Genomic DNA, 72,089 nt, shown 5'->3' on the forward strand with positions numbered 1-72,089 from the left:
AAAGAGAGCCATGCTTTAAAAGAAAAAAAAAAAAAAAAGCAGCTATTCATAGAGACCTAAGATTTCAAAATGATCATGAAAGTTGGCCAGCTCTTAGAAATTAGCTCTGGGGCAATTGCTCATACTCTATCCCTGTAATACACTTTTTCATATGTTGAATTTTCTTATTATTTGTGTTTTGGGATTTTTTAAAAATTTGTTCCCACTATTTTAAATTGTCAGCATTGGTTTCAACAATTTGCTATGCTTTGAATCATTTCCAATACCTGAGATATGAACTGTGTAAAGACTTAGAGAGTTCTAATTCATTTTGTTTTTTTTTTTTTTTTTTTTTTTTTGCAAATTTGACTCCACAAGTGTTCTCACAACATTGACTTCGTGTGTAAACATTGTACTTTGTATGTACATTTTTGTGTACGTAAAGATACTGAAACTTCCTCAATAAGGGAAACGATGTCCTTTTGGTACATCTGCATTTGTGAAAGGTAAAATCTCTTGAGATTTTAGTTCTTTGGACGACTGCCTATGTGGTGATGACCCATCATGGATTTTGATTGATCTCCTCAATAGACTTAGGTTGTCCATCATGGTATTTCAGATGACCACAGTTATATAAGCTATTTCTTTATGAATATGGTGCATCTGCTCATTATTGTCAGACCTGTGCAACTGCCATTGGTATGCCTGTTTATGCTTGCAAAAATGTTACTATTACCTATTTTAACATGTAGAGTGGCCTATGAAGTATTCTGTCATATTTTTGTTTCTCAAATAAATCCCCTTTGAAAAATGTAAACAAACAACTTTTAAATAATTTTAAAGTTATTTTTTCCAGAATTATGTTTTTGGGATTTTGCTCTTTCAGGATTTCAACATTTGGGATTATGGCCTCCAGGATTGTTATTTTTGGGGATTATGATCAACTCCCCAGAGAAAGATAGCCAAGTTTATTATTCCCCTTTCAACCAATACTCCCGGGCAGATAAGACTTGCAACTTCCTTTAGGGCAGAGTTTAGTGTTGTAATCTGCACACATGGGTGCTCACTATGTTACTAATCAACTACCAGGAAATTTGATTTTCTGGGTCATGTTGTAGAAAGCATTTCACTATAATGAAAATGTTGACTTCCAAAAGATAGAATTACACTAGATACTTGACAAAATTATTTGTTGGGCTAGTTATAGTGGCTCATGCCTGTAATCCAAGCACTTTGGGAGGCTGAGGTGGGAGAATCTCTTGAGACTAGGAGTTTGAGACCAGCCTGGGCAACATAATGTAGGCAAGATCTCATTGCTACAAAAAATAAAAACATATTTATTTTTTTTAATTTAAATATTTGGCGAGGGACAGTGGCTCACGCCTGTAATCCCAGCACTTTGGGAGGTCGAGGCGACCAGCCTGGCCAATATGGTGAAACCTCATCTCTACTAAAAATACAAAAATTAGCCAGGTGTGGTGGCAGGCGCTTGTAGTCCCAGCTACTTGGGAGGCTGAGGCAGGATAATTGCTTGAACCTGGGAGGCGGAGGTTGTGGTGAGCCAAGATCATGCCACTGCACTCCATCCTGGGTGACAGAGAGACTCCGTCTCAAAAAAAAATTAAAAATTTAAAAATTATGTTAGAATGAATCAATGAGAAGCAGCTACCGTTTCTATTTTGCGTCTCTACTATTCAAACCCATTCAGACTCCAAAACATGCAGATTTTTTAAAAAGGCAATCCCTTTCTCACAGTGTTGTCTCCAAGAGGCCTTTTACTTGTGAATCAGTCTGAATTTCAATATACTCTTTGCCATTTTTTTCTCCATTGTGATTCAGCACTATCACATTTAAGGGATCCCTACATCAGAGGTAATTTGAACTTTGGATATTAAAATAAGGTAATAAATTTTGATTCTGTCTATTGAAGGCACAAGGCCCAGCTCACTTTCTTAACATGGCAACATCACTAGCACCAAATCTGAGGTGTACATAACTTGCTTTCCTGTGGCCATTCCCACTCCCAAATGAAATTCTGAAACTACAATTAAAGAAAAAAAACAAAAAAAGGCAAGTTTGGTTTTGTTTGTTATCAGTTGCCCCTGAAGTCTATATAACAGAGCCAATTTTTAAAAAGGAGGCTACATAGAACCATGTTAAATTTACTGAACAAAATTCATTCAGTAAATATCTAGTGAGTACCTAATACGTGCCAGGTGCTTTACTAGGTGCTGAGGATGTAACATGAACAAAAATAACAAAGTCTCTTGTTTTTAGGGAATTTACGTTTTATTTGGAGAGACAAACAATAAACAAATACAAACATAAATATAGGTCAGATGGTGATAAGTACTATGGAGAAAAATAAGGCCGTGTGGTCATGGCCAGGAAGGCCCCTAAGAGGGCAGAATGGAAAAGTCTTAGAGCACAGGCATAGATAAGGAGCAATGCTCATAGCCACAAGGATACCCGGGCAAAAGCCTTCTCGACCGGCTCACTGGGCAGCAAAATGATGGGGTTAAAGGAAGGGAAGCGGTGCCCACGGTTCTGTGCTTCTCTGCCCTAGTGGACATCTCACTCCACATGGGCTATGGAAACGACCACCTTCTGGAGGAGCCTCTGTGAGAAAGGAAGGGAAGACAAGGGAAAGCTTGTCTCCAATTACTCTCTCATCTATTCTTTGCATTGCTTATTAGCTATTTTAGGAATCTTGAGCCAAGTCCTAGTCATTATTTTTGCCCATCCTTGAACTTGAAGTAGTCTTCATGGTCTGGCCTGCATTGTGCTAATTTGTATTGTTAAGAATACACCATAAACAGACATTGCCAGCATTGAAGGTGGAGGTGGGACTCACTATAGAAAAGGTGATCAGGCAAGATCTATCTAACAAAGTGACATTCCATCAGACTTAACTGAAGGCAGGCAGTGAGCCTTGGGATACATGTGAGGGAAGGAGGGTGTGGAATTCCTGGCCCAGAAACAGCAAGTGCAAAGGCTCTGAAGCAGGATTGCCCCTGGTACATTCAAAGGAAAGTGACGCAGCTGTGTGGCTGTAGAGGAGTGAGAAAGGGGGAAGAGTTACAGGAGGCGATGTAAGCAGAGCTTTGGAGGCCTAGATTACCTAAAGGTAGGGCATTGTTCGGCTTTTATTCTGAATAAAATATTGGGATTTGAGCAGGGGAGTGACATGATGTGGCTTAGATTTAGAAAAGATCGCTCTAGCTACTCTGTTTAGAAGAGGCTCTAGGGGCCAAGTATGGAAGCAGGAAGATCAGTTGTGAGGCCATTGCACCAATCCAAGCAAGAGATGATAGCAGCTTTGACTAGTATGTTAGCAGTAGAGACAGTGAGTGAGAAGCGGCTGAATTCTGGATAATCTGTATCTTGAAGGTAGAGCACACCAGATTTGCTGATGGATTTGATGTGAGGTTTATGAAAAAGAGAGGAATCAAGAATGACTTCATATTTTTAGCCTGTGCAACTGGAAAGAAAAGGAGCTGAGGAAATCATGGGAGGAAAATCAAGTTTGCCTTTGAACACGTTGTATCTGATAATGTCTACTGGACAAAATGGAAATTTGGAAAAGACAGCACCGTATGCCTTAAGGGGAATTTATATGAGAAGGTACCCAAGTTACACTAGTTTACTTGGAGGGATACATTACATATTTGGTTGGACCTTCCATTCTAAAACAATGAGAAACTGAAATTTATAAATGGTTCTTAGTGTTTGTTATGACTGTAACCCTAATAATACTTGGACTCCTGCATTGTTATGTATTTATTATTTATATTTTCCCAATCTACCCTCAAAAATGTATGTTTACAATAAAGACGATTTTGCAATGAAATTAAATATTTTAAAACATGAGCTGTCTACAAAGACTTGTACATGCATGTTCATAGCAACTTTATTCATACTTCGCAACTTGGCAACAATCAAAATACTTACACTGAAAAAAATGATAAATTGCGGTATATACAAAAAAATGGAATGCTGGCAGGACACAGTGGCTCACACTTGTAATCCTAGCACTTTGAGAGGCCGAGGAGGGTGGCTTGCTTTGAGCCCAGGAGTTCAAGACCAGCCTGGACAACATGGCAAAACCCCGTCTCTACTAAAAAAAATACAAAAACTAGCTAGGTACGGTGGCATATGCCTGTAGAGTCTTAGCTACTTGGGAGGCTGAGGTTAGAGGATGGCTTGAGCCCGGGAGACAGAAACTGCAGTGAGCTGAGATGATGCCACTGCACTCCAGCCTGAGTTGACAGCCAGACTCTGTCTCAAAAAAAATAAAAAATAAATTTGAAAAGCACGCACACACATACACACACACACACACACACAAAGAAATGGACTACTACACAGCAACTGAAAATAAACAATTGCTGAGTCATGCAACAACATGGACAAATGTCAAAATATTATATTGAGTTTTAAAAGCCAAACAAAAAGATTATATATGTACGATTCCATTCAAATAAAGTTCAAGAATAGCCAAAAACTAAACTATGGTCATAGAAATGAAAAAGCAGTTTTAGCAGAGGGAAGGAATATTTGCTGGAAAGGGGCACAATAGTATTTTCTGGGGCAATGAAAATGTTTTGATGATCGTTAACATGAACATACAAAAACTCGCTGAGTTGAACACGTAAGATATATGCATTTCGTTGCATGTAAACTATCTATAAAACTCACAACAAAATATGAGCAAACTGAAGGGTTACTTCAAGCCCTACCAAAGGGTGATATACAGAAAAACCTAGGCTGAAAGTAATTAACCTAAGCACCGAGCTTGGTTCTGAGTTTCCCAGTAACCAAGGCAAAAGGGAAGCAAATAAATTATTTAGATGCACTATCTAATATTAACATGTATCCTAAGTGAAAAAAAATTTTCCTAACACAATTTTTAAATACTTAGAGAAGAAGTACTAGATATTACATAATGCTTTTAATAGCACTTTTACAAACACTGAAGAAACATTTCTGGCTCATTTTTGTTTCTATCAATCCTCAACACAAGTCAAGAGAATAGTATCATGCCATGGTTCTACAAAGCATTTCTATGGGGAGCTAAAGGAAAGCATTCATAGTAGTTTTTTAGAGTATCAACTAGCTGCAGGGCTAGAATCTAGGGACTCATTCCAGAGACATGAAGGATTCTCAAATTTCACAGGCTCATCTTCCTGAATGCCTCAGCAGTGTTTTTAACAGAACTTGGGTATCAGATAATTAGGGGGTTAAAGTGTAATGTTCCCTGGAGTTGATTAAAACTAGGTAAGTTTTAGCTGTTAAACTAGTATTTGGCTAATTATGTGTTTGAAGAAATGTTCTAAGAAGTTGCCGTATTCATACCCAAATGGAAAACTATTCCTGCATCTTAGTCTGAAGGCTTAATGGATATATTTATCCCTGGCATTCTGAAAGCTCTTCTCTCTCCTTTCATGCTTCACAGCAGGGGCATAATTGGCAAATTAGGAAGGGCAATAATTTGTTGTGTAGGACTCCTGGACTTTTAAGACATTTAGCATCCTGCCTGGCTTCACCTACTAACTACAAAGAGCATCCTCTAGTCCTGTGACAATCAAAAATTGTCCCTACATTTTAAAATGTAGTGCCAATCCCTTTTGATAATCACTGGGCCTTAAAAGAATGTTGGTATGTTTTAAATGTGGAAAACCATCTGGCCTAAAATACTATCCTGGAAGAAGGTGGCATTATGGAAGAAGACATAATCTTGGCTTGAAACATTTGTGGATATATATATAATTCTGTCATACAAAAATCTTAATATGGCCCCCACAGAACATTTTACTTAAAATGAGGCTCTAACTTTGAACAACAAGCCTGCCAAGATGAAATGGCCTCCAAGTATAACCCTTTCCAGCTGAACAAGTTAATCCATGAAATGTAGCGCTCATTCATTCAACAAACATTAATTATCCATCTGAATAATGAAGATTGTCTGCCCCCCAAAAAAAACCCCTTTGGTTTTAATGAAGTAGATACTCTATTTTCTTTTTTTCTAGCTATAGTTACCAAGATGTTTATTCCTTCCTTCCATGTCAAGAATATCTATTATGTGACAAATACTGAGGACACAGTATTAGCATTTTGCTAATAGGCAAGAGGAGGACTGCATGTAGACAGGTGATAAAGTATCATGAAAGGTATGAGAAACAGAGAGCTATGGTGGCATCTCAGGAAACTTTTAATCTGAGGATCTGAAAGATGAGTAGGAGTTAACTTTTCTTTGTGGAGGGCAGGGGGTGGAGTAGGGACAGAGACAACTGTTTCAGGCAGGGCTGTAAGCTTACATGAGGCCAAAACTGAAAGGTTAAGATGCAAATAGAGAAATAGTGAGAGAAGTCTAGTGAGGGCAAGATTTTAGGGCTTGAAAAAAGGATTTTCTCTGAAGTGCAGCAGGACACCATCACTGAATCTTACAGAAGACATGATTAGATTTATATTCAAGGCAACTCACTCAGATCCATGGGGATGAGATCTGAGGAGAAAGCCAGACAACTGGTTGGGAAATATAGTACCCAGAATAAAAATGACAGTGGGCAAGACTAGAGTGGTACAGGAAAGAATCATTCATTCATTCAATAAGAGCTCCAACTACGTGTCAGGTGCCCTACTAGGGTATTGAGCAGTCTAGTGGAGGAAATATATTAACCAAACAAGCAACGACGACAAAATATAAAATATTATATTCAAGTCACAAAAGAGACAGATGATGCTACGAGACTGAGAAACAAGAGAAGCCTTTCCTAATGGTTCAGGAAAGGTTTCTCTTGAGGAAAGGTCACCTGAACTAACCTCTGAAGGTTGAGAGGAAGCTAACTGAAGGGTGTGGGGGGAACAGATGGAAATAATCTTCAGGAAGTAAGAACAGCATTTACCAAGAAACAGTAAGGCAGCCAATGTGGCAGGACACTAGGAGCAAAGAGGGGTGTGATTAAGATGAAGCTGGAGAGTGGGTTGGGACTGGACTGTGCAGCATTAAGTATTTTGGTCTTTATCCTAAGAACCAGGGGAAGCCAGGAAAGTGTTTTAAGCTGGGGTGTGAAACCATCAAATTCGTGTTTTGGAAAGATTGTTGTGGCTCACGGGTGGGTGTGGGGAAGCAGGAGAACCACTAGAGCAGAAAAACAGCAGGAAGCTATTGGGAGGGGGAGGACATGGTGACTGTGAAGACTTGAGGTTTCTGGCTTGGGTTTCTTAAATACACTCCATTTGTGATGGGGGTAAGCCCACATCATTTGAAAAGGTGTTTGCATCTTCTTAGTCACTAGGGCAAGAACTAGGTCATTTTGTATCACATTATTGTATTGCACATTAAACTGTTGGGGAATGGGACTGAGGAAGGAGGATGGTAGAATGGGAGGAACATTTACTTTTTACCTTCAACATTTCTGTATTATTTGATTTTTTTTTTTTTTTTTTTTCTGAGACGGAGTCTCACTCTGTCGCCCAGGCTGGAGTGCAGTGGCCGGATCTCAGCTCACTGCAAGCTCCGCCTCCCGGGTTTACACCATTCTCCTGCCTCAGCCTCCTGAGTAGCTGGGACTACAGGTGCCCGCCACCGTGCCTGGCTGGTTTTCTGTATTTTTTAGTAGAGACGGGGTTTCACCGTGTTAGCCAGGATGGTCTCGATCTCCTGACCTTGTGATCTGCCCGTCTCAGCCTCCCAAAGTGCTGGGATTACAGGCTTGACCCACTGCGTCCGGCCTATTTGATATTTTTACAATGAAAATATAAACTAAAATGCAAGCTTAAAAATCAGATATGGAAGTCCCATCAAATTACTGTAAGTGGGAGAAAGCTAGATTATCTTGTTTTATACCACTTAGGTCTCAATTTTGACCCCTAAAGAGCCCACTCCCACTCATCCTGCTTCTCAGAACCAATCTGCAATAGGTGGCTGGAAGATTAAAAGTGTAGAATCTACAATCCATACATGTGTGCTAACAGGAAATAATTTATGGCCTCAAAATTCAATAAATAGTTCAAAAAATATTAAATTGTTCTTAATTTTTTCAGTAAGATAAAAGCCTAAAATGATCAATAGACAGCTGAGACTAAATCATGCTTCTTCCTCAAAAAAGCATTAGCCACAAAGACTCAGAAAGAAGCAAGCTAGCAATAACTTTGGACAAGACATTCAACAAACTGATGGCTGTATAGCTTTGTGGAGATGAAGAAATGTTCTTTTTCTAAATAGATGCACATGAAGTCCTTATCTAGGAACCTAAGTCTCAAAGAGTTAAACATGCAAAGATTAGTGTCCAATAGAGTAGGATTTATATAACTCTGGGCAACAAACTCTTTGCTAGGTGGAAGAGAAAATGTCTAGTAAACTATTAAATGTGCACTTAGCAGAATCTTAGAGATTCTGCCAACATTAATTCATAACCACATTCAAACATAGAATCAGACCTTTTCCATTCAATAATCCGTATTTCATTTGCATTATTAATCAGCCTTTAAGTTTTACACTCCTACTTCTATTATTCAAGATAAACAACATTTAGAACACTGTGTACATCTTTTTTTCTTGCTTCTCACTAATATGGATGTGGAGTCTAAAAAGGGATATAGGAAAAGCAGAAATGAAAAATTACACATTACAAGATCAGTGTTTACTTGCTAACATACGGCAGTGATAGGTTTCAAAAAAGGCATTGTCAACAACTGTAAAGAGCTATATGAAGCACTTTCATGCCTATTATTTTAATTCTCGGCCACCTTTTGAGCCAGACTCTCACTCCTGCGTCACAGATGAGCAATCATGGCCAGAATCCTAACAACTTGTCAAGATTTACATAGTCTCATCTTGACTCTGTACTGTTTTTTTAAACCAATGCAATAGGGGCAGAATGTGTTGCAAAGCGGCAAACTAGAGCTATCTTAGATAAATAAATAAATACACACACACACACACGATGGGCTGCATTATGGAACTTGCTATGGTCTGAATGTTTGTGTCCCCCCAAAATTCATGTTGAAATCCTTACCCCCAAGGTGATAGTATTAGGAAAAGGGGCCTTTGAGAGGTGTCAGGTCATCAGAGTGGAACCTCCATGAATGGGATCAGTGTCCTTATAAGAGGAACCCAGAGAAATCTGTGATATAAGGTCACAGAGAGAAGACAGCTGTCTGTGAGGAAGGAGGACCTCATCAGACACTGAATCTGCAGGTGACTTGATCTTGAACTTGCCAGCTTCCAGAACTGTGAGAAATAAGCTTTTGTTGTTTAAAGTCACTCAGTCTATGGTATTTTCTTATAGGAGCCCAAATGGACTAGACAGAACTCAAGAACAGGGAAGGATAACCAAGTCTCCCTGGAACCCACTGAGAGACCAGGCAGTCCTCTCTGCATGTCTGATTTTCTTTGTCATCTTCTCATCCACATCCTTCACCCTGTTTTTTCCATGCCACACCAAGACCACAGTTTCCAGCATGGTACAAGAGTTCAAAGGGCACATTATTCATTCAGCCCTAGAATGAATAATGAGCCTGAAACCTTAGTTGGAGTTCCAAAATTCCTGGGACATGACTAAGCTTGGGTGAGAGGGGTACTCTCTACTCAATTGACTCTAAAGGAAATTATCAGAATAGTAATGGAAATGAAGTAAAATCATGGGTATCATGTTAGATTGCAAATGTTGTGAAGAATTATCAAAGGTTTTACTAAGATGATTATACAAAAACCTTTAAAAATTCGAATGAAACAATTATATTTAGTAAAGTGTAAGTCTGGGTCCCTGGGAGTCTGGAGGCTCCCTGCCACACTGGACTGTGATGAAAGCATATTCCTACTGCATGAAGCCAGTGAGATGTTGGGATTACTATTGCAGTTTAGCTACCCTAATACTGCATTACTACTATAATCAACGGGAAAACAAACTAATAAGCTCCTTCCAAAATGCAAAGCTTCAATAGTGGCCCATGGTCTACTGAATGAAGTCCTTAAGATGACATATACGATCTTCCATGACCTAATCCCATGCACTTCACATTCTGAAAGTCTCACTGACTCTCCTAAATGTTTTCCAAAGAACCTACACCTGTTCTCCTTTATACTACTGATCCCAATGTATTGTAACTAGATGGTTGCTGTCCATCTGTTTTCCTAGATTGTGAGTCTCCACGATGGCAGTGGCTTTTTTTCTTCTTTGCAGATGTATCTTCAACACAATATCATATGTTGGGCATATAAAAAATGCTCAATGAACAATGTGCTCCTAAATGTTCACAGCTACCTGAAAATTCATGTAATTTTAGAGCCTGGAAAGTAGGAAAAACCAATTCTCATTTTACTGAAACATATTATCTTCTAAAATTGTTAATTCCTGAATACCCAACTCACTGGCTTAAAGCTCTGACAATATTATTGAAATGAAATGAACAGCCATGAGTAAATAATATCCTTTTGAATTAGAATTGGTTTCTAGACCAAATCCTTTAAGAGTTTGAAGCTTTAAAAACTCTGACTTCCTAAAGTCAGAATTGACATTTTTTGTCTTAGGAATTTGAGGTGAAATGAATCATAGATATTTTAAATGGGGGTGGATTCTGAATTATTTCAGAGAGGAAGCAACCTTAGAAATATAAGAATCATCATTATTAACTCAAAATGTTCCATTTCTGAGGGGGGCATTCTCAGAGAAGCACAGTTATTTTATGTTTCTTGGAAACGTTAGGCTTTGATAGCCCTTCCATCAAAAATAAAAGCATTTTATATTAAACAACATCATTCAAGGTTGAGGCTTAAATGTTATTTTAATAGTATCCACAAAGAATCTGGTTTAGTTATTAAAATGACTTATTTTTATTTAAAGAAAAATCTATGATTTTACTCACTGTATATATATAAGTGAATTTTCAAAAAATAGTTTCTTCCTTTATGTGGATTCTCTCAAGATATGAAGAACCAAACTATTCTTTGGTTTTATTATACGGGAAAAACAACACGCAGTCTAGTTAAACAACTTTGTGATATTTATATTCCATTGCACAGATATGGGTTATACAAATTAGTAACACAAGTTATTTCTTAAATTCCAAACATTTTCTAAAATATTATTACAGCAGATGCCTAGGATATTAAAACATAAAAGTGGAAATCATTCTCTAAATAGTTAAATATGATACTGAAAATACTGCACATTTTAATTAGAGGAAAATTAAAATGTGTGCTCAAATGCTCTAACAAACTAGGTAGCAGGGCAACTAACAACTACAAATAAGTCACTGTGGTCCACTTTTACGTATGCATATATATAATTATTCTCTAGATAATCCGTCTTCTTGAAAATGCTAAATAAAACATAAAAATCCAGATAAATGATTTAAAGAAACTGTAATTCTTCCTACTACCTAAGGTGACATGTACTATTATCTATGACTTCATACAGTTACTAATTCAAATATAAAAGACACCACACTTGGAAAGAAAAAAATTTTAAGGTAATGGTTTTAATTGAATTAATGAGATGAAAAGATAGTAAAGCCCTGTTTGCTACTTACATGAAAGAAGATTTTAAAAAATAATCACTGCACAAAATGTAAAGGGTGGGGTTATGCTGTGGTATTAATTTTCCTCAATAATGTTTTTCTTGACTGTTCAAGAACAAATTAAAGTTTCCACGGCAAATTTGTTTTCAAAATGCCGAATTGCGAAACAATTGCTGGCTTCACGTTTCTGAATACCTGTTGGAGAGGGAAAAATTTTTTTGAAATTTTGATTCTTTAGTAATAAATATTCACTTATTTTTATAGTTATTATTTAGATGTATAAAAGTATTTCACTCTATACTCCACAAAAACTTCCACAGTTTGAATTTGTTTATGCTGAAGAAAAATAATTTTTCTCCCTTTTCTGAACTATTAATATATTGACAGATCACAACAACATCAATAATGCTACACAGATTGCTTACAAATTCATGAACTTGAAGGTATTGAAAATGTTCTGTATCTTGACTATGGTGGTGCTTGCAAAACCATGTGTATCTTTGTGGAAACTCAGAATTGCACACTAAAAAGGGTAAATTTCATGGCGTGTGTAAGGCTGACTTTAAAAAAAATCATGAACCAAGAGCATTTTTAAATGTAAGAAATCAACACAGCAATAAAAAAGAATGAAATCATGTCCTTTGCAGCAATATGGATGCAGCTGGAGCCCATTATCATAAATGAATTAACCCAGAAACAGAAAGCCAAATACCTACCTTACAATGCTCTCACTTGTTAGTATGAGGTAAACACTGGGTACTCACTGACATAAAGATGGGAACAATACATACAGGGGACTATAAGGAAGGGAGGGAGGGAGGGAGGAGGTAAGGGTTGAAAAACTACCTATTGGGGAATGCTTTTACACTGCTGGTGGGAGTGTAAATTAGTTCAACCATTGTGGAAGACAGTGTGGCGATTCCTCAAGGATCTAGAACTAGAAATACCATTTGACCTAACAATCCTGTTACTGGGCATATACCCGAAGGATTATAAATCATGCTACGATAAAGACACATACACATGTATGTTTACTGCAGCACTATTCACAATAGCAAAGACTTGGAACCAACCCAAATGTCCATCAAAGATAGACTGGATTAAGAAAATGTGGCACCTATACTCCATGGAATTCTATGCAGCCATAAAAAAGGATGAGTTCATGTCCTTTGCAGGGACATGGATGAAGCTGGAAATCATTATTCTCAGCAAACTATCACAAGATCAGAAAACCAAACACCGCATGTTCTCACTCATAAGTGGGAGGTGAACAACAAGAATACATGGACACAGGGAGGGGAACATCACACACTGGGGCCTGTCGGGAGGTGGGGGCATAGGGGAGGGATAAAATTAGGAAAAATACCTAATTTGGTGACAGGCTGATGGGTGCAGCAAACCAACATGGCACCTGTATACCTATGTAACAAACTTGCATATTGTACACATGTAACCCAGAACTTGAAGTATAATAATAAAAAAAAAAAAGAGAGAGAAACTACCTATTGGGTACTATGCTCACTACCTGAGTGATGGGATCATTTGTACCCCAAACCTCACATCAGATAATATAATATACCTTTGAAACAAACCTGCACATGTACCCCCTGAATCTAAAATAAAAGTTGGGGAAAAAAAAAAAAAATGAAATCAAGCTGGTTTCAGATGACTCAACAGCCGGAGATGAGAGAACAGTATTATTTAAAATGCTAGCAAAAAGCCAGGAAAGCACTTTTACTGGGTGACACAATTCCAAAGAAATCACACCACAGTGTATCTGAATGGCACTTCTTACTTTCCACAGCTGCCACATGTATTTTCTTTTATTTTCACAATGATCTTAAAAGGAAACGGGGAGATATTGTAATCCTTATATTTCAGGTGAGAAAATAAAGGTTAAATGATTTGGCAAAGCTACAACATTAGTTGTATCAATGCTCTTAATTCTTCACCCAAATTCCTTTCCAACTACCCTGACAGTGATTATTCCCAATATGATCCAAAAGGCAAACAGCCTGCTTAGTATCCAGATCCCTGAAAACACAGCTGAAGACCTGGTCCCAAGAGACCCTCTGGATAATGAAAACCCTTTCAGTATGGCAGAACCACAGTGGTTAGGATGCGAAGTTGGATAGGGTGACTAACGAGATGGAAAATGAGGTACCAGCATCTCAAGGCAATGACATTTCACACTGACCTTTTCTCTACAGCTGAAAAGAGCGGACTTATTAAATAGAATTAAGATAATTCTATAGAAACCTTGGAATAATATATAACGACACAATATTATCTCACTCATGGCTAGTATATTGGTAACAATGACTAGGCTTCACCTAAATCTAGTTTAATGCAATGAACTTTTCTGCCCAACACTTTAACATTTAAAAAGTATTACCTTTAATAGTTTCTCTGCGTTGCAGTTTGTAAGTTTCCTTGTCATGACACAGTCGATAAATAAAGAAACCCAGGTGATCAATATTTTCAATGCGATCAGTAATAACCATGTGCTCATGAATCAGATAGGACTGAGGCAAATAGGTTCCAGCCTACATTCAGAAAAGAATACATGACATGACTATCTCAGAACATATATTGAGTAGACTAGAGTAACAAGACAAAATTCTTACACATTATGGTATGGAACAGGTTGCCAAACTACTACCCACCATCTGTTTGTTTGTTGTATGTTCTATGTTGTCCAGGCTGGTCTCAAATTCCTGGCTCAAGCGAATCTCCCACCTAGGCCTCCCAAAGTCCTGGGACTACAGGCATGAGCCTCCGCCCCCGGCTTGTTTTTATAATATAAGTAGAGTTTTTTTTTGGAATATAGTCATGTTCATTTGTTTTACATATTGTCTATGGCACCAGAATTAAGTAGTTGGCTAGTATTTACTCTCTGGCTCTTTAGGAAAACTTAAAACATTATTTGAGAAATTGTATTTCAATTTCAAGATATAAAACATTAAAAACAAAAACCGTATTAGTTCCTCCTTGTAAAATTCTTAACTACAGTCTGATAAAATGAGCTCCTATAGGGCTAATTTCTCAACAGGGTATTCCAAAACACTATAAAGGCATCATTCATCAAAAATAGTCAACATTCTTATACCTTGATGTTAATAAGTAACTCCAGTAGGTTTCTGGGTGGCATAACAATGGAAGTGTTCAGAGGGATCACATAGCACTTATCCAGGTTAAGATCTAAATAGGCTGTAAGTTTCTGGGAAGAAAAAGATACAGTGTTGTCACAGTAATAGCAAAACAGGCAGCAACTGGATTTTTAAGAATAATTTGTATCATTAAAATTGGCTTTAGAATGTATAAATCACTTGCATTTCAACAAATTCAGAATTTGGCTGGATAAAGTTGGAGGTGGGAATGGGAGAGGAAAAAATATTGCTACCAGTAAATAAAATGCTCATCAAGGGTATATTTCTATAATAAATAATAATACATATTCAAATTAACTGCAAATACTTATTATATAATTAAGCGATTTAACTTTCTCACTTATAAGCTCAAATGCCCTCTAAGGCTATCTGTCCATTGTGTATAAAGATTAACTTTTCTTGTATGTATCTTGAATACTATTACCATCCTTAGAACATTGGAGAAACAGTCATTTAAATGATTTTGTGTTCTATGGTTCAAATGAGAAATGCTGGTTGAGAAAGACTGTCTCATAGGATGGTTTTTAAGAATAAGTTAAACCAAACAATAACATTTTGATTCCTAAGAGCTCGGTATTCGCTATTATTATTTACTATTTGCTTTAGATGTTTATTTCCTTGAAATAAGTAAATTTTCAAACTGGTTTCTAAACATCCATCAGATGTATCAGGCACAAAATGTTTGCAAAGCTAACTTCAGTAATATATTGGAGTGTTCAAAATGGCAAGCTTATACAGAGAGACACAAAAATCACAGGTAATACATGAACTTCTGAATCTCTGAATCCTGATTTGAAAAAACAAAAAATTATTGGGACAAAAATTGGGGAAATTTAAACACAAATATAAATGTAAACATATTAAATACAATAGTCTCTCTTATCTGAGGCTGTGCTTCCTAAATTTCAGTTACCTTCAGTTAACTACAGTCCACAAATACCTAGGTAAGTACAATATAATAAAATATTTTGAGAAACCACCTTCACATAACTTTTATTATAGTATTTTAACTGTTTTATTAATTATTGTTAATCTATTACTATGGCTAATTTATAAATTAAATTTTAACATATGTATATATGTACAGTAATACGAAAAAACATAGTATATATAGGGTTTGGTACTACCTGCGGTTTCAGACATCCACTGGGGGTCTTAGCTTGTATCCCCCATGGATAAGGCGGGACTACTGTCCTACAAGATCATGTTAATTTTCTTAGATGTGATAATGATGTGGTTACGTAGGAGGACATCTCATTCTTGAGAGATAACAGCATAAGTACTTATGTCAAATGACAGAAAAAGAGATGAAGCAAATATGACAATATCTGGAACAAAGTGGAGGATTTTGGGTATTCAACTTTTCTGCATTACATAAAAATGCTCAAAAGCTGGGGGAAAATGTAGAACGAGAACTTAAAAACAGATTAAGAAAATTATTGATTTTGAAAATGCTACCAAAAAACAGGAACATAAATTACCTCTTATCTAAGAAAATGTGGGAACATATAAAAAATATTAGTTTGTCAGCAACGGAGTAACAGTCATGAGGTGGGCTTTAAGGGGAAGGAAAGACAAGAAATGAGAAGGCTGGGTCACCACGGTCTGCTTCAGACAAAGCAGAGCCCACCAAATGTTGACAGTTTATTAAACTGAACTCTAAATATAATAAATTAGCAAATATTGAAATTAAAACTACAAAAAGCATAAACTACAGAACCTGCATTCTTTCTACAATTCTAGACACTTGGCTCACCTTGTTAAAGTCATGAACAATGTTGGCAGGATCACTATCTGCAAACTCTGGGACAGGCACACTGATAAATTCAACTTCTTCTTCTTCAAAGATTTTAATATTTTCTTCAATTGTCTGGTAGAGAGCAGCTGGGGCATCTGCAGAGGGCTCATTTAAGATGACATCATCTTTGATGTACTTTATTCCACAGTAGTACACGTCATCTGGCTATAGAGTTTAAAGACTCATTTCAGCAATTCAGCATGAGACAGGTTTTTAAATAAGCATTACTTAAGCTGCCACCTCTATCTAAATAGCATTTTGCTTGCAAACTCTTGCTTTTAGATGACAAGTCAGACAGTTTAATTACAGAGTTAACATATTCTTTAAGATCAGGTTTTGAAGCACTGTAAAAGAACAGCTTCAAAAGAAGAAAGGCAGCTGGTTTTCCCTTTACTTTTCGTGGTAGGTGAAAATAGAACATAAAAATAATTAGCTATCCAGTAACAAATAAATATAAAGAAACAACAGACCTACTCCAGCTGTAAGCAGTTTTTATAAAAGAATATATTCCAAAACTAGTCAAGTTTTTCTGAAAGAATATATTAAAAAGTTTTGATATGGTCTACTAATTAAATGACTTTTTTCTTATTAGCCAAAAAAGGGATAATGTTTCTGAAATTTCTATATGCATATAAGTAGTTCTAATTTTCCCTTTACATCACAATTCAGCGGAAAATATTGGATTACAGCAAATCTTTATGCTACTGTCTCACTCTTACAAAAAGAAAAAACAGTATATAAGGTCAGGTGCAGTAACTCATGCCTGTCATCCTAATACTCTGGGGGCTGGAGGCCTGAGACAGATGAACTGCTTGAGCCCGGAGTTCAAGACCAGCCTGGGCAACATGGTGAGACCGTGTCTCCACAAAAAATAAAAAAATTAGCTGGGCATGGTACCACACACCTGTAGTCCTAGCTACTACTGGGGAGGCTGAGGTGGGAGAATTGTTTGAGCCCAAGAGGTTGAGGCTGCAGTGAGCTGTGATTGCACCACCGCACTCCAGCCTGGGTGACAGAGTGAGATCCCATCTCAAAAAAACGAAACACACAGTACATGTACACACACACACACACTCTACACACACAATAAAGACTAAGGGTATATAAAATGTGAATGCACCAGGCCAGGCGTGGTGGCTTACGCCTGTAATCCTAGCACTTTGGGAGGCCAAGGTAGGTGGATCACCTGAGATCAGGAGTTCGAGACCAGCCCGGCCAACATGGGGAAACCCTGTCTTTACTAAAAGTACAAAAATTAGCCAGGAGTGGTGGCAGGCACCTGTAATCTCAGCTACTTGGGAAGCTGAGGCAGGAGAACTACTTGAACCCGGGAGGCAGAGAGTGCAGTGAGCCGAGATCCCACCATTGCACTCCAGCATGGGCAACAAGAGCAAAACTCCGTTAAAAAACAAACAAACAAACAAAAAAACAGTTAATGCACCAAATGTTATCTCCGGAAAATGGAATTGCAATGATTTTTTAAAATACTATATGTATTTCTTGTAAAAAAAAAAAACGGTATTAAAAAAGATGACTAGTATTTTGGTAATGTCTATCAACACGTGATTGATTATCTTGAACAACACAGAAAATGAGCACGAAATTGAGAATGTTTCAAAATTAGTTATTTAAATTATTTTAATAAGTCTAGTTGTCAACTGTTTCTCCAAATTTTGAAACAGCTGAAGTAGTTATAAAACCTTGAAAGTAATTTCCCCTTCAAAACTCCTAAAAAAATCTTCTGAATTATTGCCAAGAGAAATATATCACAAAATAGATTGTAAATGATAATTAATCAGAAGGAAAACCTTTGTCTTAACCCACTGGGATTACTATTAAACACTTAAAGTTATAAACAACTTTCATCCTATGTTATTTCAATATCACCGCTGAAGTCACCCAGTTCTTTAGTGAAACCAGTGACTGGAAAAGAAGCAGAGACATGGTCTTACTGTACTCTGGGCCCAAGGGTACAGTAGGACCGTAAGGGAGTCCAAACTGACTATCAAGTTATGGCCTATCAACATGACAACATTTGTGGCTGATGTATTTATTCAACTGGCAATTCATAATACTATTCCTCTCAACCCTTAATTATAGTAGGAAAATAAAGGTTAGTAAAATCACCCAATGACCTAAATAAATCCTTTAGTCAGCAACATTTCAAGTTACTCTGCTTTTAGTGACTGTGTGTGATGGGCTCAGCAAACATATCATGGAGAGATGTTTAAACACAGCTTTAAAATAGAACTACCACTCTGGCTGAAGGTCACAGATAAAAAGTATAAGCTTACAGCAAGTTGTAAACAATTCTGTAAAGCACATCAGGAGAGGCAAAAAAAAAAAAAAAAAATTAGAGACACAAAATAATTTTTCCACTTACTTGAAGTGCAAAATATTTGTACAAGTATGCTCCTCCTAGAATAACACCTGCAAGCATAAATGCCAGTCCAAAGCACATGCACCAACACCAGGCTCTTCTTTGGCCAACTGGTACCACATCATCTGGGTCCTAAAATATGAAAAAGACAGTTAAGTATCTTATCTCCAGACAGAATAACAGAAGGCTCAGGATAGGAAAAACCTCATGGATTATCATTTTAATAAATAAAGACATAAAGACCAAAGGAGTTGTGCCTCTCATCAAAATCAACCCAGGAATGATTAAATGGTAGCTCCAGGGCTCATCTTAATGGTTCTTGGACTGGGACATTGGTCTCTAGGAGAGTTGTCTACTTCTAATCTCAACACCCCACCTGCTAACCCTGACTCAAGCAATGATACACTTCATAATTTTTATTTTGCATGCACAACTTTTGGTGATACCTTCTAAAATTTAATAATTTAGAAGAGGTTATGCTACAACTTAGTCATATAATATGATGATGAGCCTTGTAAATTATAAATCCAGGGCATCTCTCTATCTGATCATTTATGAAATTATGTGTTAGGCCTGCTACAGATGGTTTATATCTCATACCAGGTATAAAACTATTCTAAACCATCCACAAGAAAAAATTACAGGAAAATAAGGAACAGAATAAACAATGATACTAAAATTATTTAAGCAATTAGAATTTCAAAAAATAGGATAAAATTCTATACAGAGAAATACATAATCGTATTATCCCACTGCTCTACTCTAAACCATGTCTGATAAAATTCTTCACTTTCTTTTAAAGATAGAAGCAGTAGAAAAAAATGAGAAAATATTCAATGATAAAAACTTACTTATAAATTCAAGAAACAAAACCAGCACAAAATTTTATAGAATTTTCATTTTTATCCACTTAAAAACAATTTAGTATTAGAACATTATTTGGGGTCATGACATTCATAATTCCTAGATACTCCTCCCTCCCTGTGCCCTTATAACCTGATGCCTCTATTCTGTCACTTTAGAATTACAGCAAATTTCTGATTTGTACCCAAGTTCACGTGCAAAGAGCTAAGAAAACAAAGATACCTAAATAAGTAGTCACTCAATAAATAGTAAAGACTGCAAAAATTCATAGTATACATGAACGGCCTCTTGAAGTACATGACTCTGTCCTTTACTTGGAAAACTCAATATGGGGTAGGATTAAGGGAGAAGGTAGACTTCACCTAAACCTATCTAATAGGATATAAAATTAGGAAGAAAAACTATGAATGATGCTCAAGAACAGGATGGGTTACTGGAACAGCCCTCCACAACCCTTTTTGGCACCAGGGACCAGTTTCGTAGAAGACAATTTTTCCACAGACAGATTGAGAGGGGTTGGGATACGGTTTCGGGGTGAAGCTGTTCCACCTCAGAAGATCATCAGGCATTAGATTCTCATAAGGAGCGCACAACCTAGATCCCTAACACGCACAGTTTACAATAGGGTTCACACTCCTAAGAGAATCTAACGTCCCCACTGATCTGAGAGGAGGTGGAGCTCAGGCAGCAATGCTAACTGTGCAGCCAAGTTCCTAGCCAAGACCAGTTCCGGTACTGGTCTGTGGCCTGGTGGTTGGGGACCTCTGTATTAGAACACAGATTTGGTTGAAGCAATAATTCAGTTAGGAATGAAACCTAAGATTATATGTTTTTAATTCTAAGATGAGAAACTTATCTTAATTCTAAGATGAGAAAATTCTAAGATGATACCACTGAGAAAGGTCTAATCCCAGATGCTGAAGCAACCAAGAACAATGTGATGCGATATAGTGTTTTCTTAGGTTGAGATTTCAAATATAGAATTTAACATCGAACGACAAATACTGTTTATTCTAAGAATCAGTCCATTGTTATGAGAATGTCATGGTTTCTGTAGCACGTGTCAATATACTATGTGTGTAAGACAATGAGTGTATTGCAAGGAATTAATGTAATAAGTCTGAAGAACTTATCAAGCCATGTAAGATATCCCAGCTGTGAAAAGAAAGTTACAAGAATTCCATGGAGTCATAAGGTATTATGAAACTTTAATGATAAAGTATACATCTTTTGCTTGAGCCCTTGTCTGACATAAATATCTAAGGAGGTAAGAAATTGTTCCTAACATAATTAATTTTAGGGTGGAGGGAGAGTAGGGGGGATGAAAATGACAGATGGAAATAGTTATTTCCAACATTTGGTAACAGCTGCTGAGACAGCCAAATGTGCGCACACACCCACCCCATTTGGCAGGCTTTCTCTTCCAATAGTACATAAATGAATAGTCAAACAGCACAGGCAGACATCTGTAAAAGAATATGCAGCCCCAACTGGCAAATTGATGACAAACTTCAAGACATTGTAATATATCATTTTTAACTGTTCAACAATCATTTTGAGAATAAATTATAAATGTCCACTATGTGCCAAGAGCTGTGCTAGGCACTGGAAATAGATGCTCTGCCAAGAAAGAGACCAGTTGGATCAGTCTGAAAAATAGACAAATATACAAAAGGAAATAAATACGATACGAGCTCTAATAGGAAAATGCACAGAGAGCACATAAGAGGGGATGAGTTTCAGGAAGACTTCCCAAGGGAGAAAATACTTCAGTGGAATGTTAAAGGACAAATACTCATTACCTCAGCAGAAGACAGAGTTAAAGGAAATTATATATATGGCAAAGATTTTTCAAAAATTATGGAGCTAAAATGCATGACATTTCCAAGAGCCACATGTGCTTTGGCTGGACTGCCCAATATGGTGGAAAGGGGTATGAGAAATGATGGACAAGAAACTGGGGCAGGTCACAAAAGACCTTTGTAAACCATGCTAGAGTTTGACTTCTCGTGTTCATTCAAAAATCACTTCTCAGCACTATTACAGTTTTTTAAAAATTCAATTTCTTAAGGAATTTCACTTACAAAATACTTCACTTATCCACAAGTCAATTTATTCAGCACCTCAATAATGGGAAACGTGGCTTAAGAATCAGGAAATAAACAAGAGTGTTTGATCAGCCAGATTATAGACCCCAAACCTATGCACCACCATCATGTACTTCATAGAAGAGCTGTTACATCTTCAATTTGGTCTATCTAATCTTTTCTCTCTAAATTCCTAGTGATCACTTTTCTTTCATTAGAATAATTCACATAAAGATCCTCTCTCTACTAGGCTATAAGATCTTTTGAGTATCCATTCATATTCATTTTGCATTACAGGCAGCTCCAAGCCAAGCTTGGGCGTGGCATTAGTTGGCACTTATATATTTGATGAGTGGATAAAACTTAGATCAATTTTCTTTCTTTCTTTTTTTTTTTTTTGAGACAGAGTCTCTCTCGCTCTGTTGCAGGCTGGAGTGCAGTGGCGCGATCTCAGCTCACTGCAAGCTCTGCCTCCTGGGTTCGTGCCATTCTCCTGCCTCTGCCTCCCGAGCAGCTTGGACTACAGGCACCCGCCACCATGCCGGGCTAACTTTTTGTATTTTTAGTAGAGACAGGGTTTCACTGTGTTAGCCAGGATGGTCTCCATCTCCTGACCTCGTGATTCACCCACCTCGGCTTCCCAAAGTGCTGGGATTACAGGCGTGAGCCACCATGCCTGGCCAGCTTAGATAAATATTTTTTAAAAGCGTGATTATTTAATTATTTATGAGTCATAAAAGTCGTATCAGCAGCCAGCATGATAATGAGGGAAGGGAGAGATGCAACATAATTCATAACGTAAAACAAACTGTGGCTATTTAGCAAGAGCAGTAGCCTAGTTCAGTATTTATTAATGCCTGCTATTTGCAATATACTGTGCTAGATCCTGTGGGAAATTCAAATGTGATTAAGACATGGCTTCTACCTTGAGCAATTTATAGTCAAGAATTAACACCATGTATGATAGATAAACGATGTTCCATAATACAATCTAAGTCATGGAGAAGGGATTAAAGTATGCTCAAGATTAAAAAGTTTTTAATCTAAGAGATTTATTAAAAGTGTTTTTAGAGTGATTAAATTTTAACACTTCAAAGAGTAAGCTTTACTTAAAGAAAAAGCCACGTAAGATTTAAGAAGAAAAACCCCGTGACTATCTCAAAATATACAGAAAACAGATTTGACAAAATTCAACTTCCATTAAAAAAAAAAAATCTTTGCAAACTAGCAAAGGGTGAAATTCTTTAACATCAGTAAGGCTAACAATCAAAAGCCTATAGAAAGCCTCATTCTTAATGGTGAAACTTTATACTTCATCACACCCTTTTAATTGAGGAATACAGGAATGCCCACTAAAGTTGACTGTTTCCATTGAACGCTGTACTAGAGATCCTACAGCAAGCACACAAACGATAACAAGATTAGGTATTAGAAAAAAGAAAACAAAACTGTTATTATTTGTAAATAATTTGTCTATGTAGAAAATCTAAGAGTCGAACTTACTCAAACTAATTAGAGGGTGGCAAGATTTTTAAGTATCAATAATCAAAAATCAACTGAGTCAAACATTTGTACATGAATATTTACAGCATCATTATTTATATACTAGCCCCAAACTAGAAACAACCCAAATATCCATTAACTGATGAATGAATGAATTGTGGTATATTCATACCATGAAATAGCAATAAAAAGGAACAAAATAACACACACCATCAGGACTGAATCTCAAAAACATGCTAAGTGAAAGAAGTCTGGCACAAAAGATTACTCACTGTATGATTACATCTTTATCAAATTCTAGAAAAGGCAAAACCATAATGACAAAAGCAGCTTACTGGCTGGGGAAGGAGAGACTGACTACAAACAGGCGTGAAGACACTTATTAGGGTGATGGAAATGTTTCATATCTTGACTGTTGGGGTGGATATACGGCCTTATACAATTATCATAAATTCAATCAAATTGTACACATAAAATGCATGAGTTTTATTCCATGTAAATTATATTTTAATACAGAGGGCGGAGAAGAAATCAACTGAGTTCCCATCTACCAGGCAATAAAAGAATATCTAACACCAAGTGCTAGAAAAAGCGTATAACAAAGGGAACTTGGGAACTTCCACTCGACAAAAATTTAGGTACAATTGCTTTGGAGAACCATTTGGCAGTATCTAATAAACACACATCAAGCTTGTCCAACCAGTGGCCCATGGGCTGTGTATGGCCCAACAGAAATTCATAAACTTTCTTAAATCATTATGATTTTTTTTTGTGATTTTTTTTTCCAGCTCATCAACAATTGTTAGTGTTAGTGTATTTTATGTGTGGCTCAAGACAATTCTTCTTCCAGTGTGGCCCAGGAAAGCCAAAAGATTGGACACCTCTGACATACATTTACCTTATGACCTAGCAATTCCATTCCTAGGTATAAATCCTGGATAAACTTTTGAATATGTAAGGAAATACGTCCAAGAATATACGCTACATTGTCGGCAACAACAAAAAAAATTGAAATAAATTATTATAGATTCATGTAATACTGCTAAAAAGATTCAAATAGTGACCAGGCCCAGTGGCTCATGGCTATACTCTCAGCACTTTAGGAGGCAGAGGCAGGAGGATTGCTTGAGCCCAGGAGTTCGAGACCAGTCTGGGCAACATAGCAAGACCCTCTCTCTATCAAAAAATAAAAATAAAAATAAAAAAATGTACTAGCACTGCTGATTTTTAGATAAGCGTAAGAAACGTAATTGCTGACCCCCCAAAAAAGGCAGGTTGCACAATATATAACACCATATACTTAAGTGTTTTGTAAGTATGTGATATTTAAGACTTTCAAAACGTACAAAATACACTTCAGGTTCTCTGTATTTTGTGTGCTTGAAATATTTCATAATTTAAAAAAAGAAAAAGAAAAACCACTAACAAGAACTTCTTCACTGGGGTATATAACTTTACCTGGCCTAATTTAAAACAAGTCACCGAGACATTTCCTCCCTTCTACTGCAATAAAACTGGTGCACCTTGCATCACGCTTAAAAGGTAACAGAACTCCCACAGGTGCTGTACAATTATTATCTAATTAATCTTCCTAAACCTCAAGTTTTTTAGCCCAGTTTATAAATGAAGACACTGCAGCACACACTGGCTTATAACCACCTTGCAACAGTATATACAGAAAGACCTGGCTTTCAGAAGCACTTTCACTCTGGCACAGTACTAATTTCTAGTTCAAATAAATCTCAGCATTAGATGATAAAATAAAATTACTTAAGAAGTTATATCTTAAACAAAATGAAGGACAAATTCTTTTCTGGTACTTCAATTAGTTAAGAATTAGGTCACCTCAATCAGTTCCCTAAGAGGCTTTAGTAAATGTGCTTCAATTATAAACTTAAATAAAAATGTATATTTTTTCATGTAATTTTAATTCTGTTCTCAAACTAACAAATCACTTCACATTCTTAGGCACCTCTATTTGAACTTTTTTTACAGGTTGACAGAAGCTTTTAAGAGACATTTTTCGAAGTGCTCAGATATAATATTTTACATTTCTATATCAAATGCAACAACAGTGCTTTAGTAAACAGGATACTAAAGAGGAAATTATCTCTTAGGGTTAAAAATTATATTATCAAAAAATATACAGAAAGAAAAGAACCAATACTATTTATTCAAAAAATATATACAGAGAAAAAAATCCAACACAATATATTCAACTCAAAATATACTGAACATTCAGAAACAGATTTAGTTACTTAGAAATATGCTGGGTGACACAGGTAAACATGGGGGTGCATAGGCCAGCTGCCCACAGATGTGTTGTTTGGCTGGTATAATGCTTTCCAAAACAGAAAAACAGCTGGGACATTAAAACAATTTAGTGATTTGCACTTTTAAAAACCAGATTTCCCGGCTGGGTGCAGTGGCTCACGCCTGTAATCCCAACACTTTGGGAGGCTGAGGCGGGCGGATTACAAGGTCAGGAGATCGAGACTATCCTGGCCAACACGGCGAAACCCCATCTCTAATAAAAATACACAAATTAGCTGGGTGTGGTGGCTTGTGCCTGTAATCTCAGCTACTCAGGAGGCCAAGGCACAAGAATCGCTTGAACCCAGGAGGTGGAGGTTGCAGTGAGCTGAGATGGCGCCACTGCATTCCAGCCTGGTGACAAAGTAAGACTCCCTCTCAAACAAAACAAATAAACTGGATTTCCCATTAATGTTCTAGTATTTTCAACTCCTTTCATCTTTTTTTCTCCCTACTTGGAGACCAAATATACCTAGTTCTTTTCTACCTTGTTGCTAGGTTTTGAACTCCGATCTTCATTTCCAGCTATGACTGGGTATACTTCCTTCTGGGATCCTATTTATATTAACTAATCAATCTAAACTAATTTTCCATATAAAGGGTTTTGAGTTCTGGGTTTTGTAGACTGGGACATATTCACTTGGTTTCTACATTAAGTTTCTTTCCTCAGTATGAAAGCATCAAAAGGACATGATGTGGTGATCCGCTAATTATTAACTGCATTGATTACCAAATATATCTGCTATATGTAAAACATAAAATCTCTGGCTGAAAAGTTAACAATCCATGAGGACATCGAACATTTGTTTGCATTTTTTCTTATTCATTTAAATCAGTATCTGAATTTTGCTTTTTAATTTGCCTTTTGAAATGAGATTGCTACTGTCTCAACTGCAGTGAGGAAGTCCACATGATAAATGTTGTTTGACACATAAAAAAGAAGCAGTTTTCCAAGTGTCTGGCATTATATAGAAAGCTGCTCTCTATATTTGTAAGTACTATGATATGTTTCACAAAGGCCTCTGACCTTTTGTCAATTATTAGATTTCATTTAGTTAAGAAAAATTAGTATTTAGAGTCAAAATTGGGAATTATACTAACATGTTATGATTAATGACATTAAGGCAGTATTCTGTACTGGAATTCAAATGGGAAAGGTTTAAAAAGGAGAACTTAATCTCAAACGACAAGGTCTACAAAACAGATTTCTCATTAACATACTTTTTGTTAAAAAATCCTGCAACATAAAAGCAGTAATACAGAAAGAAAAAATAAATAAAATTTAAAGTCATTGCATAATAATGTAACTACTGTGAGAAATCTATGAAACTTGAACCAAATTATTAGCATCACATAAAACTAGCACAGTCTTAGGTTAAATAAAAATAGGTTGGAACTGGAAAAAAAAAAAAAGGCAGACTATCAATGCAATGCATTTAGAGCTGGATCATAACTTAATCACTTTTGTATCAGAGACAAGCAAGGTAGTGCAAAGTAGAATATTAACATATATGAATAATAAGTTTAAAATCTCCTATTCTTTTTTCTATATAGTTTAAAAAATGACTATGATTTCTTTTTTTTTTTTTTTGAGACGGAGTCTTGCTCTGTCGCCCAGGCTGGAGTGCAGTGGTGCGATCTCCACTCACTGCAAGCTCCGCCTCCCAGGTTCATGCCATTCTCCTGCCTCAGCCTCCCGTGTAGCTGGGACTACAGGCGCCCGTCACCTCGCCCGGCTAATTTTTGTATTTTTAGTAGAGACCGGGTTTCACTGTGTTAGCCAGGATGGTCTCGATCTCCTGACCTCGTGATCTGCCTGCCTTGGCCTCCCAAAGTGCTGGGATTACAGGCGTGAACCACTGCGCCCGGCCATGACTATCATTTCTATAGTGTTTATTCAATCTACGCTGAACAGAACTGTATCCATTTTTTTTTTTTTTTTGAGATGGAGTCTTGCTGTCACCAAGGCTGGAGTGCAGTGGCGCCATCTCAGCTCACTGCAACCTCTGCCTCCCAGGTTCAAGCAATTTTCCTGCCTCAGCCTTCCGAGCAGCTGGGATTATAGGCACATGCCACCAGGGCCGGCTAACTTTTGTCTTTTCAGTAGAGACAGGATCTCACCACGTTGGCCAGGCTGGTCTCAAACTCCTGACCCCAACTGATCCACTCGCCTCGCTCGCCTCGGCCTCCCAAGGTGCTGGGATTACAGGCATGAGCCACTATACCTGGCCTTGTATTCGTTTTATAAAGTGAAATTTTAGCAGAATTTCAAATTCATATTGGTGAGTAAAAGGCACTGGGATGGCAAAAAGAAAGCCTAGACTAGCACAAACAGGCAAATGTTCGTAAACAACAGCATTATACACAAATGTTATTTATTGTTAATAATATCCTTTACCAGAGATAAATTGGTGAAGACAGATTTTCTCTACCACTGGCTGAATGAAACTAGAGTCCACATTGTTACCAGTATCAACTAACTGTTTCCCTAAAAATTTTAAGCACAATATAACGCTCTAATTTTATATAATTCATTATAAAATCCAGTGTCAAGATTAAAGAAAAAAAAGAACAAACCTGTTCTAGATTCACTTTTATACAAATGCTGGCTTTTAATGCCTTTCAACAATACAATTATCACACATCCATATTCAAATATGGGTAATTTCATTTAAAATGCATAACTTTTGGTAAGAAAATTCCGAATATATTCATCTGAAAGTACAACATAATTCAAATGAGGACAGTTAAGAGAAAATTTCTGTCCAAGTTTGGAATTTTAAATGTTAAACAAGATGACTACTAGAAAAAATAATTATAGTTCTTGAGATCAGGAATATTTGTCTCTCTACATGTGAGAAGTGCTTTGACCCTATGAGCCCTATTGCCTAGCACTGAATGCATGTGCAGTAAAAACTCAGTGGTAATATTGAATGTTGCTCCCTATTCCACCACTCTCCTGGCTCTTGGATCCAGGGGTGTGATTTTCTTCTAAGAATAAATATAGGCATTTAAAACAGGTTGTGACTAATTTGGTTTTCATAACTGGTTGGTCTTTCCTAGCTACACAACATTTCTTGAAAGCTGGAGTACTTAGCAATTTTTAAATTCCAGTTATACTACCTGGCTAGCCAGTAGATGCTTCTGAATATATGAACAGTTCTCAGGAACAGATCCCCTATGGAAGTACCATGAAAGTAGTTTAATCCAATACATCATTTACAGATAAATCTGAGGCCCAGAGAAGTAAAATTACTTATGTAATATCACAGAGCTAATAAGGTCTGAATATTATCTTGACTCCATGTGCTGCTTAAGGAAGCTGACTTAAAACAGCTTAGGCAAATTAACTCTGGTAATAAATGAAGTACAGACACCATGTCACACTTGGATAATACTCCTTTCTAACCAGAAACCACATAGCCTGATTTTTTAAATTATTTTGATTAAATATATTTTTTTTAATTAATTTTTTTTTTTTTTTTGAGACAGGGTCTTGCTCTGTCACCCCAGCTACAGTCTAATAGTGCAATCATGGCTCACTGCAGCCTCAACCTCCTGGGCTCAAGTGATCCTCCCACCTCAGCCTCCTGAGTAGCTGGGACTACAGATGTGCACCACCACGCCTGGCTAATTTTTAAATTTTTTTGTGTAGGTGGCAGTCTCACTATGTTGCCCAGGCTGGTCTTAAGCAATTCTCCTGCCTCAAAGTGCTGGAATTATAGATGTGAGCCACCATGCCCGGCCCACAGCGTGAATTTCTACTGTTGTAAAAGGTTTACTTAAATTGACCCACACTAATAAGCCCTACATGTGTGAACTATTACAAAGGCAGTAATACGACTTTTAATATGTTGTCAAAATTAATAGGGCTTTTCTCTGTTGTTCATCAAATTACAAAGGATGGTAGCAAAAAGTATTAAAATCATATACATGTGAACTTAAAACAATAAAGGAAAATAACTAAGGCACACCAGCACATATGCATTTCAACATAAATGAAAAAGGCAAAATATTAATTACAAAAGTGAAACTTAATAATGCCACAAAGCAAAAAACTACAAAGTTGGTAATGAGTTGCCTCTAAAATTCCTCATGAAGGAGACAATCTTGGAACTTTGAAGAGGACGATCAGAAGATGCCTCATCAATCTTTCTAGACCATCCTGTCTGATCTCAAATTAATGCTAATAGTAATTCAGATGGTTTCCATTATTATCCTTTATTAATTATCATTAAGTCAATTTTTAATGTAAAAGGAAATATTCTAACAAATCTTTAAAAAGCTATCAAGATAGCTGAGTTGAATTTCTCATATTGATTTCCAGTTAAATGTTTGTTTACTTCCTCCTGAAAGCTCAATAAAGTGATAGTAAAGGGATAAAACAAATAAACCTTAAGCCACAAAGAATGAAAATGAATGACAGCAGACAAGTCACATCAATAAAAATGTTGAAAGCTGAAAGCATAAAAGAAAAAAAAAGGTATAAGCAGAAAATCTCCAGCCTGTAGACAACCAAAGGGGGAAAAAAAGTCATGTACAAACAAGGAATCAGAATGGCATCACATTAGAAGATAATGGAGCAATGCTATCAAAATGCTGAGAGAAAAATTTTACACCCAGATAAATTATCAAATATGAGTATGGAATAATGATTCTCAGACACGCAAGATTTTTAAAAAATTTATCTTTTTCTTCAGATTTATAAAACTGCAGATCTAGCATGTGATGAAGACACTAAAGGCAATTCTGCCAAGATGATTACGACTCTCAAGACATTTGTATGGCAACACACCTAGAGTGCAACCAGTCTGGACTAGACAACTAATGACTGACAGGCAAGAAATCATTTTTAAAAAAAAAAAAGAAGAAAGAAAGAAAGAAACTTGGTGAGTTACCTGGTGAGTCTGAAGATACAGAAAGACAATTATATTGCTGTCAGAATCTGAGAAATGAAGGAGCAGTAAGTATATAGAAAATTAAGGAACCCTCTCTCCTGCCCCAAAAAGCATGATCAAATCCAAGGAAAATAAAAAGTTGTTATACAAGAAAGGAAGTAAAATAAAAGTATACAATATTCAAATGTAAATAATGTTTATGTCAATTATAATAAAAAACACTAAATATCAATTGAACCAGAAATTGCTATTAACAGGAGAACGGATTACGTGCGCAGTGTGTAAATACACAGAAAAAAGCTAAAAATTCACCTTTCATGTAGCTATTATCAATAGGTATTATCTAAAACTGCAAAAAATAAAACAAATGAAAACAAACCATGAAACAGCAGTATAAGCAAGTATTTAGAGTACACATTCTCCAAATGTGGTCCAGGAATACCTTTCAGCGGATCCACAAGGTCAAACATTTTTCTTAATAAAACTAAGACTGTGTTAGTTTAATAAACTAAATAATAAAACTGTCATTTTCACTTTCATTCTCTTGCAATGTTTACATACAATAAAAATTGTACAGTGTAATTTTCCACAAGCTAAGCACTATATTACAACAGACTGAATGAAGAAGCTCATAGGGGAATCCGGCTATCTTCTATTAAGCTATTCAGTAAACGGCACTGCCAAGTGTAAAACAATGTTACTGTTAGTCTTCTTAAATCTTTTTGGTTGTTTGGAAACATATATAACCTACATAAAGCAAAAGCTCTTTGGGATCTTGAACAATTTTTAAGAGTATAAAGAGGTTCTCAGGGCAAAATGTTTAACAACCACTGATTTAGAGAAATAAGGAGTTAAAAGAGAAACATGGAGGGCCAGGTGCTGTAGCTCAGCCTGCAAGCCCAGCACTTTGCGAGGCTGAGGTAGGCGGATCGCTTGAGGTCAGGAGTTCAAGACCAGCCTGGTCAACATGGTGAAACCCCGTCTCTACTAAAAATACAAAAATTAGCTGGGAGTGGTGGCAGGCGCCTGTAATCCCAGCTACTTGGGAGGCTGAGGCAGGAGAATCACTTGAACCTGGGAGGCGGAGGTTGCAGTGAGCTGAGATCATGCCATTGCACTCGAGCCTGGATGACAGAGCGAGACTCTGTTGCCCTCCACACCACCCCCATAGGAGCAAAACATGAGAAACACGGAGTTAAGATCGCCATGTATGGTTGGGCAGGTTGTTTCCAGTACAAGGACGCCAGGCAAAGGGGATCAGTAGGTCTAGAATCTAGCTGATGCTCTATTCTCCAAAACATCAGAGAGGGGATCTTTTTCTAAATTGCACAAAGGCAGAAGAGGGTCTAGTGGTCACCATGGTAATAAAAGACCAGAAGAAGGTAAGGAGTGAATGTGATTGCTTTGAATTACTCTATGGGGAGAGAAATTAGAACAGTGGTTACCTCTAAGGAGAACAAATTGTAAAAGGACACGAGATAACTTTCTGAGTTGATGAGGATGTTCCAGCTTGACTGGGAGTTACAGCCCAGGTATATACACTTAAAATTATCTAACTGTATACTCATGATCTGTGCATTTTACTGTATACAATGATGCTACAATTTTTTTAAAGTGTGTTCCTCTGACATAGGGCAGGACTATGTATTTGCATATTAAAATTCAGTATTACTTTGGTAAAACTCAAATTCTATTAACACCTATTAAGCAATGAATAAATAACATTTTTAAATGAAAATGGGTACAACTACTGAATCCTAAAGGTTTTTATGTTGCAGGAATGAATCTTTACCAGAATGCCTTGCTGTGAAAAAAGTACCAACAATATTGTTATTGACATGTGAGGTAGGGACAAGCAGTAACAGTAATATAAGAAGTAATATTCCAAAACAAGAATGATGAGGAGAGAAAACTGGGACTTTAATTTAAACGGTAGCTGATCAAGAGGTCAGGAGTTCGAGACCAACCGGGCCAACACGGTGAAACCCCGTCTCTACTAAAAATACAATTAGCCGGGCATGGTGGCGGGTGCCTGTAATCCCAGCTACTTGGGAGGCTGAGGCAGGAGAATCGCTTGAACCTGGGAGGCAGAGATTGCAGTGAGCCAAGATCACGTCACTGCACTCCTGCCTGGGTGACAGGGCGAGACTCCTTCTCAAAAAATGAAAATAAATAAAAATAACAGTAGCTGAAATCTACTGATTTTTAACTCTGTTCCAGGCATGTGCTATTATTGTCACAGATGATTGTGACATTATTTTCCAGACATTGTGCTATTATTTTCCCCATTTTGCTGATGAAAAAACTGAGACACAGAGAACTGAAGTAACTTATCCAAGGTATCACAGTAAGTGGTAGAGACAAAATTTAAACCTTTTGAAAAATGACTGTATAGCCTGAATTCTGCTAGTGCTACTGCTTCCTGAATAGCAGCAGCCCCTTCCCACCAATTCGGTGACAGTACTGTGCAAAAAGGAGAAATATCATTCCTTTGATATTTTTCCCAACCATTAAAAAATATAAAAATCATTCTTACCCCATGGGCTACAGAAAAACAGTAGGCAGGCAGTATTTGAAGATACCGGCTGTAATTTGCCAGTCCTGCGTTCCACTTTAAAGGAGGTTATAAAATAGTGGCCCATGGCTTAAGTGTTTTTAGCTAAAATTCTTGTATGAATTAAAATAGTACTGATTTTTAGCTTGCCTTTGAAAATTGGAGGATCAAGCAACACTGGACCAATGTTTTAAAAATGAAAACCAAGAATATTCTTTTGTTTTTTGAGACGGAGTCTTACTCTGTCACCCAGGCTGGAGTGCAGTGGCACAATCTCAGCTCACTGAAACCTCCACCTCCCAGGTTCACACGATTCTCCTGTTTCAGCCTCCCAAAAACCTGGGATTACAGGTATGTGCCACCATGCCTGGCTAAATGCTTTTGTATTTTTAGTAGAAACAGAGTTTTGCTATGTTGACCAGGCTTATCTTGAACTCCTGACATCAGGTGATCAACCGGCCTCAGTCTCCCAACGGGCTGGGATTACAGGCATGAGCCACCACGCCTGGCAGGAAAACCAAGAATATTCTTACTTGTTTCATATGCAAAAAGCCCAGCTTCAACAATTCATTTGCTTCAGCCCAGGAGACACAGAATTTGCCTTCTCTGCTTAACATGCCTAGCACTGCCCTAGGTAAAACTGACAGGAAATTTTATGTCCCAGTATTAAAATAAGAGCAAGGAAAAAATGAATTGGACAGAGTTATATAAAATGAAAAACTGAAAACTGATAATGCAAAGTTAAATAGACTGGCTCTCAAAAATAATTTTCCCCAGCATAAAAACGGGTCTGCTTTTGGATATTGCAGAGATTCAAGTGATTTAATTAACAATGCATCTTTTTAAATTTTTATATAAAATAATCTAAAACATTATAATCATATATAAGCAGAGAAAATAGTTAAGACTTAAGCTTTATCCTTAACTCATTCTGAAAACAACAACTTTTAAAAATAATTTGAGCCTTGGCTGCTCTGCCTAAGCAGTGCCATTCTTTTACTCCTTTACTTTCTGAATAAACTTGCTCTCACTAAAAAAAAAATAATAATTTGAGCCTTAAAGTTAAACATTCAAATAAATACAAAAATCCACCAATCTGGTTTTTTAAAGTATGAAATTCAACTATGCCAAAAACGATTTATGCAAGTATTTCAAAGTATAATATCCAACACCATACTTAGTATCACTTTCCCAAATAAATGTCCAGGATATTTAACTTAGAAGTGGTATTACATATAAGCTGCGCAAATTTTATTTCTCTTTTGTCGTATTTATATTAGCTCAACATTATAAAACTATTGCTGGTAACTTATCAGTACTGAAAAATAAAACAGTAAGTGAAAAATTAGAGTATCTCTCTACTATAAAAACAAGAGTAATTTTCTCATCTCTACAACTCAAGATTCAAACTTTTCTGTTTAAGAATAAAAAGTCTATGTTCATTCTTACCTGATTTTTCCCCAAGTACAATTATAGAAATATTGCAAAAAGTTCTTTTTTTCTCTAATAAAAGAGCTTAAAGAATGCACAATAATTTAAACTAATCTTGTTCACTCAATTGTTGGTAACACTTATAAAATGAGGTCGTATTGTAGATATACTTAAAGCTATTAAAAATATGTGTTGTAAGTACTAATTAAAAGGGATAACCACAATTAAGTGGAGATTTTTCAAAAATGATGTCCTTAGTGTTATATCCGTAATTTCCAATTTTCAACTTTCAGCTGTCTACTTTGTAAAAGACCTTCATTGTGAAGCACAGCTCCAGTGTTAATATTTTGTACATCATTTAGGCAAAAATCACCTCATTCAGAAATTCAGAATTCTCAAATCCTTTAACAGGTTGCAGTAACAGTCTAAAGTCCTTAATTTCTTTTCCTTTAGCCTTTAAGCTCTAATAAAATGCCACACTTGCCAAAAAAGTAAGAGGATGATTTCACTGGTAGCCCAAAAAGATTTTTTTTTCTGGATCTTCCTTTACTGACACTGACATACAAAGCAGTTCAAGAAGCTTTAGTTAAAAGAGTAATTCAGAAAGTAGTATTTCCTTTTGGAAAAAGAATGTGGGTTTTGAATAGACACTCCAGACATTTAAGTTATGGTATGGTAAAACTAAGAGAAATAAAATCTCCCCCAATGACTACTAAGTACATTTTTCTATGTACATTTACACACAAGTCAAGATTTGGCAATGCACAATAAACACCTTGTAAATCAAATTCTAAATTAATTTAAATGAGTCTGTACCATAAATGTATTTGAGATATTTCTGCTTAAAAAATACTTCCAGTCACATAAACCTTTTATATGTCAGAGTTGAATTCCATGAGGTCATTTGGGCTTATCATGCCAAGTATATTATACGCATTTCTGTCTAGTTGGGAAGACTACAATCCTGTGCGTACTGCATACTCAATATGCAACAGCAGTGTCCTATCAGGGATGTGTACACAGGAGGTCCTGCCAAGGCACTGGAGATGCACCAAGGCAATTCATTTATTTCCCAGCCCTAAACCCTCACTTCAGACATTAATACCCTCATGGAGAACCAAAATGTAAAGTAAAAGTTTCACTGGCTAATATTTGCAAACACAGAATTACATAACTAGGTAATAAGATGCACTTTGGTTAAAGAGAACCAAGTTCTCAATCCCTTGAGAGCTTTATATCAACATTACAGTAAATGGCCGGCCATGCATTTTATGTCTCTTCTCCTCACTGCCCCAAACACACACAAACAAAACCACCAACACAAACGAAAAGCTTAATTATCAAAACCTTCAGTCTTGATTGTGTGAATAGGGAAAACCAGAAAGGATAAAGAACCAGGGTCTAAATAGCTATTTGTCATGGGTAACTCAGAACTCATACTGGGCTAGTCAGCCTTCGCTTTCTCTCATGCGCTCATCCTGCCACTATTTTCTTTCCTATATTAGCACTTTACTTTTCTCTCTCCTTTTAAAGAACATCTACAAAGTGGGGTAGAGAGAAAGCAACGCTATTTGTCAGCAAAACAACTTGCAGGGATACATATGAAGCAAGCTTAAGCTATTCTGCAGCCTGATACTGGAAAAGGGGTTTCATAAGCAGGCACTGCAACAAAGAGGTGCTGACAACTTCACTGTTCACTGTGAGGTAAACAGAAGTGACAATGTGCTTTATTACATAATACCTCTACCCATCTCCTTTCTCTTTGACCCACTGCTACTTGATATGAGGGAAGAATGTAACATGTAAAACACCGAAAGGAAGAAAGGGAATAGTCTGGTTAGAGTGAGGAGGTAGTTGTTATTTTTCACAACTAAAACCATTTAATTTCTGCCAAATATAATTATGTAATCCTAGTATCTTCAGAGATTTTTGAAACTGGAAGAATCCTTACAGGCCATCTGGTCCTACCCTCTCATCTTACAGACAGAAAACCTAAAAATTTAAGCCCAAGATCAAACAGTTATGTAATGACAGAACTGGGTCTTCTGATACAGTACATCAAGTATTTTGGTATTTGCAAATATACAACAATTTCCCAAGGTTCAAAGTACAGACACAAAAATGAATGAATTGTTGCCTATAGCATAAAACATGTATATAATTTCAAATTCACTTTTGCTACCCAAAATACATCCTATCTTTGCTGTCTACAGCTCTAAGAGCTTTATGCCTACTAGGAGAGGAGGAAGGTGAAAACAATTAAGGGGAAAATGCAGGAAAAGAATAAACAGCAAGCTAGTTGAGATAAAACAATCACCAGAAATGGCTGTTTCGATTAAGAGCTACTGAAAAGATAAGACTGAGAAATGGGGTAATGGAACTGTTTCCGGAGAGTTCTCACCCTGCAGAAGAAAAAAACAGCAAGACAGAAGCAATGCAAAAGTACTGGAATGCATGTTATATAAGCCAGCCGATTAGAGTGATCAGAATTCTTGTGGCATAAGGTAGCAGAATCTGCATTTTAAAACCAGAACTCCAGAGGATACCAGAGGAGGTGGTCCCTAAGAGCACATTTTGGAAAACACTGGTCTGTGGGATATTGTGATATAGGAGGGTTAAAGATAAGAAAAACTCTTGTTCAGGAGTTCTGGGCCATTAACTAGCTTGGTTTGATTCTTTCAACCAAGCAGGCAAAGGAAATGCCCTCGGCAAAACACATTAAGGCTGCTTGTGTTCCCAGTCCAGGCAGTCAGACAAGGTGGCTGCCACAGAGTCACCCGCAAGGAGCCAGAGAACATTATGTAATCACTGCCCAAGCTCTGAAATGAAAAGATCAGAACTTCTTTCACAAAAGTCTGTCATTAAGGCTTTCCTTTTCCCGTTAAGCGACTGACTGATTAAAGGATTCTACTTTCAATGTAGAGAAATATTTTGTCATCCCCTAAAGAAGTTTTTCAGCTTATAGCTGGAAAGAGAATTAATCATTTTGTATCTACCAACTCATCTGTGACTGCTGGGTGGTTTACAAAGATGACTCTGGCCCTCACTCTTTAGTCCCAGCAGTATTTTTCTTTGGATATGGAGGATCTCAGAAAATAAAAAACGGAAAACAAAGCACGGAGCTACCAATGATTACTTATAGCTGCAATAACCACAAAATTTAAATATGGTGAACTCGTGAGCAATTTTGAGAATGTGGCAGAGTCACTATTTCAGAAATGACAAAAATTGTCAGAAGTCAGATTTAATGGTGCTCAGCAAATGTAATTCTGATGTTTGTCCAGAGTTTCAAATCTCCACTACAGCGGAACAGAGAAAAGCTGTCTGAAGTGACATCATCCAATGCTTGCTCACTCTCTCTCTTTCTAAATGGGAGCAGTTATATTTGTTAATAGGATTTTTAAATGTATAAATATATGTGATAGCATTAAGACTACATATATTTGAGATTGTTGTGACTGGGTACTTGACTCTCAATCTATTTTAGATACAATAAATGTATAAACAAAGAGCTAACATAATAATTTGCTACTAGAATTTTCGTCTGTGCATTCCAAACATTTTCTTTAAAGACCAAGATTGTTTGCAATGGCTTCAGGAAAACAATGCCAATACGGAAAACCAAAACCTTTAATCCTTTTAGGGAATCAGTTCACTGTTCCTATTTCAAGGCAAGGCAAGTCATTTCGAAATCAACCCCTGACGTGTCTGTTTTTATCAGAACATTTCAGAAAGTAAGATTACCATTATAAAGACAGATTATATTCAGAATATAATAAATTATAATATGTCTAGATTACCATTATACTGTGAATTTTTTACAGATTAGTGGCCTATTTTTCAGTAATAATTTTTATTCGCCCATATTAAAACTCCTATTATTCATACGTGGCACACCAATTTTTTTAAGTTAAAACTAAATTTACCCTACTGATAATAGGTCTTGAAAAATGCTAACGACAACAAGAAAGATAAGCAACATAACTTTACACTTAATTTCTAATTTTTGCAGCCTAAAAAGGATCTGGGTAAGAGGCTGTGGGCTTTTTTAACTTATGAGACAATTACACTCATATTTAAGTAAATATGATCGTAACCTATTAAAAGTCAACACAATAACAGCCCCACTTCATGAATTTTCCTAGGATTAAAGGGAGATTTTGTAAAACGAAGGAGAATTTTATTAGTGACCCGGGGGCAAATTTCTTATGTTTAGTTTCACGCAGCAGGAGTCCTCACAAAGACGCTGATATAATTTAAATGCCAACTATTCGCTTTTCACTAACATCCACATAGTCATTACTGGCCTCTACCAGTAATGGCAAGAGACGGCCCAAACCTACTTCGGGCGGAGTGTCCCTTCGTCCCCTCTCCAGGTGAAGTTCACCTGCCACTACCGAAGGGCCGTGGAAAAAGGAGGTAAAGAAACACTTTTAAAATTAAGACGCTTACAGTTGCTGGACTTAGTCCAAGTGCTGTTCAAGCCTAGAAACGAAAGTAGGAAACAACAGAGGTTTAGGCTTGTAATGATGTCAGCCATTTTAGGTACATTATTTATACTGGGAAGGAAGTGCCAAACTCGGTTGTTGTTGTTGTGCCTGTCGCTGACGGTCCCCAGATCGAATGAGCCAAGTCCTGGCGGCACGCACGCTCCCAGGACTGCACAAACGACCGGGACCTCGGCACAATTAGCCAATCGTTCCCTCTCCAGGCCTCCCAAGCCCCCGACCCCGCGTCAGGCACCGCTTCCAGCACACGCAGTTCCTTACAAAGGAGCTGCGGCCCCACAGGAAACGGGAACGCCGGGCTCTCTCGAGGACTTGTACCCGCGGCGCCAGCCCAGCGCCCGCCACCTCGGGGCGCACTGCCGCTCCAGCCCGCGCAGCCCTCCCCGGCCGGGCCCAGCACCCGCTTCCCCGACCTCGGACCTTGCAGTCCACAGCGACGGCGTCTGGGGGGATGATAAGCGCCTCCTCGCCGCTCTTGGGCTCGTCCTTCTTGGCTTCCTTCTGGGCCAGAGCGGAGTTGAACGTCACTTTCACCATGGCGCGGCCTGGGGCGCCCTCGAAGGGCGGCGGCGGGCTCGGGGCGCGGGCTGCGGGCTCCCGGCTGCGACTGCAGCCTCTACGGCCGGGCTCCGGGCGCGGCTCCGAGCGGCTGAGGAGGTTCGGGAGGCTCCGCGGCGGCAGAGGCGGCTACTGCGGTAGGGCTCTCGCAACCTCCCAGCTCCCGCGCGAGGGCGGAGACGGCTCGCGCACCCTCTCGGAGGCGGGGAGGGGGCGGGGCCAGCGGCCGGAGGCGGGGTGCTGCGCGGAACCCGGCCCTCCGCCCGCAGCTGGGCGCGGGATCCCGGCGCGCCTGGGAGAGGGATGGGCATCCATCTGGGCCGCCCAGAATTTCCAGTTCTGAATTCGCTCCCAACCAGTTTACCTCCAGGCCCAGTGCTGCAGGTTTGTAACAAAATCGAGTGAACTTTCCTGAGTTCGCTGGGTTCAAGGGACTAACCTTTGCAGCACCAGACCGCCGCTTCTCTGCCCCCTGTCCCCACTGCGAGCCTTAAAGGCCATGGAATTTTTGTGCACCCACATCTTCATTTTCTCACTTATTAGGGAACAGACTCAGTGGAGCACAAAAATATTTAAAGCTCTCTGCCCTTGAGATCTGACTTTATCTTTCACGGACCTCACCGAAGGGCGTTTACCTGGCTCAGACCTTCCTGGTCTTCCTTCCCTCGCTCGGGAGGTCAGGGCCTGTTCTGCCTAGTCCCAGACCAATGTGGAGGAAGCCTCTTGGCAGATTTGTGTATCAAACCTCTCACACTAGTAAAACGAAATGTTCCATTCTTGTGCATACTTGGAAAAAAACCACGTGCACACTTGGCTGATTTTTTACTCAAGGTAAAGTACTCGATGACGAGTCCCTTTATTTTTCTGCAAAATGAAAAAATAATTAAAGATAAAGCAAAATTGTCATGTTTTGAAGACCATTTACAACTAATGTGAGGGAGAATACTGACTCCCGTCGTTATTGCGTTCATGACTGTCAACAGACGGCTCCATTGGACAAATGGGTGATCTTGTATCCTTCCACCCCATTCTGTCCTGGTTCATCCACAGCTGTGGGTGTGCTCTAGAATGTTACAGCTGTGTCAGCTCTGCCCTGGACCAACCCTGAGAAAAGTTGGTTGAGTCTGAGATCTTCGGGGATTTGGCCCCGCTCAAGGAGAGAGTTGGGTATCTCCATAGAACATCAGATCCTAAGTCCCCGGGAAACAGCCCAAAATCTCCAAATCCTTCTGTTCATGTATTTCAGAAACATCCTGGGCTGAGATAGAAACCCAGGTCAGACTTTGAGTTTGCTTTGGGTATTCGGGAATTCCTGTCAAAATGAAATCTGCTCAACCTAGAGGAAGATGAGTTGGGCTCCAGTTCTGGTGAGTTTTAACAGTAGTTAACCATACTTGAAGCAACTTATTTAAACTCCCTGGGTCTCCCTTGTCCAGGCATCAGCTCTGTGAGGTTGACTCTATGGACTGGCCTTTCATAGCATCTAATGTTATCTAATTCCTCAAAATTCACGACTGCTCCCAGCTCCCTAGTTTAATAAGTTTCCTGAGATATTGCAATTGAAGACTAAGTATTTCTGGAAGCAAGAGCTGGAGGATTATAAATAATTATATATACATCCTTTCTACTTCGTTCTGTGTTAAGATGGTAGAAAAATGCTCAAGGCATTTTGCAGTAGATGGTAGAGAAGAATCTGGCTGTCATTATACTCCGGAGGGGAAAAAAAGAATTACAGAAGAAAAGAAAACAAAATTTTTCATGAACAAGACTACTGAACAGACTAGGAAGCTGAGGCAAAGCATGAACAAATGAGGTTGACAGAAGTAGAAATCCTCCCCTGCCCCAGGATTTCTATTTTGAAAGACTCATGAATAAAAGACCATTCATTATTTTGTGTACTTGCAGTGAGCAACAGTTTAAAATCAGTTGGCAATCGGTTTGGTAATAATCTCCTGGTTTTGTTTCTCCATTTTATCTCATGTGTCTACAGAACTGTGTAGTGCACAACAGCAGGGATAATAAAGACGCTGGAGCAAAACCAAACATAGCAAATACAGTCTTGTGATTTAGAAAAGGTTGCCCGTTGACCCTGAAAACTTAGGAGCAAGGGAGGAGGAGATTCCATGACTCAACAAAAGAAAGTTAAAAACATAGTTATAAGTTACTATTAACTACCAAATGTAAAGGGAGTCTTAGAGGACCTTTGTTTTCCTTTTTCATGTTGATTTTGAGAGAGTAAGATGAATCTGATTCCAGCTCTGCATATCACCAGGAACCATGTTTGTTTTCATGCTTACCAAAGGAGGGAGGAAAAAATGGAAGTGGGGAACTGAATTCTAAAATCTTTTATTAATAGATTTGTGTGATGTGCTTCGACAAGGAATTTTTTTTTTTTTAATTTTTGGCTTCTTTACATCTTTATTCTGTCCTTTCTCAAGGAAACAATTCCCTATTCAGAGAAATTTCTTGTGGTTTTACAGAATGATTGGAAACCTTTTTTTTTCCCCACAAATATAGGGTCCTTGGTGAAACAACGTCACTGAATATGCCCTTTGAAATGTGCTCCTGTTGCCTCTTCTCTTAACCCAATGTGTAGTTTAGCTGGGCATCTTGTGGCTTTGTCTCAACTTTCATAAAAGAAGTGTTTCTTCTAGGTGAGAGGTGAAGGCTTTGACTTGCCTCTTCAGAGACTTAAGCACTGTTTATATTTCTTACCGACTTCCTACTTCAATATTATATATGCTTTTCAATTTTTTAATAAATTATTTTAATGTAATTTAAAAATAATTTATCATTATTTTCCTTGAACTAGCAGATGCATTTTTTTTTCTTTCTCAAATCTTGGGCTCTATAATATCCCGAGACCCTTTGGGAATTATCCTAATAACAGATGCAGCTCTCTTTTGATTTGACTGGCTGTGGTACTTGGGATTTTTGTTTTGCTTTGTGAAAAGACTGGATATGCTTTGCACTGATGAAAGAGAGAGAGAAGCCGGGCATGGTGGCTCACGCCTATAATCCCAGAACTTTGGGAGGCCCAGGCAGATCACCTGAGGTCGGGAGTTCGAGACCAGCCTGACCAAAATGGAGAAACCCCGACTCTAGTGAAAATACAAAAAATTAGCTTGGCATCGTGGCACATGCCTGTAATTCCAGCCACTTGGGAGGCTGAGGTAGTAGAATTGTTTGAATCCGGGAGGCAGAGGTTTCAGTGAGTCCAGATTAGGCCATTGCACTCCAGCCTGGACAACAAGAGCGAAACTCTGTGCCCCTCCCTGCCAAAAAAAAAAAGAGAGAGGGAGGAAAAAGAAGGAAAAGATGAGAAACAGAAACCATAAAAAGAGTGAAATCAAAAGAAGGGGAAGACAAGCCACAGACTGGGAGAAAGTATTTGCAAAAGATGTATCTGATGAAAGACTTGAATCCAAAATACACAAATAACTCCTTAAACTCAACAATAAGAAACAAACCACCTCATTAAAAAATAGGCCACCAAGCCAAGTGCAGTGTCACAAGCCTATAGTCCCAGCTACTCAGGAAGCTGAGGCAGGAGGATTGCTTGAGTCCAGGAATTCAAGGTTGCAGTGCATTATGACCATACCTATGAATAGTCACTGCACTCCAGCCTGGGCAACATAATGAGACCCCGCCTCTATTTTAAAAAATTATTTTTCTTTACAGGGTGTACTGGTGCATTCTATAGTCCCAGCTACTTGGGAGGCGGAAGCAAGAAAATCATTTGAGCACAGGAGTCCCTAAAAATAAACAAACAAATAAATAAATACAAATCAAAATTAAATAAAATAAATAATCCAGTTCCCTAGTAGCAATAACCACATTTTTTAAAAAAGGGCAAGCAGGCCGGGCGCGGTGGCTCAAGCCTGTAATCCCAGCACTTTGGGAGGCCGAGACGGGCGGATCACGAGGTCAGGAGATCGAGACCATCCTGGCTAACACGGTGAAACCCCGTCTCTACTAAAAAAATATACAAAAAACTAGCCGGGTGAGGTGGCGGGCGCCTGTAGTCCCAGCTACTCCTGAGGCTGAGGCAGGAGAATGGCGTAAACTCGGGAGGCGGAGCTTGCAGTGAGCTGAGGTCCGGCCACTGCACTCCAGCCCGGGGGACAGAGCGAGACTCCTTCTCAAAAAATAAATAAATAAATAAATAAATAAATAAAAGGGCAAGCAATCTGAAGAGACCCCTTACCAAAGAACATACACAGATGGCAATTAAGTATATGAAAAGATATTCCACATCTATCTTTACGTGTATCGTTAGGGAATTGCAAATTAAAACTACAATGAAATACCCTGAACACCTATTAAAATGGCCAAAATTGACAACAGCAACCACACCAATTATTGATGAGGATGCTGGGCAAAGGGAACGCTCATTCATCACTGATGGAAATGGAAAATAGTACAGCCGCAGTTTCTTACAAAACTAAACACATTCTTATCATACAATCCAACAATTATGCTCCTTGGTATTTACCCCAAGGAGCTGAAAACTTATGTCCACCAAAAAGCCCTGTGTATGTATGTTTATAGCTGCTTTATTCATAATTACTGAAATGTTAAAGCAACCAAGATATCCTTCAGTAGATGAATGGATAAACTGTGGTACATCCAGATAATGAAATATTATTCAGCACTGAAAAGAAATGAACCATCAAACCATAAAGACATGGAAGAAATGTAAAGACATATTATTAAGTCAAAGAAGCCAGTCTGAAAAGGCTACCGACTGTATAATTCCAACTATATGACATTTTGGAAAAGATGTAACTATAGAAACAGTAGAAAGATCACTGGTTACCACTGATCAGTAAAATGATTAGGGTTAGTGGCAAGGGAGGAAGGGATGAATAGGAGGAGTGGAGAGGATTTTTAGGACAGTGAAACTGTTCTGCATGATACTACAATGGTGATGCATGCCATTATCCATTCGTCAAAATCCATAGAATGTATCAATGTAGGTTCATTGATTTAACAAGTGTACGAGCCTGGTGGGGGCTATATACAGTCGGAGAGGTTGTATGTGTGTGGAGACGGGGTATATAGAAACTCTCTGTACTTTCTTGCTCAAGTTTGCTGGGAACCTAAAAGTGCTCAAAACATAATGTTAACTAAAATGAAAGAGAGAGAAATGGCACAAAGGTTGGTGGTCGAATGGATAGAACCCTCTCAGAAGACCCAGACCCTTGTCTTGTCTGAACCCCACCATGCTTCATATTTCATTGGTAATACTCTGCAAATAAACCAACTGTTTATAGCATGATATTGGAGTCTACAAAGAGCTGGAGCAGCCTGGTAAGGTTTCACAGAGGAGATGAAATTTTAGTTGGAGAAATGGAAAGGGTTTAGGTGAAGGCAAAGGAAAAGGAAGAAGCGCCTGAGTGGAGGGAAGAGCATGAAGAAGAGAACTGAGACCAGGAAAGAGGACTGAGGCAAGAGGAGAGAAGCCCCACTCAGGCTGAGGGTGTATGCTGAGTAATTGTGGGGAACACAGCTGGATGGGCGATGGAGCGATAAAGCTGCATGTCCTGTTAGAATTAGTAATATGGACTTTATCCTCAAAGTGACTGTGGAAAGTTTCTGCAAATATCAGTTGTTGTTTTTTATTTTATTTATTTATGTTTTGAGATGGAGTCTCGCTGTGTCACCCAGGCTAGAGTATAGTGGTGTGATCTCAGTTCACTGCAACCTCTGCCTCCTGGGTTCAAGCGATTCTCCAGCCTCAGCCTCCCGACTAGCTGGGATTACAGGTGCATGCTACCATGCCAGCTCATTTTTGTATTTTCAGTAGAGACGAGGTTTCACCATATTGGCCAGGCCACTCTCAAACTCCTGACCTCAAGTGATCTGCCCACCTCGGCCTCCCAAAGTGCTGGGATTACAGACAGTCGTGAGCCACTCCACCCAGCCATGCAAATATCGGTTTTTAAAATAAAAGGCTGCTCTATAAAGATTGATCTGGCTTTCTGAGTGACTGAGAAAAGAGGAAACACCAGAAGCAGAAAGAGAAGTTCAAATAGCTTCTCTCCTTTTTTATGGGGATAAATGAGATAAGATTCTAATGCCTTTCATTTATGTTGGAAGAAAGAATACCAAATAAATCTGGCATTACTAATAACAATGTCTAATAAACAGTACTTGTGTTTATAAGTCAAGTGGCGTAAAAGACATATGCACCAAGGCTGGCAGAACTGTGTAAAAGTCTGTCCTCCTTTGGTTGAACCTTACCAAGTGTACTACTGGGCTTCATCCAGGAAGGCTTTGAACTTCCAGGCGAATAGCATAAAGGCATTGATGTTGTCATTGTTTTGACAACATGGATTGTAGGAGGGGACACTAATATTTATCATGATTGCATTTATGTGTGTGTATATATATACACATTGCATATATAATAAATATGTGGCGGGGTGTGTGTGTGCATGTGTGTGTGTGTGTGATCTAAACTCCTCTATATGTTTCTTAAGGCCCTCCATTACCTGCCTGGTGACATCGCACCAAGCCAACCTTGTATCTCTCATGTACTCTCTCCACTCTGTTCTGTTCAGCGTTTAGTGTAGGAATCTGCCTTGCTTATTATCTTTACCAAAATCATTGCTCTAATTAAGATAGAGAAAGCATGTAGCAAATTTTGTTGTAACAAAAGAGGAATATGAAGTTAGTATGAAGAAATTTCTTTCAGTGGGTTTCTTAGATGCTTGACCAAATTTCCAAAGTACCATTTTCTTTTTTCCCCATTTTTCTAAAATGAGGTAAACCTGACACATATATAGTAGGACATGTAAAGTTTCCCGAAGGCAGACTCCATCTAATTTTGATTTTTAAAGATGTACCAATTACCCCAAGATCTAATTTAAAGTCCTCATGTGATCCCTAAATATTTTTCTTTCTTTTTTCTTTCTTTCTTTTTTAACCTTTTCCCCAGAGCTGGGACAAAAGCAATGGTAACTTTATGTGAGTTGTTATGAATTATTTAACATTATGGCACTTTAATGAGAAAAGTAAAGATTGTCACTTAACCTAGACTCTGAAAATATCTTTTAAACTGTGGATACTTTCATAAGTGGAACATATGAAAATATACATTATTTCCTGGAGATATTTGATAAATCTAATTGTTAACTAACTTTAAAAATTTGCCAAGAACAAGAACTTCATGTCTAAAACACCAAAAGCAATGGCAACAAAAACCAAAATTTACAAATGGGATCTAATTAAACTAAAGAGCTTCTGCACAGCAAAAGAAACTACCATCAGAGTGAACAGGCAACCTATAGAATGGGAGAAAACTTTTGCAATCTACTCATCTGACAAAGGCTAATATCCAGAATCTACAAAGAACTCAAACAAATTTACAAGAAAAAAACAAACAACCCCATCAAAAAGTGATCAAGGGATATGAACAGACATTTCTCAAAAGAAGACATGCATACAGCCAACAGACACATGAAAAAATGCTGGCCATCAGAGAAATGCAAATCAAAACCACAGTGAGATACCATCTCACACGGGTTAGAATGGCAATCATTAAAAAGTCAGGAAACAACAGGTGCTAGAGAGGATGTGGAGAAATAGGAACACTTTTACACTGTTGGTGGGATTGTAAACTAGTTCAGCCATTATGGAAAACAGTATGGCGATTCCTCAAGGATCTAGAACTAGATGTACCATATGACCCAGCCATCCCATTACTGGGTATATACCCAAAGGATTATAAATCATGCTGCTGTAAAGACACATGCACACATATGTTCACTGCGGCACTATTCACAATAGCAAAGACTTGGAATCAACCCAAATGTCCATCAGTGACAGACTGGATTAAGAAAATGTGGCACATATACACCATGGAATACTATGCAGCCATAAAAAAGGATGAGTTTGTGTCCTTTGTAGGGACATGGATGAAGCTGGAAACCATCATTCTCAGCAAACTATCATAAGAACAGAAAACCAAACACCGCATGTTCTCACTCATAGGTGGGAACTGAACAATGAGATCACTTGGACTCGGGAAGGGGAACATCACACACCAGGGCCTATTATGGGGAGGGGGGAGAGGGGAGAGATTGCCTTGGGAGTTATACCGGATATAAAGGAAGAGTTGATGGGTGCTGACGAGTTGATGGGTGCAGCACACCAACATGGCACAAGTATACATATGTAACAAACCTGCACATTATGCACATGTACCCTAGAACTTAAAGTATAATTAAAAAAAAAAAATTTGCCCAGAAACTTTATGAGAAAGACTGAGATAGACTAACCATGGTTATATGATATACCACATCTCTAAATGTATACATGATATACCATATCTCTAAATATTTTTGTATATTATATCTTAGACAGTTGGCACTCCATATCTATGTATTCTGTATCTGTGGGTTTTGTGTCCATAGATTCAACCAATGGGTCAAAAATATTTGGAAAAAAAAAAAGGATGGTGTGCCTGTACTGAACATGTACACACCTTTTTTCTTGTCAAGGTTTTCTAAACAATACAGTGTAATAATTTATATAACAGTTACAATGTATTTTGTATTATAAGTAATCTAGAGATAATTTAAAATATATGGGAGGATGTGCTTAGGTTATATGCAAATACTATACCATTTTATATAAGGGAATTGAGCATCTGTGGATTTTGGTATCTGAGGGGAGTCCTGGAACCAGTTCCTCATGGATACTGAGGGATGACTGTATTTTGTAAATACTTATTATATCTAAGGCATATGTGCAGTTTAAATCTAAGTCAAAGTAGGAAAAAAAAAGTGCTGGGCAGGAAATCAAAAAACAAACTTGCCTGGCATGGGAAACTCAAATTTCTGAAAACCGTATATTTGAAGTCTCATCTTCTCAGACTTAATAGCCAGAAGACTTTGCCTTGTGTTCAAACAATGTTCTAGCTAATAGAATCAAAGAACTGGAAAAAAACAAACAAACAAACAAACAAACAAAAATTTAAGATAACTTCTGATAGTTCTTTTTCTGCCTAGTCCAAGGACAGATTGCAACCAGTCTAATGGGAAGGTCATGCTTATTTAGACAGACTTAGTTGTTTTTTTTTTTTGAGCCACAACAAAATTATTTTTCTTATGATCATTTAACAAAAATACCCAAAAAATCAAGGAAAACTTGAACTATTTTTATCTCCAGAAGAGCTGTGGTCAATGGCAGCTGTAGGTGGTCAGATACTAAAGTGATCTTTCCAACTTGGGACCCCAAGACACATTGCATCTGGCAATAGTTATTAAGCAAGAAAGACATTCATAAAGCAACATAATTAATGGGATTGAAACAGTAAGAGCTTTATCCTACATTTAGTCTTCCTGGCTTCTGGGTGGTATGCAACCTAGCCATAGATACTTTGAGGAGACTGTTTTCTATTAACTCTGGGATCATTTCCTAGTCTAGCGTGATAGACTATGCCTAGCTAAACCCATCCCCCATATTCCCAGCCTTTAGTAGACACATAGACCAGGAAAGTCCTCACAATGAGTTATTGACAAACCCTTAGAAGCGACTGGCACAGTGAGTCCGGACTCCTTGAATCATTTCCTAGGGTATGCGGGGGTAGTGCCTGCACTTGAAAGGTGCGTCTCTCAAACTTGGTGAAAACTGCAAGCTCTTTGGGTTGATGCAATGAATTTGTTCTCCTGGGTTCTGCCCCAATACTTTAAAATGTCTAAAGATTTATTTTGATGTTGAAGAAAAGACTATTAAACAAATGTGTCCCCTTAGCGAAGGAATAGCTGTAAAGCAAATTGGGAGGTTATAACCAAAGGAGCTCCAGGTGGGATGAAAGTATATGAAATGAACTGTGCTGGGTGACCCATGCCTGGAACAAAATGAGGCCTGAAAGAAGTATGTTTGAGACCCCTCCCATTACAGATGGCTTCCTTCAGTACACTTCAATTCAAAGGGGGTTATTTTATTCCCAAATCTGCCTGGGTTCCAGGCCAATTTAACCAACTTGTGAAAGAACATGAGAAATGCATGGGCCGGGAGTGGTGGCTCACACCTGTAACCCCAGCACTTTGGGAGGCCAAAATGGGCAGATCACAAGGTCAGGAGTTGTAAACCAGCTTAGCCAATATGGTGAAACCCGTCTCTACTAAAAATACAAAAATTAGCTGGGCGCGATGGCACACACCTGTAGTCAAAGCTACTTGGGAGGTTGAGACAACAGAATCGCGTGAACCCGGGAGCTGAGACTGCGCCAGCAGTGAGCTGAGACTGCACCACTGCACTCCAGCTTGGTCGACAGAGTGAGACTCCATCTCAAAAAGAGAAGAATATGAGAAATGCAAACGAGTCCACTAAAACAAGAGAAATCTACTTGGATTTTTACTTTGTTTGTTTGTTTGTTTTAGATGGAGTCTTGCTCTTGTTGCCCAGGATGGACTACAGTGGCACTATCTCGGCTCATTGCAACCTCTGTCTCCTGGGTTCAAGTGATTCTCCTGCCTCAGCCTCCCAAATAGCTGGGACTACAGGTGTGCACCACTACGCCCGGCTAATTTTTTGTGTTTTCAGTAGAGACAGGGTTCGCCATGTTGGTCAGGCTGATCTTGAACTCCTGACCTCAGGTGATCCACCCAACTTAGCCTTCCAAAGTGCTGGGAAGATTTTTACTTTGAATCTGGTATAATCAACTTCCTTGTGCTTGGAATCATTGAATTACAGTAGGAACTTATACCCAAGAGAAATTTGTACTTTGAGTCAGAAAGTATCTAAAAAGACTGTTTCTGTATAATCTTTCACCTACTTTTCCTCTGGCTTATTGTCAGAAAAGGGAGGAAAGTTTTGATTTACTAAAATTCCAGAGAACAAAGATACAAATATTTACATAAAAACTCCTTTTTGAATTTTTAAAGTTTTTTTTAGAGGATGTTTTAGACAGATAAAAATAAAAACAGTGTCAAGATATACCTTTGGAAGACCAAGGGAAATTCAGCATGTTAAGCATGCTACATTATATGTAATATAGTATATTATATAAATATAGCATATTTATATGTAGGGAGAAACATGGAAGTTTCTCCTTAGGATATTCTTGGGTTTGGTTGATCACACAGCATAAAAGGCCTGTAAATTCCATCTTAGAGAAAGTGCATGACCTAAAGCAGAAATAGCGTGTTTAACTGCCATTTGCTTTAAGAGACCACACACAGAGGGGGAAAAAAGTATAAAAGAGAATCTGATCAGATACTAAAAGATATACTAAGGAAGTAGTCTGCTTTTGGTTTCACCAGTGAAAACAGCAAAGGAATAGAAAATAGTACCTCCTTTCCCTTTCTAAACGCTTGGGGGGCCATTTTTTAGGCATAGAAGGATTAGAGGAACAAACACAATTAAGACATTCCCTAAGACAATAAAATTACATGGAACTGCAAATAAACCTCTACTCAACAGACAAGAAACAAAAATTGCTAGTGGTTCAAGAAATACCCATACAGTCAGGAACTTCTTCAAGTAGTCTAGTCTCAGTTAAAGTCCAGTGAGTCACTGAATGAGGGGAACAATACCTCGGTGTAGCTATGCGCTATTAGCATTTGTCGCGCTTGACTCTTAATGCCTTTGTCTTTAGTACTGTGGGTCATACTATTGATGGAGCCTGCTGTTTCATATATATCTTAACTAGTTTTTCCTTTTCTTGGCTTGATCCGTTTTTAAACTTTGATATTCATCTCTTTCTGAAAGTGAAACTAATTATGTTTTGCAAGGAAAAAGGATACTCTTGGAGGCATAATAAAGCATTGCGTTACAGTCATTACCAAGAAATTGCATAATTATCATTCTGAGATACCAGCGTTAGTTTTGTTGTTTTTTGTTTTTTGTTTTGAGGCTGATGGAGCCTTACTCTATTGCCCAGGCTGGAGTATGATGGCGTGATCTTGGCTCACTGCAACCTCTGCCCCCCGGGTTCAAGCAATTCTCCTGCCTCAGCCTCCCAAGTAGCTGGGATTACAGGCACTCACCACCACGCCTGGCTAATTTCTGTATTTTTGGCAGAGACGGGGTTTCACCATGTTGGCCAGGCTCAGACTCCTGACCTCAGGTGATCCGCCCACCTCTGCCTCTCAAAGTGCTGGAATTACAGGCATGAGCCACCACGCCAGGCCCCTAGCGTTAGTTTTATGAAGAATTGGACTGTGTATAACAGAAACAAACACATATATACTGCAAACAAGGAGTCTTAATGGCATTTAATCAAAAGCAGTTCAATTCAGTGTTTAAAAGTCTTTTGCCACATTACCTATGCACTTTATAAAAATCACATTCATCATTATGGAGATGAAAAAGGTTCCTTGTTAATGGCAAGTGAGTGGGTGGTTGCGGAAGATTGTGCAAAGATACAGACATAAAGGAAGAGAGAAATTGGGCAGAGAGGGCGTGGGGTATGGGAAGTAGAAGAAAGGACACATGTCATTAAGAACAAGTCGTTCTGTGAAACAGGAATGTGAACTAATAAATCCTGTTGTCTAGTGGAATGCACCCAAGAAAAAAATAAACAGCTCAGTTGGTTGAAGACAGATTTCTAAGAAGTTTTTCTTATAGAGTACCCAAGGGAAAGCCGATATTTCAGAAACTCTGGTGTCCATGATCAAATGGTATTTTGAAACAACTGTGGAGAGAAGTCAAGATGCATACACTTGGAGTCATTAAATAATGAGGAAGACAAGGTAGTGAGAAATCATTGCTAAACTGCAGTTCACCCCGTGCCTGCCAACAGATACAGAGCAGACAAGGTTGTGTTCCTGAGGTGACGCTGCTCTCATTGAGGGCACCACTAAGCCAAACGAAGAACATTACTTATATATAGCAGGCTCTCCCTCAGGGAGGAACCCGAGGAAAGTCACAAAAAAAGTAGAGGAAGCCAAAAGAGTGTTTTTAGTCTCACACATCCTGTACTTTTTTTTTTCAACTGCTATTTTGAAAGATAAACATTACATTTGTGGTTGAGTTGTCTTCCAGGTTAGAGAAAACAAAACACTATGGTTGTGAAAGAAGAGGCCTGTGATGGAGCTAATGACCTTGGAAAGGCAAACTGCTTTCCTGGTTTTCAAAACAAAACAAAACAAAACAAAGAAACCATTTTTAAAAAGTGGTTGAAAAAGAGTAAAGCCCTTGCATCTATCTCCAGTGCCCCTAGGCCCCCAACTGGTTCTAGAGTGACCTGGACACAAAGATGCTCTGTCCAGGTGTGAGCAGAGGAATGGCATACCATCCCTGTATAGCCACATTCCATCTTCAGCTTTCATTCGATTGGCATTTTATAGGCAGGAATTTGTGTTCAACTCAGGTTTTATTGAAACTAGGGCATTTCTATATTCTTAATTTGAAAATGAAAGCAAATTTTATTTAGGAAGCTAGCAGAGTTTTCTGGTGGGTTTGAAGGCAATCTCACTTTACCAATGGGTCAATTCCATAGATCCTTTGGTTTCCTATTAGACATCGAAAGTGCCTCCTATTTACTATATCCAAAACCCTGCTGTCATCACACAGGGCACCACTAAAGCCTATAGTCAGCTAAGAGATCAAAGAATTTGAGAGGAAGAAACCAACCTATATGGCATTAGTAGAGCAGTGGGTGGAAATGCCTGTTGGTCTAGATATTATTGAGCCTCCTTGAGAAATTACTCAATATGACTGATAACATGTGTTGCAGAGTGGCTTCCTTTATACAGTCTGCAGTGGGATTGACTTGTAATGGCGCCATTAGGTTGGAATTGGAAGACAGACAGGGCTCCAGAAGACCCCAGATGCTTGACTCTTAAACCTCCCAATAATAAAATATATTGTTGATTGGCATTGTGTTAGGATTCCTGTGGCTGCTCTAACAAATTATCACAAATTTTGTGGCTTAAAACAACTGAAATGTATTCTCTCACAGGTCTGGAGGCAAGAAGTCCTAAATCAGTGTCACCAGGCTGAAATCAAGGTACTGGCAGAGCTGTGCTCCCTCCAGATCCTCCAGGGCAGAATCTGTTCTCTGCCTTTTCCAGTTTCTGACACTCTTTGGTTTGTGGCTTTATCACTTCATTCACTCCATCTTCAAATTTTTCTCTGCTCCTTCACATCGTCCTCTCTCTCTCTCAATGTCTCTCTCTCTCTCTTTCTGTGTGTGTGTGTGTGCATGTGCACATGTGCGCGAGTGTGTGTGTGTGTGAGAGAGAGAGAGAGAGATCTCCCTCTGCTTCTCTCTTATAAGGACACTTATAATGACATTTACGGCTCACTGGATAATCCAGGATAATCTCCCCATCTCAAGAGTCTTAATCACATCTGCAAAGACCCTTCTTCTACATAAGGTAATGTTTATAGTTTCTAGGGATTAGAACCTTATATCTTTGGGATCATCATTCAGCCTACTATAGGCATGCGCTCTGTTCTCTCTCACACACATAATAACACTCAATATATATACTATTCTAGGAGTCGTCACTGGATGACTTGGAGAACACTAACTGATAAGTGCTTACTGAGCACCTGCTCTGTGCTGAGCTCTGTCCAAGTTGCAGCAGCAAAACAAAAGAAGTATGAAACACAACCTCTGCCTTGAAGTAAAAGACAAATATGGTTGGAAGACAAGACTCATACACAGTGACATAAATAGAAACTCTGCAAGACAGATGATAGTCATATAGTATAGATTATAAATGCTATAAGAGTTCAAATAAAGGAGATTTTTATTTAAAAAGTATAGAAAATATTAGCAATTTTAAAGCCTGCAGTTGTTCAGAGACAATCTACATTTTTCACTATTTGGGGAGTTCCATATAAAATTACTTGTAACACCTACAAGGCCCAAATGAATAAAACACTGGATGATTAAATAACCTTAGTGGCATTATTGACTTTTGCAAAAGCTTGAAGCAGTATCTTATATCCAACTGGTCATCTTTGTTATTAATTATAATCGGATGTTGATGATACTCTGTACTGAAGTACAAATTGGTTTGTAGAAGATGAATTTCTTTTCTTCTTTTTTTTTTTTTTTTTTTTGAGATAGGGTCTCACTCTGTTGCCCAGGCTGGAGTGCTGTGGTGCTATGACAGCTCACTGAAGTCATGACCTCCCAGCCTCAGGTGATCCTCCTACCTCAGCCTTGTGAGTAGCTGGGACTACAGGCACATGCCACCATGCCCAGATAATTTTTTGTAATTTTTTTTGGTAGAGAGAGGGTTTCGCCATGTTGTCCAGGCTGGTCTTGAGCTCCTGGGCTCAATCTATCCACCCACCTTGGCATCCCAGAGTGATAGGCTTAAAGGCGCAAACCACCGCACCCAGCCGAAATCAGAACTATCGATAAAACAGGGCATATTACCAGAAACAAAATGTGTATGCTTGAAAGTGTTCAGTGGGCATTGTGGTGGATGTTCAAACATTCATTCCAGTACAATTATATTGCCATGTATTTGTTTCTGTATCGGGTACCTAAAAGGAGGAGATAGTCCCTTCTTCCTCTAGACTTTGCCGTATCTGGATATGATGCTTGGGATTACTTAGCCACTTTGCTACCAATATTTGCAAATCTAAGAGCTGGATAGAACTTGGTGTTTGATGGCATTACTGAAAGGATATATTGACCAACTGCAGATCTTGCCCTGTTCAGACCTCTTATTAAGTGAGTTAAGACAATTCCTTCTTCTTTAAATCAGTCTTTATTTGGTTTCCTAATACTGTACTATACAGAATCTTGACTGATACAAGGTATAAAAATAAAGAAACCCTATATGTCTTCATGCAATTTTAAAAAGAGAAAGCAACAAAATACAGAATATATATGAAAATATGTAACTGCTAGGAATGGCTAACACTTAAATGGGATTTATTTGGGATTTGTTATAGGCTGGACATTGGACTAAATTCTTTGTATATACTAACTAATTTAATCTTTACAATACTTCTAATTAGGTGGTTACCATTATCATCCCTGTTTAGGAGGTGACAAAGTGTCTGTTGTTAATTTGCTAGTAATTGGCAGAGCCAGGATTAGACCCCAGGCAGTCAAATTCCAGACTCTAATTGCAGGCACTATAATTCCAGTGCTGGAATACATTGTGCTAGACTGCCTCTTGCTTCTCTTTATTCCTCTCTGATTTTTTTTTTTTTTTTTAAGTGGCTATTGGGCCAGGCGCTGTGGCTCATACCTGTAATTCCAGCACTTTGGGAGGCTGAGGTGGGCAGATCACAAAGTCACAAGTTCGAGACCATCCTTGCCAATATGATGAAACCCTGTCTCTACTAAAAATGCAAAAATTAGCCGAGCATGGTGGTGCTTGCCTATAGTCCCAGCTACTTGGGAGGCTGAGGCAGAAGAAACACTTGAACCCAGGAGGCAGAGGTTGCAGTGAGCTGAGATCATGCAACTGCACTCCAGCCTGGGCAACAGAGCGAGAGTCCATCTCAAAACAAAAAGGCTATTTCAAATAATTAAACAAATATATGTCAACATCCCAAATTGCACTCAACAGGTGGTTAAAAGACAGATATGTACTGTATCAGTTATCTATTGCTGAGTGTATTAATCTGTTCTCACACTGCTAATTTTGTACTACACAGAATCTTGAGACTAGGTAATTTATAATGGAAAGAGATTTAATTGACTCACAGCTCAGCATGGCTGAGGAGGCCCCACGAAACTTACAATCATGGCAGAAGTAGAAGCAAACACATCCTTCTTCACATGGTGGCAGGAAAGAGAAGTGTCAAGCAAAAGGGGAAAAGCCTCTTATAAAACCACCAGATCTCATGAGAACTACTCACTATCACAAGAACAGCATGGAGGTAACTGCCCCCATGATTCAATTACCTCCCACCGTGTCCCTCCCATGACACATGGGGATTATGGGAACTACAATTCAAGATGAGATTTGGGTGGGGACATAGCCAGACCATATAATTCCATCCCTGCCCAAATCTCATTTCCTCACATTTCAAAACATAATCATACCTTTCCAACAGTCCCCAAACTCTCAACTTACTCCAGCACTAACCCAAAAGTACATGTCCAAGGTCTCATCTGAGACAAGGCAAGTCCCTTCTTCCTATCAGCCTGGAAAATCAAAAGCAAGTTATTTATCTTCTAGATACAGTGGGGGTACAGGCATTGGACAAATACACCCACTCCAAATGGGATAAATTGACCAAAACAAAGGGGCCACAGACCCCATGCAAGTCCAAAATCCAATAGGATTTTAACCTTATAATGTACCTTCAGCCCCGCCAAATGCTGGGTTCAAAATGTTTAATTCTTTTTGAGGTTTTTAAGTTAGCATTTTTTTTTTTTTTACATTGTGACTGCATTTTTCCCACTTCACAGCTGAGTTCCTATCTGTATTGTCTCATGTATGAAAGTGTCATTAAAACTTAACCAGTCATTAAACCTTAAAGTTCCAAAATGATCTTCTTTGATTCCATGTCTCACGTCCAGGTCACGCTGATGCAAGAGGTGGGCTCCCGTGGACTTGAGTAGCTTCTCCCCTGTGGCTTTGCAGGGTACAGCCCCCCACCTGGCTGCTTTCACAGGCTGGCGTTGAGTGTCAGAAGCTTTTCTAGGTGCATGGTGCAAGCTGTTGGTGGATCTACCATTCTTGAGTCTGGAGGACAGTGGCCCTCTTCTCACAGCTCCACTGGCCAGTGCCCCAGTGGGGACTGTATGTGGGGGCTCTGACCTCACATTTCCCTTCTGCACTGCCCTAGCAGAGGTTATCCATGAGGGCTCTGTCCCTGCAGCAAACTTCTACCTGGATATCCAGGCATTTCCATACATCCTCTGAAATATAGACAGAGGTTCCCAAACCTCAATTCTTGACTTCTGTGCACCTGCACGCTCAACACCACCTGGAAGCTGCCAAGGCCTGGGACTTGCAGCCTCTGAAGCAACACCCTGAGCTGTACCTTGGTCCCTTTTAGCCCCAGCTGGAGTGGCTGGGATGCAGGGCACCAAGTCCTGAGGTTGCACACAGCAGGGAGGCCCTGGATCAGCTCAGGAAACCATTTTTCCCTCTTAGGCCTCTGTGGCTGTGGTGGGAGGTGCTGCCATGAAGGTCTCTGACATTTCCCCATTGTCTTGCTGATTAGCATTTGGCTTCTTGTTACTTATGCAAATTTCTGCAACTGGCTTGAATTTCTCCCCAGAAAATGTATTTTTCTTCTGCATTGTCAGGCTGCAAATTTTCCAAACTTTATGCTTGGTCATCTTTTAAATGCTTTGCTGCTTAGAAATTTCTTCCACCAGATACTTTAAATAATCTCTCTCAAGTTCGAAGTTCCACAGATCTCTAGGGCAGGGGCAAAATGCTGCCAGTCTCTTTGCTAAAGCATACCAAGAGTCACCTTTTTTCCAATTCCTAGGAAGTTTCTCATCTCCATCTGAGACCACCTCAGCCTGGACTTCATTGTCCATATCTCTGTCAGCGTGTTGGTCAAAACCAACAAGTCTCTAGGAAGTTCCAAACTTTCCCACATTTTCCTGTCTTCTTCTGAGCCCTCCAAACTATTATAGCCACTGCCTGTTACCCAATTCCAAAGTTGCTTCCACATTTTTGGATATCTTTACAGCACACTCCACTCTCTCTGGTACCAATTTACTGTATTAGTCTGTTCTCACACTGCTAAGAAAGACATACCTAAGGCTGGGCATGGTCACTTACACCTGTAATCCCAACACTTTGGGAGGCTGAGACAGTTGGATCACCTGAGGTCAGGAGTTTGAGACCAGCCTGGTCAACATAGCAAAATCTTGTCTCTACTAAAAATACAAAAATTAGCCATGCATAGTGGTGCACGCCTGAAATGCCAGCTCTCGGGAGGCTGAGGCAGGAGAATCACTTGAATCTGGGAGGTGGAGGTTGCAGTGAGCTGAGATCACACCACTGCACTCCAGCCTGGGCAACAAAGCAAGACTCCATCTCAAAAAAAATAAAAAAATAAGAATAAATAAAGACATATCTGAGACTGGTAATTTATAAAGAAAAGAGGTTTAATTGACTCACAGTTCCACAGGAATGCGGAGGCCTCAGGAGACTTACAATCATGGTGGAAGGGAAACAAACACATCCTTCTTCACATGGTTGCAGGAAGGAGAAATGCCAAGCAAAAGGAGAAGAGCCCCTTATAAAACCATCAGATCTTGTGAGAACTCACTATCACAAGAGCAGCATGGGGGTAGCCGCCCTCATGATTCAATTACCTCCCGCCAGGTCCCTCCTACAACGTAGGGATTATGGGAACTACAATTCAAGACGAGATTTGGGTGAGGACACATCTGAACCATGTCACTGAGTAACAAACCAGCCCCAAATTCTGTGGTTTACAACAAAGACAGTAATTTATTTATCTTGCCCATAAATCTTTAATTTGGGCAAGGCTCAGCAAGGATGCCTTATCCCACAGCATCATCAGGGTGGCTAGCTTGGGCACTGAAGACTATCCCTTCAAGATGACTCACCCACGTGGCTAGCAAGTTGCTGCTGGTTGCTTACCCAGCACTGCCTAGGCTGGAAGCTGGCGCCCTCAGTTATGCTTCACTTAGGCCTCCTTACTGGCTTCTTAGGCTTCCTTACAGAATGGTAGCCCAGTTCTGGTATTAAAAGAACCCAAGCACAAGTTGTTTTGCATTTTATAACCTAGCCTTGGAGGTCACACAATGTCATTTCTGTCAGTCACAAGGCCAGACAGAATAAAGGAGAACAAAGACCTCACTTCTGAATGAGAGGAGTGTCAAAGAAGAGCATGTGGGTTGTTTGGTTACTGCAGACAGATTGGAAGAATATACTCTGCCACAAACAGTTTTATACATGAGACAATACAGATAGGAAGTCAGATGTGCGGTGGGAAAATGCAGGAACAGTGTAAAAAATGCTGAATTAAAAATCTCCAAAAGAATTAAAAATTTTGAACAGTGTTTGGCAGGGCTGAAGGTACATTATAAATTGGTTTAAGTTTTTTTGAACATTACTTGATAGTATTCATACTCTGAAATAATATAAAAATATGGAAACATTCTAAATACTAATAAGAAGTCAGTAAATATGGTGATTCCGTATTGTTTAATAATTATATGGATAGTAAAAATGGCAACTTGGTAAACTTATAGATATAAGTAAATGCACACACTAACAAAACAACACAAAAATAGTGTACATAAAGTACTAGAATTGTGCAACAGGTATACATATACAATGACAGATTAGAAGTGAATAGAGAACAATAGAAATATAATTGAATGGTCATTGTGTTCTTTTTTTATATGAACTTGCTTAAATTTATGACTAATAAATAATTTTAATATACTATATAAATTAAATGTATCACACGCTCTAACAATCATAAATACAATACATTAAAGAAAGAACTCACAAAAGATACAGCAATCCCACTACTGGGTGTATATACAAAGGAAATGAAATTACTATGTTGAAGAGATATCTGCACTCCATTGTTTATTGCACATATAGCCAATATATGGAATATATATATATATTACCAAAGATATGGAATAATAATATATTAATATATATCATAATAGCCAAGATATGGAATCAGTGTAAGTGTCCATCAATGGATGAATGGATAAAATGTGGTATATATACACAATGGAGTACTATTACACCGTAAAAGAGAACATAGCCAGGTGCAGTGGCTCATGCCTATAATCCCTTTTGGAGGCCAAGGCAGTCGAACAGATCACTTGATCAGCCTGGGAAACATAGCAAAACCCCATCTCTACAAAAAATTAGCTGAGTGTGGTGGCATATGCCTGTAGTCTCAGCTGCTTGGGAGGCTGAAGCAGGAGAATGACTTGAGCTCGGGAGTTTGAGGCTGCAGTGAGCCAGGATTATGCCACTGCACTCCAGCCTGGTTGACAGAGTGAAACACTGTAGCAAAAATAAATAAATAAATAAACAAATAAATAAACATAAAAAATAAAAGAGAACAAAATCCTATCATTTGCAGCAACATGGACAGGACTAGAGGTCATTATGTTAAGCAAAATAAGCCAGACACAGAAAGACCACATGAAATCTCTCATATGTGGAATCTAAAAAAGCTGACCTCATAGAAGAGAATAGAATGGTGTTTACCAGAGCTTGAGCGGTTAGGGGACAAGGGGACTGGGAGATGTTGGTCAAAGAATATATAATTACAGCTACATAGGAGAAATTTCAAAATGTCCAGAATAGGCAAATACATGATTGTTCAGAGCTGGAGGGGTAGAGGGGAAAGGATGGGTTTTGGAGAGTGGAGAGAAATGGAGAATGAGTACTAATTGTTATTAAATTTCTTTTTTGGAGGATGAACATGTTCTCAAATGATAGTGGTGATGGTTTCACAACTCTGTGAACATACTAAAAACTACTGGATTTTACACTTTAAGTGAGTGAATTGTATGATATGTGAATTATAACTCAAAGCTGTTAAAAAAAACTCAAAAAATAGAACCACATACTTTATCATGTACAGGCTAGTAGATACCATTGATTAACAACATGGAATATTTAGTTAAGAATAACGTGCTTGCCTTTTAGAATTTAGAAGAATCACTGAGCTATAAAGTGGAGGTTTCTGGTACAACTTAAAGCAATGGTCTGTAAAGTTAAATCTTGCCCACTATTCTCTGCATGCTTTTTTTTTTTTTTTTTTGAGACGGGGTCTTGCTCTGTCTCCCAGGCTGGAGTGCAGTGGCACGATCTCGGCTTACTGCAAGCTCTGCCTCCCATGTTCACGCCATTCTCCTGCCTCAGCCTCGTGAGTAGCTGGGACTATGGGCGCCCGCCACCATGCTTGGCTAATTTTTTAAAAAATATTTGTAGTAGAGACGGGGTTTCACCGTGTTTGCAAGGATGGTCTCGATCTCCTGACCTCGTGATCCGCCCGCCTTGGCCTCCCAAGGTGTGAGCCCACCGCGCCCAGCCTCTGCATGCTATTTGTTATCACTGTAGAACTATCTTTCTAGGAGATTAAATTGGAATGGAGGACTGTGCAGTGGGTCTCTCTACCCACCTACTTCAATGCCTTAAGTTTGCAAAAAGTTATAAAGAGAGAGAAGAATTCATACTATGACTTGAAAATAATAAAATGTGCTATCAGTATATCTAAATTTTTTTTTAATTTCCAGAAATATTGAAAGCATATATTATCAGATTAACAGAGCAAACCTCAGTTTAAAATGTAATATAAAGCCGAGTGCAGATTATAACAAATGTACCACACTGATGCTGGATGTCGATGGTGGTGGAGGCTGTGTGTGGGAGTGGGTAGATTATGTACTTTCAGCTCCATTTTGCTTTGAACCTAAAACTGCCCTTTAAAAAGTCTATTAATTTAAAAAACAAAACAACAAAAAACCTAGTGTACCAGAGACTTTACAGGTAGGAGTTATTGCAAGAATGTTCACATGTTCTAAGCTTTGGATTTCGCTTATGTTCTAGGCATTGGATAAAGGAAGAGGAGAGTTCTTTGGTCAACTGCTTTGGAAGCAGAAGACAAAAATAACATTTACTGGTAGAACAGTTAATGCAGAAAAACAGGGACATTCTTCAGAGCATGATTTTTAGCTGGTGGTGATATTACTCCCACCAGGGCAAAACTTAGGTCTTGGGTGGGAAATTTTGGGGAAAGAAAACAAAAAAAACCCTAAATACTGCTATAGTCTGTGGCTCTAACGGCCACAGTACGTACACAGAGATGTAACCTCTCTGTGGTACTAACATTTCATGAAGGAGAGGTGGTGATTAGGGAAAAAGTGTCTACAAGGTTTCCTTAGGAGGGTGATAATGAAAAAAAGATTGAGAAGCATTGCTCCAGAACATAGTAACCCAGAAAGGGAGTGGAAAAGGGATGGGCTGCTAGTTTTGGCATCTCTGGCCTGGCTCATCCACAAGCAGGGCTGTGCAATCACGAAGGCCAGCAGCAAGCCAAGAATCATCAGACTTTTAAGGAAAACCAGCACTGTGAAAGACAGGGAGCAAACCCAATAAATATAAGTGTGAATGCCCAAGGAAACAGTTAATAGAGCAAACAAGATTTTAAGTTGGACTATAATTAAAAACCTTAGAGCTATGAAAGGATACTGCAATCACAATAGCAGGCAGTTTTTAAAGAATCAGTTATAGATATTGAAAATAAAAAATATGGGCTGGGGGCTGGGAACAGTGGCTCACGCCTGTAATCCCAGCACTCTGGGAGGCCAAGGCAGGTGGATCACCTGAGGTCAGGAGTTTGAGACCAGCCTGGCCAGTATGGTGAAACTCTATCTCTACTAAAAATACGAAAATTAGCTGGGCCTGGTGGCGCATGCCTGTAGTCCCAGCTACTCGGGAGGCTGAAGCAGAAGAATTGCTTGAACCCAGGAGGCAGAGGTTGCAGCAAGCCAAGATTGTACCACTGCACTCCAGCCTGGGTGACAGAGTGAGACTCCGTCTCAAAAGAAAAAAAAAGAAAAAATGGGCTGGGTGTGATGGCTCACGCCTGTAATCCCAGCACTTTGGGAGGCCAAAGTGGGTGGATCACTTGAGGTCGGGAGTTCGAGACCAGCCTGGCCAACATGGCAAAACCCCGTCTTATCTAAAAATACAAAAATTAGTCAGGTGTGGTGGCACACACCTGTAATCCCAGCTACTTAGGAAGCTGAGGCCAGAGAATTGCTAGAACCCCAGAAATGGAAGTTGCAGTGATCCCAGATCATGCCACTGCACTCCAGCCTGGGCGACAGAGTGAGACTCTTTCTCAAAAAAAAAAAAAAAAAAAAAAAGGAAAGAAAAAAAGAAAAGAAAAAATATGATCACTGAAATAAGGGGTCTACTAGATAAACTAAATAGCAAAATAAATACAGCAAAGAATAAAATAGTGAACTGTAAGAAGTGAGCACAAGAATTCAGCCGAAGTAGAGCATACCAGACAGAGATGGAAAGTACAGCCAAAAAAGGAACAAAACAATAAGTTAATGCATTTTAATTGCACAATTGTATGTTTTTTGGGGGGTGACAGAAGAAACGTATGCCTACAGATAGATATAATAGGTAGTCTTCTAAAATGGCCCTGTTTTATTTTCTTTTTTATAGAAGGGGAACTTCCTAGGACAACTTTGTAAAATTCTTACTTCATAGAGTTATCATGAGAATTATTATCACAAAATGAACCTCAGTTGCGCAGCTCACAAAGTAAGACACTTTCCTTTATTCTCAACTGCACTACCATTACCTTACTGTGTGACTAAGATCTTTTTTGTCATTACACAGTGAGATCTTAGCATCAATAAGCAGGTTTGAAATGATTCAGTACTTTCTCTAACTTTATTGCACAATAGTAGTGAGTAGAGCACTGAGTCAATTGGAGAAAAAATAGCCCGTCGTAAGTTAAGTGAGAACCACGAATAATAAAAGCCCTCAAACTGCATATTAACTGCACTTTACAATTAGTTGCTAACTGTAATAGGAAACTAATCATCCACATGTTATAGGTTCAGGAAAATAGAAAGACAGAGTTTGCATGATGTTTTCAATCCTGTCAAACCACAGCAATATGGGGATATCCCATAATTTCTTTCTGCTATTCCACTGGACTTCTGCAATGCACTTGTGGCTCATGTAGACTTAACTATTCTCTGGTAAAGACAATAGCAAATATTGATTGAACACTACTGTATTTCAGGCATGTGGGTGCTTTACATGTATTAACTCAGGTAATTAATCCACAGGACATCCATACAAGGTAAGTATTACTATTATCCCCATTTTACAGGTGAGAAAATTGAGACTCAGAGGTGTTCAAGCAATGTGCCTAACAGCTAGTGACAGAATCCAGGTCGAACCAGGCAGTCTGGCTCCAAAGCTTACGCTCTTAACTTTGTGTGCAGTGGAGACACTTCGGGTTTATGGAATGAGACTGGAAGTACTGGAGGCTTTGAAGCGTTTCCTAGGGTGGAAGTAGAGAAATGCATTGTACTATCCGGCAGCTAAGGCATTTCAGAAAGAGTTGTTACTGGCTGGCAGTAAATGCTGATTCCATTCCCAACAGTTTACTTATCTTTCTTTCTTATGCTTTCTCTTGACTTCTTTTCTTCCTTTTTTTCTATGGCTTGAGATCTAGCCCGACTAAGGAGGAGGGTGGCCATAAGTACCAAGCTGTAGGCCCCTTGTACTGAACAGTGTGTACACATGAGAGAGCAGTTTCAAGGTACCAGGGGGAGGCACACATATGGTGATCTTTCAAATTGCAAAGTAAAATATGGGAAGCCTACTTTCATTCTTTTACCATATTGGTATTTTTCAAATTACATCTGTTATTGGTTTTGTTTTTGTCAAGATTTTCATAGAAAGAAACATCTGTACTACACTAGCTTGTGACCATGTTTTTAAAAATTACAATAGTAATATATGCTCATCATAACAAAAAAATTGAAGAGTACAGATTTGCATAGAGCAAAAAAACCTTCCTTTGGGACAGAGATTTAAATGTAAATATGAACCTTAAATAACTAGAAGAAAATATTGATGAATTTAAATAATTATTTTAGAATGAGGGAAGGACTCTAGGCATAAAATAATATCCTGTAAGAATAAAGGAAAACACCAGTACATTAAATTGCATAAACTTTCTCATGAAAAATGTACCATCAAAAACTAAAAACATAACAACAGCAGGGGGATAAAATTTTTAACACCGTGAGAAATTGCTATTTTTAAAAACCATACAAACAGCTACTTCAAATCAACAAGAAAATTATAATTAAATAGAAAAGCAGGCAAAAGGCATGAATAATTTAACAAAAAAAGCCTATAAAATGGATGTAATGGATGTATTTTTCATACGATTACTGAAGATTTAAACTTCTTTTTTTTTTTTTCTTTAGAGATGGAGCTTCACTCTTGTCACCCAGGCTGGAATGCAATGGCACGATCTCAGCTCATTGCAACCTCCACCTCCCAGGCTCAAGTGATTCTCCCGCCTCAGCCTCCTGAGTAGCCAGGATTACAGGCGCCTGCCACCACACCCAGCTAATTTTTGTATTATTAGTAGAGACAGGGTTTCACCATGTTGGCCAGGCTGGTCTTGAGCTCCTGACCTCATGTGACCCACCTGCCTCGGCCTCTGAAAGTGCCAGGATTACAGGCGTGAACCACCATGCCTGGCCGATTTAAACTTTTTATAGTATCCAGTGCTGGCAAGGATGTGAAGAAGTAAGTAAGCTCACATACTCTTAGAGGAAGTAGAAGTTGATACAACCTTTTGGAAAGCAATATAGCAGTATTTTTTTTATTATACTTTAAGTTCTGGGGTACATGTGCACAATATGCAGGTTTGTTACGTAGGTATATGTTGTGGGAAGTCAGGGACCCCAAACGGAGGGACTGGCTAGAGCCGAGCCAGAAGAACATAAATTGTGAAGGTTTCATGAACATTTATCAGTTCCCAAGATTAACACTTTTATAATTTCTTATGCCTGTCTTTACTGCAATCTCTGAACATAAATTGTGAAGATTTCATGGACATTTGTCACTTCCCTAATAACACTCTTTTAATTTCTTATGCCTGTCTTTAATTTAATCACTTAATCCTGTTATCTTCATAAGTTGAGAATGTACATCACCTCAGGATCACTATTGTACAAATTGATTATAGAACATGTGTGTTTGAACAATGTGAAATCTGATTGTAAAACGTGTGTTTGAACAATATGAAATCAGTACACCTTGAAAAGAGCAGAATAACAGTGATTTTCAGGGTAAAAAGGAAGATAAACATAAGGTCTGACTGCCTGCGGGGTCAGGCAGAATACAACCATATTTTTCTTCTCACAGAAAGCATATAGATGGATGTGCGAGTAGGAGAAATATTGCTGAATTATTTTCCCAGCAAGGAATAACCCTGGGGAAGGAATGTATTCCTGGGTATAGGTCTATAGATGGCTACTCTGGGAGTGTCTGTCTTATGCAGTTAAGGACTGAAATATGTCCTGGTCTCCTGCAGTACCCTCAGGCTTACTAGGATTGGGAAATTCCAGCCTGGTAAATTCTAGTCAGACTGGTTCTCTGCTCTTGAACCCTGTTTCCTGTTAAGATGTTTATCAAAACAATACATGCAGAGCAGGACATAGACCCTCATCAGTAATTCTAATTTTGCCTTTGCCTTCTGATCTTTATGGCCCTTTGAAGCATGTGATCCTTGTGATCTACCCCCTGTTTCTACACCCCTCCCCTTTTTAAAATCCCTAATAAAAACTTGCTGGTTTTGCAGCTCAGGGTCGTCATCACGGTCCTACCAATATGTGACGACACACCCGGAGGCCCAACTGTAAAATTTCTCTCTTTGTACTCTTTCTCTTTATTTCTCAGAGTGGCTGACGCTTAGGGAAAATAGAAAGAACCTACGCTGAAATATTGGGGGCTGGTTCCCCCAATAGGTATACATGTGCCATGTTGGTTTGCTGCACCCATTAACTCATCATTTACAATAGGTATTTCTCCTAATGCTATCCCTCCCACAACTCTTCACCCCCCAATAGGCCCCATTGTGTGATGTTCCCCTTCCTGAGTCTGTGCGTTCTCATTGTTCGACTTCCACTTATGAGTGAGAACATGCCGTGTTTCGTTTTCTGTCCTTGTGATAGTTTGCTGAGAATGATGGTTTCCAGCTTCATCCATGTTCCTGCAAAGGACATGAACTCATCTTTTTTTATGGCATAGGATTAGGTCAGCATAGGATTCCATGGAGTATATGAGTCACATTTTCTTTTTTTTTTTTTTTTTTTGAGACAGAGTCTTGCTCTGTCGCCCAGGCTGGAGTGCAGTGGCGCAATCTCGGCTCACTGCAAGCTCTGCCTCTCGGGTTCACTCCATTCTCCTGCCTCAGCCTCTCGAGTAGCTGGGACTACAGGCGCCCGCCGCCGCGACCAGCTAATTTTTTGTATTTTTTAGTAGAGACGGGGTTTCACCATGTTAGCCAGGATCGTCTCGATCCCCTGACCTTGTGATCTGCACATCTCGGCCTCCCAAAGTGCTGGGATTACAGGCTTGAGCCACCGCACCCGGCCCACATTTTCTTAATCCAGTCTGTTATTGATGGACATTTCGGTTGGTTCCAAGTCTTTGCTATTGTGAAAAGTGCCGCAATAAACATATGTGTGTATGTGTCTTTATAGTAGCATGATTTATAATCCTTTGGGTATATACCCAGTAATGGGATTGCTGGGTCACATGGTATTTCTAGTTCTAGATCCTTGAGGAGTTGCCACACTGTCTTCCACAATGGTTAAACTAATTTACCATCCCACTAACAGTGTAAAAGCGTTCCTATTTCTCCACATTTTCTCCAGCATCTGTTGTTTCCTGACTTTTTAATAATTGCCATTCTAACTGGTGTGAGATGGTATCTCACTCTTGTTTTGATTTACATTTCTCTAGTGACCAGTGATGATGAGCATTTTTTCATATGTCTGTTGGCTACATAAAAGTCTTCTTTTGAGAAGTGTCTGTTCATATCCTTTGCCCACTTTTTAATGGGGTTGTTTGTTCTTTTCCTGTAAATTTAAGTTCTTTGTAGATTCTGGATATTAGCCCTTTGTCAGATGAGTAGAATGCAAAAATTTTCTCCCATTCTGTAGGTTGCCTGTTCACTCTGCTGATAGTTTCTTTTGCTATGCAGAAGCTCTTTAGTTTAACTAGATCCCATTTGTCAATTTTGGCTTTTGTTGCCATTGCTTTTGGTGTTTTACTCATGAAGTCTTTGCCCATGCCTATGTCCTGAATGTTATTGCCTAGGTTTTCTTCTATGGTTTTTATGGTGTTAGGTCTTACATTTAAGTCTTTAATCCATCTTGAGATAATGTTTGTATAAGATGTAAGGAAGGGATCCAGTTTCAGCTTTCTATATATGGCTAGCCAGTTTTTCCAGCACCAGTTATTAAACAGGGAATCTTTCCTCATTGCTTGTTTTTGTCAGGTTTGTCAAAGATCAGATGGGGGTAGATATGTGGTGTTATTTCTGAGGACTCTGTTCTGTTTCATTGGTCTATATATCTGTTTTGGTACCAGTACCAAGCTGTTTTGGTTACTGTAGCCTTGTAGTATAGTTTCAAGTAAGGTAGTTTAATGCCTCCAGCTTGGTTCTGTTTGCTTAGGATTGTCTTGGCTATGCAGGCTCTTTTTTGGTTCCATATGAAATTTAAAGTAGTTTTTTCCAGTTCTGTGAAGAAAGTCATTGGTAGCTTGATGAGGATAGCATTGAATCTATAAATTACTTTGGGCAATATGGCCATTTTCACGATATTGATTCTTCCTATCCATGAGCATGGAATGTTCTTCCATTTGTTTGTGTCCTCTTTCATTTCATTGAGCAGTGGTTTGTAGTTCTCCTTGAAGAGGTCCTTCACATCCCTTGTAAGTTGGATTCCTAGGCATTTTATTCTCTTTGTAGCAATTGTGAAGTGGATTTTTTCATGATTTGGCTCTCTCTTTGTCTGTTATTGGTGTATAGGAATGCTTGTGATTTTTGCCCATTGATTTTCTATCCTGAGACTTTGCTAAAGTTGCTTATCAGCTTAAGGAGATTTTGGACTGAGATGATGGGGTTTTCTAAATATACAATCATGTCATCTGCAAACAGAGACAATCTGACTTCCTCTTTTCCTAACTGAATACTCTTTATTTCCTTCTCTTGCCTGATTGTCCTGGCCAGAAATTCTAATACTATGTTGAATAGGAGTGGTGAGAGGGTATTCTTGTCTTGTGCCTGTTTTCAAAGGGAATGCTTCCAGTTTTGCCCATTCAGTATGATACTGGCTGTGAATTTGTCATAAATGGCTCTTATTATTTTGAGATACATTCAATTAATACCTAGTTTATTGAGAGTTTTTAGCATGAAGCGCTGTTGAATTTTGTTGAAAGCTTGTTCTGCATCTATTGAGATAATCATGTGTTTTTGTCTTTGGTTTTGTTTATGTGATGGATTACATTTATTGATTTGAGTATGTTGAACCAGCCTTGCATCCCAGGGATGAAGCCGACTTGATCGTGTTGGATAAGCTTTTTAATGTGCTGCTGGATTCAGTTTGTAGGGTATTTTATTGAGGATTTTCACATCGATGTTCTTCACAGATATTGGCCTAAAAATTCTCTTTTTTTGTTGTGTCTCTGCCAGGCTTTGGTATCAGGATAATGCTGGCATCATAAAATGAGTTAGGGAGGATTCTCTCTTTTTCTATTGATTGAAATAGTTTCAGAAGGAATGGTACCAGCTCCTCTTTGTACCTCTGGTAGAATTCAGCTGTGAATCCATCTGGTCCTGGACTTTCTTTGGTTGGTAGGCTATTAATTATTGCCTCAATTTCACAGCCTGTTATTGGTCTATTCAGAGATTCAACTTCTTGTGAGTTAGTCTTGGGAGGGTGTGTGTGTCCAGGAATTTATCCATTTCTTCTAGATTTTCTAGTTTATTTACATCGAAGTGTTTATAGTATTCTCTGATGGTAGTTTGTATTTCTGTGGGATTGTTGGTGATATCCCCTTTACCATTTTTTATTGAGTCTATTTGATTCTTCTCTCTTTTCTTCTTTATTAGTCTGGCTAGCGATCTATCTATTTTGTTGATCTTTTCAAAAAACCAGCTCCTGCATTCATTGATTCTTTGAAGGGTTTTTTGTGTCTCTATCTCCTTCAGTTCTGCTCTGTTCTTAGTTATTTCTTGTCTTCTGCTAGCTTTTGAATTGGTTTGCTCTTGCTTCTCCAGTTATTCTAATTGTGATGTTAGGTTGTCGATTTTAGATCTTTCCTGCTTTCTCTTGTGGGCATTTAGTACTATAAATTTCCCTCTACACACTGCTTTAAATGTGTCTCAGAGATTCTGGTATGTTGTGTCTTTGTTCTCATTGGTTTCAAAGAACATCTTTATTTTGCCTTCATTTCATTATTTACCCAGTAGTCATTCAGGAGCAGGTTGTTCGGTTTCCATGTAGTTGTGTGGTTTTGAGTGAGTTTCTTAATCCTGAGTTCTAATTTGATTGCACTCTGGTCTGAGAGTTTGTTGTGATTTCTGTTCTTTCACATTTGCTGAAGAGTGCTTTACTTCCAAGTATGTGGTCAATTTTGGAGTAAGTGCGATGTGGTGCTGAGAAGAATGTACATTGTGTTGATTTGGGGTGGAGAATTCTGTAGACGTCTATTAGATCCGCTTGCTCCAGAGCTGAGTTCAAGCCCTGGATATCCTTGTTAATTTTCTGCCTCATTGATCTGTCTAATATTGACAATGGGGTGTTAAAGTCTCCCATCATTATTGTGTGGGAGTCTTCTCTTTGCAGGTCTCTAAGAACTTGCTTTATGAATCTGGGTGCTCCTGTACTGGTTGCATATATATTTAGAATAGTTAGCTCTTCTTGTTGAATTGATCCCTTTACCATTATGTAATGGCCTTCTTTGTCTCTTTTGATCTTTGTTGGTTTAAAGTCTGTTTTATCAGAGACTAGGATTGCAACCCCTGCTTTTTTTTTGCTTTCCATGGTTGGTAGCTATTCCTCCATCCCTTTATTTTAAGCCTATGTGTGTCTTTGCATGTGAGATGGGTCTCCTGAATACAGACCACTGATGGGTCTTCACTCTTTATCCAATTTGCCAGTCTGTGTATTTTAGTTGAGGCCTTTAGCCCATTTACATTTAAGGTAAATATTGTTATGTGTGAATTTGATCCTGTCATTATGATGCTAGCTGGTTATTTTAACCATTAGTTGATGCAGTTTCTTCATAGTGTCAATGGTCTTTACAATTTGGCATGCTTTTGCAGTGGCTGGCACAGATTGTTCCTTTCCATGTTTAGTGCTTCCTCCTTCAGGAGCTCTTGTAAGGCAGACCTGGTGGTGACAGAATCTCTCAGCATTTGCTTGTCTGTAAAGGATTTTATTTCTCCTTCACTTATGAAGCTTAGTTTGGCTGGATATGAAATTCTGAGTTGAAAATTCTTTTCTTTAAGAATGTTGAATATTGCCCCCCTACCCCCACCTCTTCTGGCTTGTAGGGTTTCTGCTGAGAGATCTGCTGTTAGTCTAATGGGCTTCCCTTTGTGGGTAACCCGACCTTTCTTTCTGGCTGCCCTTAACATTTTTTCCTTCATTTCAACCTTGGTGAATCTGATAATTTTGTGTCTTGGGGTTGCTCTTCTCAAGGAATATCTTTGTGGTGTTCTCTGTATTTCCTGAATATGGATGTTGGCCTGCCTTACTAGACTGGTGAAGTTCTCCAGGATAATATCCTGAAGAGTGCTTTCTAAATTGGTTCCATTCTCCCCATCACTTTCAGGTACACCAATCAAACGTAGATTTGGTATTTTCACATAGTCCCATATTTCTTGGAGGCTTTGTTCATTTCTTTTCACTCTTTTTTCTCTAATCATGTCTTCTTGCTTCATTTCATTAAGTGGATCTTCAATCACTGTTATCCTTTCTTCCATTTGATCGAATCGGCTATTGAAGCTAGTGTATGCTTCACAAAGTTCTTTTGCTGT

The 72,089-nt window shown here is 38.6% G+C and overlaps 1 protein-coding gene across 1 annotated transcript; it reads right to left on the bottom strand.

The window, feature by feature from the left end:
• Positions 1-10,792: 10,792 nt before the first annotated feature.
• Positions 10,793-39,763, bottom strand: ITM2B (integral membrane protein 2B). The gene is made up of 6 exons (XM_023187437.1): positions 39,429-39,763; positions 18,854-18,982; positions 16,429-16,635; positions 14,612-14,722; positions 13,898-14,048; positions 10,793-11,697 (listed from the first exon to the last, which is right to left on the bottom strand). Exons 1-6 carry the CDS (start codon positions 39,543-39,545, stop codon positions 11,612-11,614), a joined length of 801 nt encoding a protein of 266 aa, XP_023043205.1. The 5' UTR covers positions 39,546-39,763; the 3' UTR covers positions 10,793-11,611.
• Between the last annotated feature and the right edge of the window lie 32,326 nt (positions 39,764-72,089).

The sequence above is a fragment of the Piliocolobus tephrosceles genome, chromosome X, assembly GCF_002776525.5.
Source record: "Piliocolobus tephrosceles isolate RC106 chromosome X, ASM277652v3, whole genome shotgun sequence".
NCBI lineage: Eukaryota > Metazoa > Chordata > Mammalia > Primates > Cercopithecidae > Piliocolobus > Piliocolobus tephrosceles.

Coding starts and splice junctions, on each gene's coding strand:
- ITM2B (XM_023187437.1), bottom strand. CDS start 39,545: ATGGTGAAAGTGACGTTCAACTCCGCTCTGGCCCAGAAGGAAGCCAAG. Junction 18,983..39,428: donor CCGTCGCTGTGGACTGCAAG/GTCCGAGGTCGG, acceptor TTCATATTTTAG/GACCCAGATGATGTGGTACC. Junction 11,698..13,897: donor ACGCAGAGAAACTATTAAAG/GTAATACTTTTT, acceptor CCTCTCCAACAG/GTATTCAGAAACGTGAAGCC.